Genomic DNA, 72,089 nt, shown 5'->3' on the forward strand with positions numbered 1-72,089 from the left:
CAAACCGTATGCCGGCTTCAGGACAATGAGAAAGATTAATTGGGTTGTGTGAAGAAGCTGAGAGCTGCATTTCAAACATGTAGGTGGAGTCAGATGCGTCATCCATTGCGCCCTGGCACTGTGCCTACCTGACGCCGCCATGATGCAGAGTTCTGACGTTAACACGGACATGCGCAGCAATGGGAACATTCACAAGGAGAACAGCCAAACATAAGCACCGTCACTGCTTCCCTTCCATCGACCCAACTTTGTGAAGCAGTATCTTTCACTGGGAAATAAAACACCTTTGTCCTCAGGTGCTGCTTCATTTCGACCACGACTTCACGCCCCTCACTGTTCTCGTCTCATTTCCAAACACTTGGCTCATATCCTCAAAAGCAGCTCTGGGGATATCTGCTTGTTCCACCCGGACAGGCAGTGGGTTGCAGATTCCCGATCAGTCCCAATGTGATTGAAATATTTCAACCCCTCCACTGATTTGCATCTTTAAAAAAACCGTGGAACAATCTCCCTTTCCTTTTGACGACAGTTCTCAACTGTAGTCGGCAGGGTTCACACCTGCGTGGGGAACCCGCAATGGATTTCATGTCCATCGCATTCACCTCTCGGCCCACCAATACAGAACCACACTGACAGCTTCATTTCCCAGGTCTCTCTGCCTGTGGAGCTGAGAAAGAGTGAATCATTGCAGAGTTTGTTTGAATCCAATCACTTCACAGTTTTCGAAAGGGTTAAATATTTGCAAATGGCGATTCTGGGTGTTTCATCCCGAAAGATGAAATGGACGTTCAGTTAAAAACAAAACCAGAAGTTGCAGGAGCAACTCAGCAGGTCAGCCAGCATCTGGAGAAAGAGAATCAGAGACAACATTTCAGAACTTTTTTATCCTCATCCAGGTACTGAGTTGCTCCAGCAGTTTCGCTTTCTGTCTCGGACTGTAAGCATCCGCAGTCCTTTACGTTAGAAATTCAATCAATTCAGAAACCCCTTTGTGCTTCCTCAGTGGAAAAGATTTCCGTTTGGGAAACATTTTCCTGACACCATTAAAACCGCGCATCTTTGCAGCCAAGAAAGCGGTTGGAGCGTGAACAACAAACGTGCCGTCTCGGGGTGGTCTCGAACCAACAACCTCCCGGTTAACAGCCGAACGCGCTGACCAGTTGCGCCACAGAGACAATCCCGGGCTTTCCTGCACAGTCTCCTTGAGGAAGTTACTATTCAATTCATAATTCAACCTGCCCCGCACAGAAGTACCATTGTCAAAGCACTGATAACATGGTAGTCTGGTGTCAGCTCGATTTCAGGTCCTGATTTCTCTGTCCTCTGGTCCCCCTGTTCCCACAGAGTAAAATGTTGTCTGTTCTCAGCTCTACTCGATTTCTGCTGAATCTTTGACCCCCTTTTACACCTTCTGGAGCAATAAAATATTCTGAGCCTCCAGGAAATGACACCTTATTTTTTCCCCCTCCTGATTTTAAAAATCTCTATAAAGTTATCTGTCAACTTGCTAGGCTTCGTTGGAAAAATGTCCCAGCTTCTTCTTAACTCAAACCCTCCATTCCCAGCAGCACGCTGGTAAAGTAGGGAATAGGGATTTGTATCAAATCACATAAATGTACTGTCTGAAAAAATCTGGCTGTGTTCTTGCCTGAGATATTGAGAGTCCCTGTTGTAAGTAATTACGAATGCAATTATTTTGGTCACAGAATTGAACAATCATTTTGCAACAAAGGGGTCTACTCTGATAAGGAGGTAGTGGTCATTTCTAGGGTAACTGAACAGTTTGTAGATCAGGGAGATGAAGTTCCAAACACTTGGGAAAGGCAAGAAATGACTGTGATAAATAAGACAAAGAACTGTGGATGCTGGAAAACTGAAACAAAAAACTGACAACACTGGAAAAACTCAGCAGGACTGGAAGCATATGTGGAGAAAAAGCAGAGTTAAGGTTTCCAATCCAACAACTCCTCTTCAGGATTCTGAAATAGTTTGTGAGAACCTCTTAAGACTACTGCTCCGCTTTAAGACCATAATACACAGGAGCAGGATGAGGCCATTTGGCCCATCGAGTCTACTCCACCAGTCGATCATGGCTGATATATTTCTCCATCCCATTCTGCTGCCCTCTCCTCATAACCCTTGACCCCTTACTAATCAAGAACCTATCTCTGTCTTAAATGCCCTCAATGACTTGGCATCCTCAACCCTTCTCCTAGTGGAAACATCATCTCCACATCCACACTATCCGGTCATAGAGTAGCACAGCGCTGCCTGACCCACTGTAATTTTCAGCATTTGTTGTTTTCAGGAAGGATTCCAGCACCTAGAACAACGCGCTTCTAAATTTTGTACCCAGTTGGTTAGCTCTCCCTGGATCCTGTGAGATTTAACCTGGCTCAACAATCCACTGTGTGGTACAATTAACAAAGTTCCCAGGCCCCACCTCCTTTTGCACACGTAAGTCGCACGATGGATCAGTGGTGAGCACTGCTGCCTTACCGTACCACGGACCCGTGTTCGATTCCAGCCTTGGGGCGACTATCTGTGTGGAGTTTGCACATTCTCCCTGCCGTGTCTGCGTGGGTTTGCTCTGGTTTCCTCCCAAAGTCTAACGATGTGCGGTTTCGGGAGAAGTGACCATACTAAATGGGCCCAGAGTGTGCAGTAAGTGTAGTGTAATGGGATAGGGGAAATTGTATGCATGGGTTCCACTTTGGATGGTCTGTGTGGACTTGTTTGGCTGAATGGCGTGTTTCCACATTGTAGGAATTCTACGTGGCATTCCCCCAACTCCAGAGTCTCAGCACTCTTGGTTTTTCCCATGGGCAGTGTTGGGGAGGGAAACAATGTTTTACACGGGAGGGAGGTTCAGCGAGTGTGAAGCTAAAAGTACACGCAGTGCATTACTTGAGCTGTTTTCCCCGGTATACCAGAGGCTGAGGGGTGACCTTACAGACGTTTATAGAGTCATGCGAGGCATGGATAGGTTAAATAGACAAGGTCATTTCCCAGGGATGGGAGAAGTCCAGAACAGGAGGGTAGTATGTTTGGCGTGAGAGAGGCAAGTGTAAGGCATGATCTGCCGGAGGAAATAGTGGATGTAGGTCCAATTATAACATTTAAAAGGCGTCTGGATGGATATATGAATAGGAAGAGTTCAGAGGGATATGGGCCAAGTGCTGGTAAATGAGACGAGATTAATTTAGGCTATCTGGTCGGCACGGATGAGTTGGACTGAAGGACCTGTTTTTGTGCTGTGTATCTCAATGACTCTGGCTTGCCCGTAATGTTTGCCATGCCTGTATGTTCAGTTCCTGTCTGGTGTCGGTGCCAATGCCTTGATATCTCATTTCCTCCACCTCCCCAGATGTTAACCATTCCGTGTCTGGATGTTTCTCAAGAAGCTGCATTGAAGGTTCATCCTGAATTGGTACTTTTTTTGCTTCCCAAAATCAGACTTACTCACTCCTACATATCGTGAAAGATACTAACTTTCAGGTGGAGGTATCCAAAATTCAGAGGTGTCTGTCTTGATATTTTCACTTTTCGGTCTCTGTAAGATCCTGAATCAGTACCATGGGGAGAATTAGTTTGAGCGGAGTGAGAATAGAGGGGTGAGAGGGGGTGGGATGGTGCTTTCAATTTTGTGGAAAAAGAAAAGAATGTTCTGCGTAAAGTAGAATTGCTTGTTTGGAATTTCTAACCTGGACTGACAGTGATGATTTTTGTAATCTCTTTTTACAGATTATTTGAAGATCTGAAGACGGAAGTTTCAATATCAATAGCTGAAGGGCTTTGCCTGAAACATTGACTCGACTGCTCGCGGATGCTGCCTGATCTGTTGTGATTTTCCAGCATTGCACTTTGACTCTGACTCTCCAGCATTTGCTGTCCTCAATTTCACGTCAATGTCTGACAGTCACTGAATCCATCGGGACTAACAATTTTCGACCATGATTCTGTGAGAAGGAACCAAGCGTTTTAGTTCCTGTTTCAGTACGTTTTCAGCATCAGTGAGACTGGAAGAGAGACCCTACTGTTGCAGCACTTTGATTGTGGAGCCAGTAAATGTTATACAGACTGGGAAGAGGAATTCACGGCAGAGAGGTACTGTACACGCGTTTGTGTGCAGGTGAAGCTTCGGTCATGGAGAAACCTAAGGAATCCCGTCCCGTGGAGAAACCGTGGAAGTGTGGCGACTGTGGGAAAGGCTTCCGTTTCCCATCTGACCTGGAGACTCATGAGCGCAGTCACACCGGGGAGAGACTGTTCTCCTGCTCTGAGTGCGGAAAGGGCTTCAGCAATTCCACCCGCCTGCTGAGCCATCAGCGGGTCCACATTAGGGAGAGAACCTTCAGCTGCCCTGAGTGCGGAAAGACCTTCAGCATTTCCTCTGTCCTGCAGAGGTACCAGCGGGTCACACAAGCGAGAGGCCATTCTCCTGCCCCGAATGCGGGAAGGCCTTCAGCTATTCCTCCGTCCTGCTGACCCACTGCCGGGTCCACATATTGGAGAAGCCCTTCAGCTGCTCCAAGTGCGGGAAGGCCTTCAACGATACCTCTGCCCTGCTGAGGCACCAGCGGGTCCACACCAGGGAGAGCCCGTTCTCCTGCCTCAAGAGGGAAGGGCTTTAACCAGGCATCCCACCTTCGGGTCCATACCGGGGAGAGGCCCTTCCCCTGCCCAGAGTGCGGACAGGCCTTCAGCAATTCCTCCCACCTGCTGAGGCACAGGCGGGGACCATACCGGGGAGAGGCCGTTCACCTGCCCCGAGTGCAGGCGGAGGTTCTCATCATTCTGCACCTTGCAGAAGCATCAACGGGCACACCAGTGCTCCCAACAATCTGATTCTGCTGGTAAAACTGCTGTGGGTCACTGCCAGGACTGAACCCCTGCCCATTCTGACAGTGCTTATAGCGGGAGAGTCGGTCGGATTTTTTTGTTTTATGCCGTCGTGCTCCCCCACCCCCGCAACTTTGCTTCCAGTGGGCACTGATGCTCGTTGAGACCAGGAGCTGTTCTCTCTAGTGTTTTCTGTCCAGTTAAAGAATTATTGGCTCTGTCTGGGAACGAGCCCCAGTCTGTAAGAAATAGCTGAATACTTCAGGGTGTCCATTCACATTCAGCAGTGACTTTGAAATTAAATTTACGGTTATGTGCCTGTGAACAACTCATCATCGAAGAATTGCCCAACGGCTTGGCAATCCATTGTTGGGAATTGATTGCTTCAATTGATAATTTTAAAAATTCTCTTCCTTAACTTACCCCTTAATTTTGTGTCTATGGGATGGTGGAGAACTTGATCATAAGGCTTAAATCATCGCTATTAACTGGATTATCTTGTTTAACTTTGCCCTAGTAAATTTGCGGTATTCATAATTGTTTGTTCTTGTTTAAATTATAATTCTGGTGTGCAAGATCTGTTCATCAAGTGTGGCCCTCTTGATGAAACTGCTGTGGGTCACTCCCAGGACTGAGCCCCTGTGCATTCTGACAGTGTGTGTGCAGTGGGAGAGTCAGTGGGCTTTTTTGTTTTATGCCCTTGCCCCGCCCTGTCCCGCCGCCAACTTTGCTTCCATTGGGCGTTGCTGCTTGTTGAGCCCAGGAGCTGTTCTCTCGAGATTCTACTGTCCATTTAAAGAATTGTTGGCACTTTCTGGGAATGAGTCCCAGCCTGTAAGAAATAGCTGAATACTTTGGGGTGTCTATTCACATTCAGCAGTGACTTTTAAATTGGATTTACAGTTACGTGTCTGTGAAACACTCATAGTCCAAGTATTGCACAAAGGCTTGGCAATACATTGTTGGAAACTGTTTGTTTGAATTGGTAAGTTTTTTAAAAAAATTCTTTCTTAATTTGCCGCTGAAATTTCTATTTCTGAGATGATGGGGGACTTGATCAAAGGGTTTAATTCATTGCTATTAATTAGATTATCTACTTAACTTTGGCCTAGAAAAGTTGCCGTATTTATAATTGTTGGTTTTTGTTTAAATTATAATGTTGATGTGCAAGATCTGCTCTTCATCAAGTCTGGTTAGGAACAGTTGAGAAATTGAGGGACATTGCATGTTTTAATTTCACTGTGTTGTGAATCTGGTGAGAGTGACATTCATTTGTATTTGGTTGCTTACCCTTAGTTGTAATGTCTTTCACCCCAACTATTCACTATAGGAGTGAGTTCCACAGTCTCACCACACTCTGAGGTTTTTCATGAAATCTATAGTACAGAATTGGAAGGGAAAGTGTTGACGAGGGCAGAATATAGGGTCTTAAATGCAAAAGCCAGGAAGTCATTCGACAAAGTAAAACCATGACAATGTAGGGACAAATAAGGAACTTTGACAGCAATGAAGAGGTCACACGTCAGATTTCAAGATAATGGTCGTGACAAAAAGAAAAAGTACTCTGCTGATATTGGATATTGTAATTAAGCAAGTTTCGAGATGCTGCAGTTGGTTGAATATGATGACGTAAGAGATGAAATAACCAAAACCACGAATGTAATTTGATGCCGGTAACCATAAAGCAAGAGTATACTGTTGCTTGATATAGGTCAATTGCGTGCAAGTAGGCCATTCAGCCCATCGAGTCAACATTGACTGACCGTCCCACCCAAAACCAGTTCGTTACTCTATCTCTGTAACACTGCATCTCTCATGGTCAATCTACACTCACCTGCACATCCTTTGGACTGTGGTAGGAGGCCAGAGCACCAGAGGAAACCAACGCAGACACAAGGGGAGAATGTGCAAACTCCTCACAAAGGGTGGGTTCAAACTCAGATCACTGATGCCGTGAGGCAGCAGTGCTACCCACCGTGCCACCACCACATGCTGCTTTCTAAAGAAGTGAATTTCAAAGCCTTGGGAACACTTGAGAGAAAAACAAAACTCTCCTATCTTAAATGAGAGGCTAGTCTCTGGCTAGAAATGAGTGGACATTACATTTACATTCAGTCCTCTCCAGATGTTATACAGCTTCATCAGATCATCTGTTTCTTCTAAACGCAAATTGATACAAACCCAGCCTGACATCTCCTTGTCCCCGATTATAAGTTGAGTAAATCAGCGACCCTCGACCTCACTGGCATGACACAGGATGCCCTCAATCCAAGTTGACCTTAATTGTCTAACCTCTTGACGCCCACCCCACCATGTGGTCAGCCGCAACTCAGCCCTGAACGAGAGCAGAGGAACTGAATAGACAGCAGTGAGGTGGACATTGCATTCCCAGAGAATATTGTTCAAGTGAGAAAGTTGTTCAGCTCACATTCAGATCATTGCAGGGATCATATCTCCTCTCATTTAAATATCTTAGATCCCAATAACGGTCTAGTTTTGTTGTACATTGTGTGTGTTTTACCTGATTTTCTGTTGCTGTCATTCCCATTAGGGTGTGTGAATTCAGTACCAGATAATAGGCTCAGTTCTGAATTATCCTTGAGGATTGGTGTAGAACGTACTAAGTGTCAGTCATAATGGAAGAAGCTCTACTGTTTATTTAACCCTTTGCTGTCATTGTCCAGGGACTGAATGAATGGGGAAGTGTAGAGGGAGTTTTACTCTGTATCTAACCCAATGCTCTCTCTGTCTTGACAGTGTTTGTTGGGGACAGTGTTGAGGTAGCTTCACTTTCAATTTAAGAGTAGAGGAAGCTTTATTCTGATTGTAATCCCATGCTGTCCTTTTCCTGGGAGTGTGAGATGGCATCTGTAATTGAAGTGAATGCAGACTTGCTGTGGGAGTGGAGGGTACTTCTACCTGAGCACACCCATCTTTGAGATTGCTGTGCTAATCAAGACAATCTCAGACACCTTCATTCACTTTTCCAACCAACCACAGGGTGGTTAAGGATGGTATAAATGCAGGCATTGCCAGCGATGCCCACACACCATGCATGAATAAATACTTTTTGTTTTAAAGTTACATTCACGTTTCAAACCCTCTAATGTATGATTACTTACATGGAAAATTCCTGTCAGTTTGGAATATCATTTTAAAACATAGGAATGTGTCAACCATGTAGAAATATAACAAGAACAACAAATGGAGAAGTTAACAGGTAATGAGCAGGACCAGAATGCTGAGTCAATCTGACCTCCATGGCTGAGAGAGTGTTCTCCCAGATGTTGAAGTTACACCAGTGCCTTTTACTCTTGCAGCTTGCCAAAAGTTTGTCCCCGATGTAAGATCATTCAATGACCCGAAGAACTAACTGTTTTTATCTCCATAGCTGCTGCCAGACTTGCTGAGTAATTCCAGCCCTTCTGTTTTATTCTTTTATCGGATTTGAGCTTCCCTAAGTCAGTGTAATGAAGAACTGCAATGCTGGAGATCTGAAACACAAAAATGCACCAATTGCTGGAGAAACTCAATAGGACTGGAAGCACAAGTGGAGAGAGAAGCAGAGTTAGCATTTCAAGTGCTGTGACCCTTCTTCACAACTGTTCTGGGCGCATGCCAGGATATTGACTCTGTTTCTTTCTCTCTCTCTCCACCGGTGTTGCCAGACTGGCTGAGTTTCTCCAGCACTTTCTGTTCTGACACTTTCACAAGGTTGATGTTTGTTATCCATCCCTAAGTGCAAGGTGTCTTGCTTATGCCAATTCAGAGGGCAATTTAAGAGTCAACCACATTGCTGTGTGTCTGGAGTCACATGTAAGCCAGACCAGGTAAGCATGGCAGTTTCCCTCCTGAAAGGACATTGGTGAACATGGGCTTTTATGACAATTGACGTCAGTGCCATCGATACCATACTGAGACTAATTTTGTGTTCCCCACTTTTGATTTGAATTATTCACAATTCACCTCTTGCTGTGGTGGGATTTGAACTCATGTTCCCTGGATTACTCATCCTGTGACATTATGTCCACACTGTTGTTTCCCATCTTTTGCTATTTTGTGTTTGCTCTTTACGTCTTTGTCCTCAGATGTTTGGGAAATTGAACCTGTTTAAAAGATTGCCCTAAACCTGCCCCTTTGACCAAGTCTTTGGTCACCTGTCCTAATCTGTGCTCCACTCTTGTGATTTTTAAAGGAATTCTCATTATGTTCACGTGAAGCATTTTGAGATAGTTCACTGTACCACAGGTATTATTTGAATGCAGCTTGTATCCCTATCTTAATATCTGAAAATAGAGGGTCATATTTTAAAAGTAGAAGACAAAAATGAGGATGATTTTTTTTCTTTCTCATGGTTGTGTGTCTTCCTCAAAAGGCAGTGAATTCAAAATCTTTAAGGCAGAGGTAGATAGGTTCTTGCTAACCAAGTGGGTGACAGATTGTCGGGGATGTGGAGGAATGTAGAGCTGAGGTTGTATTCAGATCAGCCATGATCTTATTTAATGTTGCAGCAGGCTCGTAGGACCTAGTGGCCTACTCCCGCCCTTTGTATCAAGCAGTCTGTGTCTCCCCTCTTATAGCTATGAACTGGATAATTCCTTTCCAATATTGCGCCTTGCAGACAGTTAAGTGAACACCAGATGGTCTCCTATTGGGAGCAGGCATATTGTAGCAATTGCAATATTTCTTGTGTTAATTTTGTTGCTTCTTACTCAGTATTGCTGAGAATCATCTAAATAAAAACCAAAACACTTCTATAATTATCGCACCAATGGAAGTGTTGGTTTGGATGTAACATTATTGAATTAGCCATTCCCATCTTTTCCAGAATTCTATATTTAAAGCCCTCGAGTCTGGTTTCTACCCCTGAAACAGTTCTTATCAAGGTGATATTTGACATCCTTTGTAACGGTGACAGGGATGAACATTCCCTCGTCGACCTGCGGACAGCCTTGATCAGGGTTAATGACAGTACTGACCCTCTCCAACATCGCTGTATCCTCTGGGAGGGTCTGCTTTTAGAGTCTTCCGTTCTTATTTATTTAACCGTAGCTGCTGGTGTTGGCATCTATACTGATGATATCCAACTGTGCCTGAACACCACTTCTCTCCCGACTCCTCTGTCATTCATAATTTATCAATAATTTCATCTGAATGCCTGCTCAATTTCCAGCATTGGATAACCATAAACATTCCCTTAGTTAAATATTGTGAAGTGTGAAGCCATTGTTTTAGTCCCCAAGTTCGACCTGAGCACCCCCCGCCCCTCCCCCAGTAACTCTGTTGACATCCTTCTTGTCACATTTAAAACTAGGATCGATATATTCGTGATTAGTCGGGGGATGAACAGTTACAGGAAAAGGGCAGGAAAGTGGATGTGGGGAATGCCAGATCAGCCACGATCCTACTGAATGGAGGAGCAGGCTCAAGAGGCTGAATGGCGTATTGCTGTTCCTATTTCTTGTGGATCCCGAGCCCTGACCTTTGATACAGGGCCCTGGCTTCAGTATGTGCCATTACTGAGAGTGCTGATGTTCCCTTGTGTAATATCAACAACTTAGCAGCTGCTGAAACCTCTTGCTCCTTTGTTACCTCTGAACACAATATGCCAATGTGTTCAGGGGAGGCGATGGCCACTTTATTGTCACCAGACCATTCACCCAGGTAATGTTCACGGGACTTGGGTTCAAAACCAGCCACGGCAGATGGTGGAATCTGAATTCAATATAAATCTGGAATTAAGAGTTATACAGGACGTTGATGAGGTTGCACCTGGAATATTGTGATCAGTTTTGTTCCCCTTGGTGTTCTGACTTCTGACTTCTTCAACTCTGGGTTTGTGTTGAACTTGATGGGATACTTTGTCCAACATAGCATGTTTAAACAGTATCGCTCAGATGATTGATTTGAAACTTTTCAGGAAGTGAGCTCAATAAGATTGAACTATTCAAAGTTACTTGGACCCTATTTTAAAATTACATCAGGACCAGTAGTCAAAGACACGTACAGCATGGAAACAGACCCTTCGGTCCAACTTGTCCATGCTGACCTGATATCCTAAATTAATCTAGTCCCATTTGACAGCACCTGACCCATATATTCTGGCAGCTCATTTCATATATGTACCAGCCCCTGCATGAAGACGTTGTCCCTTTAATATATTTCGCCTCTCACCCTAAACCTATGCCCTCTAGTTCTGGACTCCCCCACCGCTGAGAAAAGACCTTGTCTATTACCCTGTCCATGCCCCTCATGATTTTGTAACCTCTATTAGGTCACTCCTCTGCCTCCGATGCTCCAGGTAAAACAGCTCCAGCCTATTCAGCCTCTCCCTGGAGCTCAAACCCTACAACCCCCAGCATCATTCCCATAAATCGTTTCTCGTGGAGAAGTTAACGTTTCAGTCCTGAAGAAGGGTTAATACCCAAAACGCTGACTACTCCACATTCTGAGGTTGTATTCTCCCAACCTCCTGCTTGCAACTTCGGGTTGCAATATGTAGTGGCTCAGTGGTTACCACTGCAGCCTCACAGCGCACGGGACCCAGGTTTGACTCCAGCCTTGGATAGCTGTCTGTGAGGAGTTTGCACAATCTCCCAGTGTCTGCATGGGTTTTCTCTGGGTGATCCTGTCTTCTTACATAAACCAAAGATGTGCAGGTCATGTTGATTGGCCATGCTTAATTGCCCATAGAGTTAGGTACATTAGTTAGAGGGAAATGGGTGTGGATGGGTTACACTTCGGAGGGTTTGTGTGGACTTGTTGGGACAAATGGCCTGTTTCCTGTAGCTAATCTCATCTGCACTAATTTTGTCTCTAACGAATGGCAGAGTAGACTCGACGTGCCCAATGGCCTAACTTCTGCTCCGATGGTCTTGCGGTCTGAGGTTTATTTGGATCATTTCATTGGCAATGTGCAGTCCCTGGCTCAATGAGCAGCAGTGCTTCCGCAAGTTGCAAGCAAACATGAACCTCTTCCCACACTCGGGCCAGCTGAAGGGCCTCCCACTGCTGAAGGACACACAGGTGTTTCAGCAGGGTGGAGGAATTGCTGAAGGCCTTCCCGCACTCAGGTCAGCAGAATGGCCTCCCCGCCCCCGTGTGGACCAGCTGATGCTTCCGCAGTGTGGAGGAGCGGATAAAGCCCTTCCCACACTCGGGGCAGGAGAACGGCTTCTCCCCGGTGTGGACAGACTGGTGCCTCAGCAGGGCTGAGGAATTGCTGAAGGACTTCCTGCACTTAGGGCAACTGAACGACCACTCCCCCATGTGGACTCACCAATGGGCCAGCAGGTCGGAGGAAAGATTAGATTAGATTACTTACAGTGTGGAAACAGGCCCTTCGGCCCAACAAGTCCACACCGACCTGCCGAAGCGCAACCCACCCATACCCCTACATTTACCCCTTTAACCTAACACTATGGGCAATTTAGCATGGCCAATTCACCTGACCCGCACATCTTTTGGACTGTTGGAGGAAACCGGAGCACCCGGAGGAAACCCACGCAGACACGGGGAGAGTGTGCAAACTCCACACAGTCCGTCGGCTGAGTCGGGAATTGAACCCGGGTCTCTGGCGCTGTGAGGCAGCAGTGCTAACCACTGTGCCACCGTGCCGCCCACTAAGAGCAAAGCCCTTCCTACACTCGGGGCAGAAGAACGGCCTCTCCTCAGTGTGGACCCATTGGTGTCTCAGCAGGTGGGAAGAACTGCTGAAGGCCATCTCGCACTTGGGGCCGGAGAACAGCCTTCCCCGGTGTGGACCAACTGGTGCGGCAGCAAGCAGAGGAATCACTGAAGGCCTTCCCACACTCAGGGCAGCAGAAGGGCCTCTTCCCCTCTGTGGACCCACTGGTGCTTCAGAACCCTTTCAAACTTCACAGTATCCTTCTGATAGGAGACCAGAATTGCACACAATATTCCAAAACTGGTCTAACCAATGTCCTGTACAGCCACAACATAACTTCCCAACTCCAATACTCAGTCAGAGGATTGCGAAAGCTTTCAAAACCCGCAAAAAAACAAACAGGAAAGAATGGAGGGCCAAACGAATTTTTGAAAGTCAGCTTGGAAGCATCAATGAGAAATCGGTGGACTGGGTTTATTGGGTACCCGTTCTCCTTAAATACACTATATACGTATTCCTCTTCTGCTCTTCGTAGTTTCTCTGTGCTGCAGTGTGTAGTGGCTCGTTGAAATAATGTCCTGATGCAGCAACGTTTGTGGGTGTTGGGATGATTGTTTCTGTGGTTAAGTATTTGGTTTGTGTATGTTGTTTTTCTGTAGACGCTAGTTTGAAGTTCCCCATTGACTGTTCGCTCTACTGTGACATCTAAGAATGGTACTATGTTGTTGTTCTCCTCATCAAACCAGGAGCCCCCCTCAGGCCCAAAGCCTCACCATTTGGAACACCAATATGCAGACTAGTCAAAGGCCTCCACTGAAAACACCAAGTTGAAGATTCACGCCACTCCATTTACTCCATCCAAGAATTCCTGAACACCAAAGACACTAAGATAGAGGTGGATGGAATAATGCTGTCCTTTGACATAACAGCCCTGTTCACATCCATTAACATCAACTTGGCCAAACAAAACTGGAGACACTACTCGAAGAACCAGAGACACAAACACAGCACCAACTTCATCAGCAAAGATAGCACTGTCAACCTCGTAGAACTGTGTCTTACCACCCTCTTCATATTCAGTAACAAGCCCTCCAAACAAAGCAACGAAATACCCATGAAACCACCAGTATCAGGATTCCGAGCAGAAGCAATAATGCAGAGACTCGAACAAACAGCCCTTCCAACGATCCACCCAAACTTTGGGTCCACTACAGTGATGACACTTTTGTCATCAAAAAATGAAACAAATTAGAGGAAACCTACAACACCATCAACAATATCCTCGCTGACATAAAATTCACAAAAGAGGAGAACAACAACAAAGTACCATTTCTCGATGTCACAGTAGAGCGAACAGTCAATGGTAAATTCAAAACAGCGTCTACAGGAAAACAACGCACACGAACCAAGTACTGAACTACAGAAGCAATCATCCCTCCACATACAAACAAATCTGAATCAGGACACTATTTCAACGAGCCACGACACACTGCAGCACCCAGGAACGACTATAAATAATTACACAGCGCATTTAAGAAGAATGGGTAGCCTGCACCCCTGAAAATGGTTTCCCTGACCGGGAATCGAACCCGGGCCGCAGTGGTGAGAGCGCCAAATCCTAACCACTAGACCACCAGGGAGATGCGGTTTCCGCTTGTCAGCTCTCCTAAAAATTACTTTCCTGCCCGGAAATCGAACCTGGGCCGCGGTCGTCAGCAAGCTTTCACCTGTGCATCCAACAATGTCATTTTTTGTATCCATTGCTCCCGATGCGGTCTCCTCTACATTGGGGAGGCTGGAGACTCCTCGCAGAGTCCAGTCACGGCGCTTGAGGGGATATTTCCAGGACACCCGCAACAATCAACCCCATCGCCCTTTGGCCCAACATTTCAACACCCCCTCCCACTCTGCCGAGGACATGCAGGTCCTGGGTCTCCTCCATCGCCGCTCCCTCCCCACCCGATGCCTGGAGGAAGAACGCCCCATCTTCCGCCTCGGATAAATTCAAACCCAGAACATTAATGTAGACTTCACCAGTTTCCTCATTTCCCCTCCCCACACCTTACTTCAGTTCCAAACTTCCAGCACAGTGCTATCCTCATGACCTGTCCTACCTGCCAATCTCCCTTCCCACCTATCCGCTCTACCCTCCTCTCTGACCTTTCACCTCCATCCCCACCCCCATTCACCTATTGTACTCTTTGCTACCTTCGGCCCAGCACACCTCCACCCCCCAATTTATCTCTCCGCCCTGGAGGCGTCCTGCTTCCATTCCTGATGAAGGGCTTTTGCCCGAAAAGTCGATTTTCCTGCTCCTCGGAAGCTGTCTGACCTGCTGTGCTTTTCCAGCACCACTCTGATCTAAACTCTGGTTTCCAGCATCTGCAATCCGCACTTTTGCCTACCCAATAAACCCAGTGTGTCGATTTCACATCAACAAACTGACACAAGCAGACACAACGTGTGCAGAAACCCTAGCCACATTACTTCACATAAAAGACATCTGGGAAATGATGTCCAGACAACTCAACGCTCTCAGCATTATGGTAGCCCACAAACCTACCAACACACTTAAACAGCGGCTAATGAACCTGAAATACCCGATACAAACAACCCGCAAACGAATGTTATTTACAAAATACCATACAAGGAAATATATACATGAACTCTGCCGCACAGTTCTCTGTGGCAAGAAATGCTGGGATGAGATAAGGAAGATTTTTTTCAGCCAAAACGAATCGGCACTGACTGGACAGCCATTTACAATCAACGCTGTCAGGCCAGGATGCAAGATCCAACAGGATGAACAGATTTCTTATTTCCTGAAGATTTACAAAGCTGAGACTGGGTTTTGGTGTTTGTTCCCTTTCCACTCCCAGGAGCCGCAGTGGTTGGGGAGGTGAGTTGGAGAAAGTGAAATATGTCCATGAGCAGCGTGTGGGGCGATTTCAGCTTCCCCTCCTCTGACAGCGCTGTGACGTGACTCTGATGTTCTCAGGGACACTTACTGACGCGAGACAGTGAAAAGATTCCCATTCCCGCAAATCAGGAATTCAAACCGTATGCCGGCTTCAGGACAATGAGAAAGATTAATTGGGGTGTGTGAAGAAGCTGTGAGCTGCATTTCAAACAGGTAGGTGGAGTCAGATGCCTCATCCATTGCGCCCCGGCCCTGTGCGTACCTGACGCCACCATGCTGCTGAGTTCTGACGTTAACACGGACATGCGCAGCAATGGGAACATTCACAAGAGGAACAGCCAAAGATAATCACCGTCACTGCTTACCTTCCATTGTCCCAACTTGGTGAAGCAGTATCTTTCACTGGCAAATAAAACACATTCGTCCTCAGGTGCCTGCTTCATTTCGATCACGACTTCACGCCCCTCACTGTTCTCGTCTCATTTCCAAACACTTGGCTCATAGCCTCAAAAGTAGCTCTGTGGGTATCTGCTTGTTCCACCCTGACAGGCAATGGGTTGCAGATTTCCAACCCCTCCACTGATGTGAATCTTAAAGAAGAAACCGGGGAACAGTCTTCCTTTCTTTTTGACGACATTTCTCAACTGTCGTCGGCAAGGTTCACACCTGCGTGGGGAAACCGCAATCGATCTCAAATCCATCGTATTAACCACTCGACCCACGAACAAAGAACCACACTGACAGCTTCATTTCCCAGGTCTCTCTGCCTGTGGAGCTGAGAAATAGTGAGTTATTGCTGGGTTTGTTTGAATACAATCACTTCACAGGTTTCGAAAGGGTTACATATCTGCACATGGCGAGTCTGGTTGTTTCATCACGAAAGATGAAATAAACTTTCAGTTAAAAGCAAAAACAGAAATTGCAGGAGCAACTCAGCAGGTCAGGCACCATCGGTGGAAAGAGAATCAGAGACAATATTTCAGAACTCTGTTTTCTCCCACAGGTACTGCCAAACCTGCTGAGTTTCTCCAGCAGCTCCTCTTTGTGTCTCTGATTCTCAGCATCCGCAGTCCTTTACGTTAGAAATTAAATCAATTCAACCTCATGTGCAGGAATGAGAATCCTTTCAATTTCCCAAATAATTGTCAGAGATTTCAAGGCATTTGGTAAAAAAAGTAAAAGTGACATTAGGAAGAACACTTTCTTGTCCCTGTCCGACCGTGACAAGGAGGCAGATTCAAGAACACAAAAGGGCATTCGGTGGTCATGTCCAAAGTAACAATGTGGAGATTTACAGGGCGAAGGCAAGAGAATGATACGAATAGAGACTCTCATTTACTTGCTGTGTAGAACCAGCAGAACTAATGTGGGCCTCAAATTGCGCTGTGACACGTGTTGTGATTCAGAGTGAACTCACAGTTCAATCAACGGAAGGTGGGGATTTAGAAAAGTTTATATTTATACAATCTCCTCACGTCAACGCAATAACAAAGTGGTTTAATTATCCGCCAGTGGAGAGAACCCGGTTCCTGGAGATGGGACAAAGAGCTGGCTCAGGGATATCAATCCACATTGCTCTCTTTGCCACTAGTTCAGAGGGAGAACATTGGAGGGACAAAGGAGAGAATAACGATCTGTGTCGGGTTTGACTAACTGTTAATGGAGACTATTCCTGGCGAACAATAAGTCGTGTGTAACAGCAGACGATGTGATAACACGGCCTCGTGTGGGTGTGGTAGGGATCAAGGGCATGCGGGAGTTCGGATCCAAATAATATTGAACTCGATCTTGAAGACTGGAGGATTCCAAACGGAAAATGAGGCGCTGGTCTTCCATCTGGAGCGGAGCTTTGCTGGAACACTGCTGCATGCCTGAGACAGAGATGCTGGCTAGGGAACAGGGGGGCGTGCTAAAGAGACAGGCAACCAGACGGTCATCGCCTCTGGGTGCGCTCGAATCACCAACCTTTCGGTTAACAGCCGAACGCGCGGACCAATTGCGCCACAGAGACAGGCGCTGACATGGGTTGCACCATCACTTAGGGGAGGCTATTAGTGAATTCACAAGTCAGCCTCCCGGCCTCGAATTCCAGTTGTCGTCTATCAGTTTTACTTTCCCATAATGAAGCCTGGGAGATTTATTGTCGAGACACCGGGGACAGGCTGGAGACACATCCATGTCAGGAGGAACGAGCTTTCTTACTCCGGGGCCGTCGCCCTTCGAGCCTTTCCGTGTTTTGCCTGTTCCCGAGTTCTCTCATTGGTTCGGAGGCGAGAAGAGGTTTGAATTCCTGATGTGCAGGAACGACAATTCTTTCAATGTCTCAGATCAATTCATGTCCCGAGAACATCAGAGTTAATCTCCCGGCCTCTTCAACAAGGGGACGGTGTCTGGACTGTCTCGACTCAGTGGGACAGTTCATCTTTCATTCTCCTCTAAATACGCTTCCCAAAGAGTTTCTAAAGATTCACAAAGCTGGAGACTGGGATTTCTGTTTTGCTTCATGAACATTTTTCCATTTCGTAACTGACAATATTTTGCCAAAACCTCTTCCCAATTGTACGCCATGATTCATTTCCAGAGATGAGGAATTTCCATTTTGGAGAGACATTCCCAAGGTTGGGAATGTTTGCTTTGGAGCAAAGAAGGTTAACTGGAGATTTCCTGGGGCTGTTGGTAATGATGGGAGAAGAAGCGGTGGGAATGGGCAGATTAATGATCAGAAGAATCAATTGCCACTGACCAGAGTCAGTTACCAGAGGACAGGGATTGAAGTTCTTGAATGAAAAGCAGCACTTGTGCCGATTAAACACAGAGAATACTGCAGAAAGCCAACAGGACGAGCAGCATCTGTGGAAAGGTAAACAGAGCTGACGTTGTGAGGCTGGTACGTTGTTTGTTCAGAACCCGAGGTTCCTGCATGGCAATCAATTCCCAGACATGAGAAAACGTGATTTTATCGAGACGGGTTTTGTGAAGTTTGAGCGATAATGCAGCCAACAGGAAGTCATTTAAAATCGCCAGTGAAGAAAGCATAGTCAGCAGGGTACCACCCTGAGTTGTGGCCGAACACCTGAAGTGTTCGGCCACAACTACACGCCCAAAGTAGTGGTCTAAAATTTCTCATGGAATGGTTCTAACAGGAAAGGTGAGTATTAGGCTTTTCCTGTCCGCGCCATAGTTCCAACGTATTCTGTTCCCCTGGATTTGATCAGGACAGAGGAGGTTGATGGGAGATCGAACTGAACTACACACATTGATGAGTGATAGAACGGGTGGGAAGGATCCATTCCCATGCATAGAGAGATTAATAATCAGGGCCGAAAATAAGGAGCCACTTCAAGAAATTTGGGGTTCATTCAGCAAAGCTAATGTGCAACTGTTCACAGAAAATTGTGATGAAAGTCTCTCGAGTTATTTTGATGAGAAGTGTTGATGATGCTAATACAATCGGTAGGATGAACGTAGATTGGTAAATGTATTTGGTGACAGTTCTGTTCTAGCCCTGTGAGCGAAACCTGGATCTGAAGGAATAAAAGGGGAATTAACAACATCGATCTGAAATTGGATACGTGACAAGAAACAGAGCCATCATTAACAGTTGGCTTTTGAACTGGAGAAGGTTTCTCGTGAAATTAGCTTGAGGCTTGAGGTATGCAAGGTCAAGATAATTTAGGTAAAACACGGAAACACGATCCTCATTAGCAGACAGTGAAAGGATTACAAGACGCAAATTAAACATTTTCAACAAGTGATACAGTGGACTGGGAAGATAAGTATTATAAACTGTGAACAACAAAGTTGTTGAGCACAACACTTACATTCAAAGACCGAAAACATCCAGGTCCTGATTAATCAGATTGTATTGTGGTGCTTTCTGCAAAACATCCCTTGCAATGTCCTACAAAAGAGTGACAAAACCCATCCCTGTCAGCCCAAGATAGAAAATCCGAAGGGATGAACGTTTGCTGATTTTCTGAAGATTCACAAAGCGAAGACTGGCTTTTGGTGATTGTTTCCTTTCCACTCCCAGGAGCCGCAGTGGTTGAGGCGGTGAGTTGGGGAAAGTAAAATGTGCCCGTGAGCAGCGTGTGGGGCTATTTCAGCTTCCCCTCATCTGACAGCGCTGTGACTTGACTCCGATGTTCTCAGGGACATTGACTGACGCGAGACAGTGAAAAGATTCTCATTCCCGCAGATCGGGAATTCAAACCGTATGCCGGCTTCAGGACAATGAGAAAGATTAATTGGGGTGTGTGAAGAAGCTGTGAGCTGCATTTCAAACAGGTAGGTGGAGTCAGATGCGTCATCCATTGCGCCCCTGGCACTGTGCGTACCTGACGCCGCCATGCTACAGAGTTCTGACGTTAACACGGACATGCGCAGCAATGGGAACCTTCACAAGGTGAACAACCAAAGATAATCACCGTCACTGATTCCCTTCCACAGGCCCAACTTTGTGAAGCAGCATCTTTCACTGGCAAAGGAAACACCCTTGTCCTCAGGTGCCTGCTTCATTTCGATCACGATTTCATGCCCGTCCCTGTTCTAATCTCATTTCCAAACACTTTCCTCACAGCCTCAAACAAATCTCTGCGGGTATCTGCTTGTTCCACCCGAACAGGCAGTGGGTTGCAGATTCCCACCAGTCCCAATGTGAGTGAAATACTTTTCCCCCTCCACCGATTTGAATCTTAAAGGAGAAACCGGGGAGCAAGCTCCCCTTCTTTTCGACGACAGTTCTCATTTTGTAGTCGGCAGGGTTCACACCTGCGTGGGGAAACCACAATGGATTTCAAGTCCATCGCATGAACCACTCGGCCCACGAATACAGAACCACACTGACAACTTCACTTCCCAGGTCTGCCTGCCTGTGGAGCTGAGAAAGAGTGAATCATCGCAGAGTTTGTTTGAATCCAATCACTTCACAGTGATTCAAAAGGGTTAAATATCTACACTTGGCGAGTCGAGGTGTTTCATCCCAAAAGGTGAAATTTCCGTTAAAAACAAAACTAGAACTTGCAGGAGGAACTCAGCAGGTCAGGCAACATCTGTGGAAAGAGAATCAGAGACAACATTTCAAAATTCTGTTTTCTCCGACAGGTACTGTCAAACCTGCCGAGTTTGTCTTTTTGTCTCGGCTTCTCAGCATCCGCAGTCCCTTCCGTTAGACATTAATTCAATTCAGAAACCCCTTTGTGGAGAGGATTTCCGTTTGGGGAACACTTTCCTGACCCCATTAAAAGCGTGCAGCTTCGAAGCCAAGGAAGAACAGCAAACACTGCCACCCTAGTTGGGCTTGAACCACCAACCTTTCGGTTGACGGCCGAACGCGCTGAACAAATGCGCCACAGAGACAGGCGTTGGCATCTGCTGTGCCATCGCTTAGGGGAGGCTATTAGTGAATTCATAATTCCGCCTCCCCGCCGAGAATTAATGTTGTTGTCTCCCGCGCAGTCTGGCGAGAGATCCCGGCTTTCTTAACTTGACTTGTGCAAAAATGCCCGATTAAACTTCTCAAAAAGAACCTTCGTGAAACGAGGCTGGGCTCCCTGGAGTACGAATGGGACAGGAAGTGAAATGATTGGAGATAGCATTGAACAGGTTGACGTGTTTACTTCCCTAATTTTCTTATCCCTATGCCAATTGGCACGTGACTTGGGAAGTCATGTTATTACACACACTGGAGCAGTGGGATTTGAACCTGAGCCTCAGGGCTCTATGGGTGACTACAGCTGCACCACAAAAAAAAACCTCTAGTAAATAGGTCCTCTTTTGTTGAATGAGAGGAAACAGCTTCCTCCTCAACATGAGACACGACCACTGTACCCTCCGTGCCCATTACAATAAATTGAGCCGCCTCCTGTTGAATGAATGAGTGGGAACCCCTCTCCGAGCTCCAAGAAGCGGGGGGCCCGGCTGGAGGCTGGATTTGCTCAAGGCTGGTATCTATTAACTTATTTAAATGGTACCTACTCTATGGGAGTATGGTTTACATTAAAACCGGAGGATCATGTCAGAGTGTTTGTTTATATTTCGCAGTTGTAGTTGGTAAAATACACTCCCTGGAGGAGCACCTTCTATGCTGCTGCATTTCCTGCCTTCTGCCCTTCCCCCATTTGTTATCTCTCATCTCGATTTTACATTTTCAGTCAAATTTAATTTCACATTAATCAGCCTTGGTATTCACTGTGTATTATTAATTAATCTGTTGGATTGTTGTAAAACAAAATTAATGGTGTAATTTCATTTATGTTGTCTGAGTTTGACATTGAATGTGCAGGTGTGAATGCCAGTAAGTTGTAAAAATAAATCAAGAACTTGTGCTTTTTAAACAAAAAGACGAGTTCAATGGTATTACTGGCATTGTCTCCTTTGAGGATGATGATTATAGTCTGACCAACAAACCATTTCATGCAGTCACCCAGTTTAATTAAAGTCTTTTGGAAAATAATTCTGGCAGGCAAAGATTTATACAACCCAAAATACGGTTGGTAATCATGTATATTCTTATCTTTTAAGCCGTAACAGAAGGCATTGCGTGGCGGTTTGAGACTGAAACTTCGCTGGAAAGAATGTAGATTGATGAGGAAACTGAAACTGGCAGAGTCTCGGGCCACAGTCTATCAGTCTGGCTTGATTGTATGAGTGGTGGTTCTTCAAAAGCACCTTTCAAGTCATGACCTCAACCACCAAGAACAGACAAGTGTGAACACAGCATTCCGACTGCAAGGTATATCGCATTGTTTCTTTGTTATTAGCCAAAATGCTGGAACTCACTCCTGAACATTGTTGCAGTCCACATCATATTTGTGAAGCAATTTAAGAGGCAGTTGAGCACCACCTTTTCAAGGTGTGTTTGGGAAGAGTTGTTGGCACAGCCAATGACATTCACATCTCATGAAATAGTAAGCAAAGAGCCCACAGTGTTGGGAGGCTGTATGTTAGCATGGATAGAGGATTGGCTAACTACCACAGTTGTGGTAAGGGGCATGTGCAGGATGACAACTTGTAACTCGTGGTGTACCACAGGGATCAGCGCTGGGGCCAACATTATTTACAATATATATACGAATTACTTGGATAAGTAAAGTGAAGGCACTATTGCTAAATTTGTAGAAGAGACAGTTGATTTGAAAGCAGGTGGTGAGGATGACATTAGATATCTGGAGAGGGATATAGACAGGTTAAGCAAATGAGCGAAAGCTTGGCAGATGGGAAAATGAGGTAATACAGTTTGTCAGGAGGTGAAGAAATGAATATTAATGGAGAAAGCTTTAGAATAGAGGGATTTGGAATCACGTCCACGAATCTCTTCATCCAATTTCAGTGAGTAATAGGGAGGCAAATGGGAGGTTGGCCTTTTCAATAGAGTAGAAATGTAGGGAGGTTATAGTGAACCAATGTAAGGCATTAGTCAGGCCACAACTGAATACTGTGAACAGTTTAGGGCCCTTTACCTGTAGGAAAGATATATTGGCATTGGAGGCAGTCCAGAGAAGGTTGACCATGATGATACCAGGGATGGAAAGAACGTCTTATGAGGAGAACTGAATAGTTTGGGCCTGTGCTTATTAGAAGTTGGAGAATTAGAGGTAACCTTATTGTCACGTACAAGATTCTGAGGAGACTTGACAGGCTCGACGTGGAAACGTGGGTGAGTCTGGAACCAGAGGAAGTAACCTCCAAATAAGAGATTGCATGTTTAGGACAGATAGGAATTTCTCCTGAGGGCAGTAAATCTGTGGAACTTGATACTACAGAGGGCTGTTGAGCCTGGGTTGTTACGTGCATTCAAGGCTGAGATAGATTTTTTTTAAATCAGTAAGCGAATTGAGGATTATGGGGAAATGGCAGCAAAATGGAGTAAATGTTTCCCAGAATAATCGTGATCTGAACAAATGGCAGAGTCAACTCAATGGGCTGAATTGAATAGTAAATAGTAATTCTGTTCACCGAGCTGGAAGTTTTTGTTGCAAACATTTCGTCCCCTGGTTAGGCGACATCATCAGTGCTTGGGAGCCTCCTGCGAAGCGCTTCTTTGATGTTTCCTCCGGTGTTTATAGTGGTCTGACCCTGCCGCTTCCGGTTGTCAGTTTCAGCTGTCCGCTGTAGTGGTTGGTATATTGGGTCCAGGTCGATGTGTTTGTTGATGGAGTTTGTGAATAAATGCCATGCCTCTCGGAATTCATTGGCTGTTCTCTGTCTGTCTTGCCCGATGATAGTAGTGTTGTCCCAGTCGAATTCATGTTGCTTGTTGTCTGCGTGTGTGGCTACGAAGGATAGCTGGCCGTGTCGTTTCGTGGCTAGTTGATGTTCATGTATGCGGATTGTTAGCTGTCTTCCTGTTTGTCCTATATAATGTTTAGTGCAGTCCTTGCATGGTATTTTGTACATTACATCCGTCTTGCTCATGTTGGGTATCGGGTCCTTCGTTCTGGTGAGTTGTTGTCTGAGCGTGGCTGTTGGTTTGTGTACCGTTATGAGTCCTAGGGGTCACACAACAACGAGCACCCGAGCTACAAATCTTCGCACAAACTTTGAGTAAATAGTAAGGAGGAAAAGGATGCAACTGTCAATTACAGACCAGTCAGTGTTGGAAGCCTAGAGATTGTAGGGAGTTGGTGGCATTTGGGCATTGTTACTGGATTTAACATCTGGAGTTTCAAATTGATGCTGCTATGGCCCCGATGCAATTTGAAATCAATTTATGTATCTGGAATATAAACTTATCGCTGCTTTAGTGATCTTATCAATTATCATAAGTACCTATCTTGTTCACTAATAACCTTTTTTTAAGGAAGGAAATCTTCAGTCCTTTCCCAGTTTGGTGAATGTGTCACTCTTGATCCAAAGTCATGTGGTTGACTCTTAACTGCCCTCTGAATTGGCACTTGGTTATTTTTTGGGAGACGAAGTGTCACGTTCCATGAATGAATAAAGAAAAATATTCAGGACAAGATTGTCAATGTCACTGTCAGTGAAGGGAAGATTGCGATCTAGTGATACTGGTTAAGTAGCCCAAAGATCTCGGTCTTCTGAGAACAAAAATTAAAATCCCATCATGGATGCTAGTGGACTTTATTTTCAACGAATAAAAAGATCTGGAAATGAGAGTTTGTCTCTGCACTGGCAACCAGGAAACCATTATTGGCTAAGACAATGCATTGCAGCTGTTGGAGATCAGCAACAAAAGGCACAATTGCTGGGGAAATGCAGCAGGTCTGGCAGCATCTGTGGAAAGAAAACAGTTAATGTTTTGAATCCAGCCTAATTTTGAAAGGCCACCGGACTCAAAACAGTAACACTGTCGTCTCCTCATTGATGCTGCCAGAACTGTTGTTTTTGTCCAGTCATGACAGAGTGTTGTGAAAGTGTTCTTTTAGGGAGGGAAATCTACCACTCACAACTCTACACACGCGTGCCCACGCTCACATCATGTGACTCCAGACCTACGACAATGTGGTTGACTCTCAACTGCCTTTTCGCAGGAAGCCAATCGCTCAGTCCAAAGGCCATGAGGGATGGGGAGCAAATGTTGGACGTGCTAGCAACAATCCCATCCCTCAAAATATTTTCTTATATATTTTAAAGCATAGGTTAATGAAGGACAACCAAAACAAACTGCTTTGGGAAAGTCATGCCCAACTAACCTGATTTGCTTGTAGTTATAAATATTGTTTTAAAATCCTCGTCAGAGAGGACATTGGTTCCATCATTGTTGCAATTCTGCATGCAATTTCTGTGCTTTCTGCTACAGGAAGGGTGTTGTGAAACTTGAAAGGGTTCAGAAAATATTTACAAGGATGCTGCCAGGGTTGGAGGGTTTGAGCTACAGGAAGAGGTTGAATAGATTGGAGCTATGTTCCCTGGAGCTTTGGAGGCTGAGGGGTGACATTAAAGACATTTATAAAATCATGAGGGACATGGGTAAGGTAAATAGGCAAGGTCTTCTCCCTTGGGGTGGGGAAGTCCAAAATTAGAGGGCATAGGTTTAAAGTTAATGGCAAATGGAGTTTAATATAGATAAGTGTGAGGTCTTACATTTTGTATAGTCAAATCAAGGTAGGAATTTCATGGTGAATGGTAGGACCTTAAGGAGTGTAGTGGAACAGAGGGATCTTGGAGTACAGGTTCACAGTTCTCTGAAAATGGAGTCACAGGTAGAAATTTTTTGGCACACTGGCCTTCATCAGTCATGGCATTCAGCATAAAATACCGAATTAGATTTGAGATAAGCACCAAATCTGTTTCATATGCAGTAATTCAAACCAAGAGATGTAGGGGTGCAGGTTCATAGCTCCTAGAAAGTGGAGTCATGGGTAGACAGGTCGGTGAAGAAGACTTTCGGCATGCTTGCTTTCATCAGTCAGAGCACTGAGTACAGGAGTTGGGATGAATTGTTGCAGCTGTCACAGATTCCACACAACAACACAAGACGTGACCCTGCCCTCCCCTGACTGACTGTCCCTTTGCATATCAGGGGGAAGACACCCCTTTAATTGTGATGATCAGACAACATGCCATCCTTCAAAACAAGGTCTGCGTTCACAAATATTTGGACAGAGGAAAGAAGTTCTAGTCTGGGTGAAGATCAATCTTCATTGCGTGAGAGAGAGAGAGAGAGAGAGAGAGAAAGAGAAGCAGCAGCTTCAGGCGTTCATGGTCCAACTTCTGAAAAGACCTTGTCTGATTTGCAGTTGTTTATGGGCTTGTAATATCGAACTGCAGCATATTGTAGATCTTCAGTTAGCCTTGCCAGTGCTTCTATGTGGTCTGAAATTTATCGTACAATTCTTGTATTCCCTATGTATCTGTATCCAGCTTCACCTTAATTGTATTCCCCTCTTTATCTCTTTTCCCCCATCCTCACCCCTCCACACATCAGCATATCATTAGACTATAGGAGCAGAAATTATGCCATTCAGCCCATTGAGTCTGCTCCACCATTCAGTCATGGCTGATAAGTTTCTCAACCCCGTTCTCCCTATAACCTTTGATCCTCTTGATACTCAAGAAAATATATTCAATGATCTTACCTCCACAGCCTTCCGGGGCAGTGAATTCCATCGATTACCACTCTCTGTCTGAAGTTTTCCTTATTTCTGTTCTAAAACGTCTTCCCTTTACTTTAAGGCTGAGGAGGAGGCATAGAGGAGCGTGGTGTGCACTTGTAAACTCCAGAACTTCCCAAACTTCACGAGTCAACAATAACGCTTTCTGGAGCAAGAAATGAAAGGGCTGACGAGAAACTGTGACACCACAGGAAGTGAAATTAGGCCATTCAGCCCATTGAGTCTGCTCCACCATTCACTCATTCTTGAGTATCAAGGGGCTCAAACGTTACGGGAGAATGGGGTTAAGAAACATATCAGCCATGATTGAATAGCAAAGCAGATTCAATACGATAAATGGCTTGTTAACCATCCCTGGGAAGAAGGAGGCAACACAATAAGTTGTTTCTTGGGACAGGTAAGATAATATTATTTTACAATGGTGTGACAAAAGGACAATTAATTCTGCCTGTGGAAGGAAAGCCCTGACATAGAGGGGTTAATTGCAGGGCAGGCTGTTTCAAACAGACAGCTAACCCTCAAGGATAAGAAGGTAAACTACAGACCTGAGGTCTCCAGCAATGTGAGGTGATGTTAGAGTCTTAAAAAAAAGTCACACCACAGATTTGAAATTGAGGAAACGCCACCAAAATTCAACTCCAGAATGATAAAGCAGCAGCAGTACTTAAAAGAATAATACTGCATCAAACCCCTGGACACTTCCAGAGATGGGCACTGTCGGTGGAAACCCAGTTAAATTCAGCCATCAACTGGGTGATAGCCAGGTTTGGGGGGGGGGGGGGGGGGGGGGGCGGGGGTGAAGCTGAATGAACTTGAGAGGTTTTATTTGTGGTTGCTACGTGCAATAAAGTGCAAATAATTGTTTCAGCATTTGATTGTCTGTGCGGTTTCTGAGTCAGGAGCCAAATTAAGGTGATTCACCCACAACCACACCAAGAGGCTGGGATTAATATTGACTCCATTGCATTCAAGAGAATGTCATCAATACTGTTACAAAACGAAGGCTGAACCCCGCCCCACCACTCTCCAAGATCTCAAACCGAAACGTCCAAAGAATGGCACGTTGCCCTTTAATCTGTAAAGTCAGTGTGATAAGTGGTGTAACCTGCTGAAGTGTTAAAAGTAAATCCCTGACACTTTACAACCGACAATCAGCAAGTTATTTAACCAACTCTCACGGTGAACAAATGAACAAAACTACTAACAAACTGAATAAATCCTTCCTAACTACTGAGTATTCTGGAATAAATCAAGATTCTTCTGGTATGCTGTTCCAATCAATGCATGTCCCACTCAGATAACACATAATAGAATTTAATCTCTCAGATTGCAACCAGGTTATGTGTCTTCCGGAATATTCTGTGCCATCTTCTGTCGGGGATGCCTCCTCCGATTCCTCTGTCAGGAATGCCCTTCTCTATTTTTCTAAATGATGCTTTCTCTCATACACAGATGACTGAGAGAACCAATTCTTTATGATAGGATTGGTCCTGTTGTCAAAACTTTAGGATTTAAATTTAATAAGTTTTTGGTAGCCAATGGGGCTGATTTAAATTGATTGGTGAAATTGCAAATGTGTTTTCTTGTCCTGCTAAATGTACAGCCTTTTGTTACAAATGTTTCAGTTCAGGTGCTTTTTGTTGTGATCATGCTGCTCCTTTAAGAAGATGACGTTGTTGGTTTATTTTCAGGAGGGGTTGTAAATGGCTTCCCATTCATCCAGGTTTAAGGTTTTCGCTAATGGTTAACAGATACTGGCTAAGGCAACAATCCGGGAAAAGGGTTTGACACTTTTTTTTCTAAAACACTTCTACAATGAAAGGGCAGTTGTCCCATTCTTTTCCCCTGCTTTTGGTTTTAGCAAGCAGTCTGTCTGAAGCTGCTGCAGGAAGAGATGTTTCCTGATTCAACAGATGTTTCTGGCTGACTCTAAAGCTTCAGGGAAAATAGTACCAGCGTATTCAGCCTCTCCCTGTTGCTCTAACCTTGCAACCCGGGCAACATCCTTCCAAACCTTTTCTGAACCCTTTCAATTTTCACAATGTCTTAAAAAGACGTCTACTTTGCTCGACTAATGTGGGAGAATTTTCTGCATGACGCGTTGTGTCTGAAAGAGCCCTCCCCTGTGCTGTGACAGAGCTGCAGTGACTTTCAAAAGCCTGACAAGTGCGGTTATCAGTCAAAGATTCATTGGGAGAAGCTTCTCAATCACATCTGTAAATGGAGAAAGTGTTTTTAATAATGAGACATGAATAAAGGGCTGCATTAATCTTTTGTTCTGAAGATTTACTCATACATCTCAAAACAGAGCATATGAACCCGGTCACAAGAAGTCTAAGGGAATATAAGACACCAATGCCTATTTCCTGACCAGGACCGACTTTACACAGAAAACATGGATATTTTAAATGAATGGGGTGCCATTCGTTTTAAGATCAGGTGAACTTAAGAGGCCACAGCATTGGCTTAGAAATGAGAGATCCTTGACACACACACAGCCAAAATCATCACTGTCATTATTATCAAATTAGAATTTAGGCTGGATAGGCTGGGATGTTTTTCCACTGGAGCAGAGGAAGTTGAGAGGCAATATTTTCAAACCATGAGGGGTAGATTTGGGTTAATGGTAGCTGTCTCTTCCCTAGGGGGAGGATTTCAAGTCCAAGGACGCGTTTTTATGGCGAGAGGAGAAAGATGGAAGAAAAGATGTGGGGCAAAATATTTACAGAATGTAGTTCGCCTGGGGAAACAGCTGCCAGTGGAAGTGGTTGAAACAGGTACATTAACAATATTGAAAAGGCGTTTCAACAAATACATGGGTAGGAAAGCTTGAGAAGAATATGGGCCAAGTGCAGGGAAATGAGGTTAGTGTTGACAAACATTTTGGTCAGCATGGACCAGTTTGAGCTGAAGGGCCTGTCTCTGTGCTATAGTACTCTGTGACTGGCGTCTCTTCGTAACTCTGACAATGTTGAGTTTTCACATGAACCAGGAAAAAGTGAGGACTGCAAATGCTGGAGATCAGAGTTGAGAGTGTGGTGCTGGAAAAGCACAGCAGGTCTGACAGCATCCGAGTAGTAGGAGAATCGATGTTTCAGGCATAAGGGCAGCCAGATGAATATCTCACTAAATCATGCTGAATAAAATCTGATCTCATTCGTCAACTCTGATGTGGAGGTGCTGGGGGTGGACAGGTCAGAAGTCACACAACACCAGGTGAGAATCCCAATAGATTGATGTGAACTCACGAGCTTTCGAAGCACTGTTCCTTCATCAGGTGAAGTGATGAAGGAGCAGCACTGATGAAGGAACAATGCTCCCAAAGCTTGGGATTTCAAATAAACCTGTTGGACTGTAACCTGGTGTTGTGTGACTTCTGACTTCAACTTCTTCAAATGCGCATTCATGTTGAACTTGATGGGATACTTTATCCAACTCGGCGTAGTTAAATCATATCGCTTGGAGGGGTTCATTTGAAACCTTTCAGGAGGCGAATTCAACAAGATTGAATTATTCAAAGTTACTCAATTCTAAACTTACATCAGGACCACTAGTCATTGAGAGGTACAGCTTGGAAACAGATCCTTCAGTCCAACTCGTCCACGCTGACCAGATATTCTAAATTAATCTAGTCCAATTTGCCAGCACTTGGCCCAAATCCCTCTAACCCTTTCTATTCATGTCCCCAACCAAATGTCTTTTAAATTCTACCAGCTTCCTCCACTTCCTCTGGCAGCTTGTTCCATACACGCACCACACTGCATGAAAAGTTTTCCCTTTCGGTCCCTTTTAAATCTTTCCCCTTTCACTCTAAACCCATTCCCTCTAGTCCTAACAACATCCTGATAAATCATTTCTGATGGAGTTGTCAACGTTTCGGGTAGAACCCTTCTTCAGTCCTGAGGGATCATACCTGAAATGCTGACTTCTCCACCTCCTGGTGCTGCCTGCCTTGTTGTGCCCAGCCTCCTGTTTGTCTATTTTAGATTCCAGCATCTGCAGTTTTTTATTTTGTCTCTAACAGATGGTGGAGCAGATTCGATGGGTCAAAATATCCTAACTTCTGCTCCAATGGTCTTGTGGTCGTAGGTTTGTGCAGTTCCTGGGCTCAATGAGCAGCAGCGCCCACTGGAAGCAACGTTCACAGAATCATAGAATCACTACAGTGAGGAAACAGGTCCTTCTGCCCAACAAGTTCAGAGCGACCCTTTGAAGAGTAACTCACTCAGATACATTTTCCTACCCTATCACTCTGCACTACCCCTAACTAAGGCACCACACCTACACATTCATCAACACTATGGGACTATTTAGCTTGGCCAATTCGCCCAAACATGCGCACGTTTGGACTTTGGGAAGACACTGCAACATGCAGAGGAAACCCACGCAGACACAGCGGGGAATTACATGCAAACGCCACACTGACAGTCACCCTGAGAAAGGAATTAAATCTGGGTCCCTGGCGCTATGAGGCAGCAGTGCTAACCACTGAGCCACCACCCCCACTCCCCCAGTAAAAAACAAAAAAGCCTACCAACTCTCCCACTACCCCCACTGTCAGAAAGGGCAGGAGGATCAGTCCTGGGGGTGACCCTCAGCAGCGTTACCGGCAGAATCTGATTGTTGGGAGCATTGGTGCCTCCGCTGGTGCTTGTTCAAGCAGCAGGACATTGTGAACCTCTGCCCACACTCGGGGCAGGCAAACGGCCTCTCCCCAGTGTGGACCCGCTGGTACGTCAGTAGAGTGGAGGAGACAGCAAAGCCCTTCTCGCACTCGAGGCAGGTGAATGGCCTCTCCCCAGTGTGGACACACCGGTGTGTCAGCAGGTGGGAGGCCTGGGTAAAGCCCTTCCCGCACACAGAGCAGCTGAAGGGCCTTTCCCCAGTGTGGACCCGCTGGTGCTTCAGCAGGTCGGAAGAGCGTGTAAAGCACTTCCCGCAGACAGAGCAGGTGAATGGCCTCTCGCCGGTGTGGACCCGCTGGTGGGTCAGCAGGTCAGAGGAATCGCTGAAGGCCTTCCCACATTTGGGGCAGGGGAAGGGCTTCTCACCGGCGTGGACCCGCCGGTGAACCACGAGGTGGGAGAAGCGAGTGAACAACTTCCCACAATCGGGGCAGCGGAAGGGCCTCTCCCCTGTGTGCACCCACTGGTGCCTCATCAGGGCGGAGGAATCGTTGAATGCCTTCCCACACTTGAGGCAGCTGAAGGGCCTCTCCCCTGTGTGAACCCGCAAGTGCCTCAGCCGGGCGGAGGAATCGCTGAAGCTCTTCCTGCACAGAGGACAGCTGAAGGGCCTCTCCCCTGTGTGCACCCGCCGGTGCCTCAGCAGGGCGGAGGAATCACTGAAGGCCTTCCCACACTCAGGACACGAGAATGGCTTCTCCCTGGTGTGACTGCGCCGATGTGTCTCCAGGGCAGACGGGACACGGAAGCCTTTCCCGCAGTCGCCACACTTCCATGGTTTCTCCATGGCCGAAGCTACAGTTGCACACAAACGCGTGTATGTCCCCTCCCTGCCTTGAAATCCTCTTTTCAGGCCAGATAACTATTTCAGGCTCGACACTCAGTGCGTTGCTGCAACAGTAGGGGCTCTCTTCCAGTCCCACTGATGCTGAAAACGTACTGAAACAGGAACCAATTGGATCACAGTTGAAAATTGTTGCAGTCCTGATGGATTGAGTGACTCACAAATGCTGGAGAATCAGAGTCGAAAACTGCAGGTCAGACAGCATCTGAGGAGCAGGAGAGTCAATGGTTCAGGCATATGCCTTTCATCTGTTGATTTTGAAACTTCATCTTCATATCAAATACTCTGAAAAGAGATTACAAAAGTCATCACTGTCAGTCCAGGGTAGAAATTCAGAACAAGCAATTCTACTTTCTGCTGAACATTCTTTTCTTTTGTTATTCCACAAAACTGAAAGTACCATCCTTCTCTCTCTCTCCCTCTATTCTCACTCAATTCTAATTTTCCTGAAAGTGCTGATTCAGGATCTGACAGGGACAGAAGAGCAGAACAGTCACAACTGACATCTTTCTGAATTTTAGATCCCTCCACCTGAAAATTAATATCTTCCACGACATTGTGAGCAGGTCTGATTTTTGGTAGTAAAAATTAGAGTGCGTTACATTGTGGAAACAGGCCCTTCGGGCCAACAAGTCCACACGGACCCGCCGAAGCGCAACCCACCCATACCCCTAACCTAACACTGCGGGAAATTTAGCATGGCCAATTCACCTAAACTGCATATTTTTGGATTGTGGGAGGAAATCGGAGCACCCGGAGGAAACCCACGCAGACACGGGGAGAACGTGCAAACTCCACACAGTCAGTCGCCTGAGGTCTCTGGCGGTGTGAGGCAGCAGTGCTAACCACTGTGCCACCGTGCCGCCCTTGTGTGTAGTGTGTAAATTCAGGATGAACCTGCAATGCAACTTCTTGGCAATCAATCAGACACAAAATGGTTAACGTGCCCCCACAGGAGTTTTAGAATGAAACATCAAGGCTATGACACCAGAGAGAAATTGAACAGACTGGCGTGGCAAACCAGAGTCATCTAGATATACAGCACAGAAACAGGTCCTTTGGTCCACTGGTCTATGCTGACCAGATATCCTCGCTGAATCTGGTCTCATTTGCCAGCATTTGGCCCATATCCCTCTAAACCCTTCCTATTCATAAACCGATCCAGATGCCTTTTAAATGTGTCATAATTATACCAGCATCTACTACTTCCTCTGGCAGCTCTTTCCTTACACGTGCAATCTTCTGCATGAATTGCCCCTTAGGTTCCTTTTAAATTCCTCGCCCCCTCCCCGGGCCACCTCACCCTTAACCTATTACTCTATAGTTCTACACTCCCAGAGAAAAGACCTTGTCTATTTACCCTATCCATCCCGCTCTTGATTTTATAAACAATGGAAGCATCAACGGCTCAGGGCGGGGATGGTGAGGGGTTGGGGGAATGGGGGAAGGAAGCCGAATGTGCTGGAGCCAACGCGGAAGAAGAGGACACAAAACCTTGAAGCTGCAATGAGGAATACTGCATGTGCTGTACTTGTACCTGTTGATTTTATTTGTGGGAATCAAGTGCATTTTAAAAATAAAAACAAACAAGATATCTATCCCTCCCCTTTCACAATCTACTAATGCTGTCCTGGAAACAGAGTGAGAGAATTGGGAGCAGGAGTTGGCCATTTGAGCCTGCACCAACATTGAACACATCATAACTGAATATGAATATACCTACAGTCAGGTGGATAGATTGGGTTTTCTTTCACTGGAGCAGAGGAGATTGAGAGGTGACCTTATAGAGGATTATAATATCATGAAGGGTACAGATGAGGTGAAAGGCTGGTGTCCTTTCCCTGGGGTGGGGCTTTCAAAATTAGGGAGTAAATTTTGAAGGGGAGAGGAGAAAGATTTTAAAAAGACATGAAGAGCTCCATTGTTTTCACACAGAGAGTGGTTTGTGTGTGGAATGTGTGTCCAGAGGAAGTAGTGGATGCTTGTACAGTGACAATGTTTAAATGACATTTGGAAATGGACATGAATAGGAAAGGTCCAGAGGGATATGGGCCAGTCACTGGCAGATGGGACTAGTTGGGTTTGAGAACATAGCGTAGACCAGTTGGAGCGAAGGGTCTGTTTCTGTGCTGTATGACCCTGTAGCTGTTCTGTACTGTTCTTAAAACCATTTTCTTGGAAACCCAAGATGGCGGTGGTTTAAGTGGTCTGCTGTGTTGGGCTCTGTGCCATACCCCCGGACATTTACACCTCCCCCCAACTCATTAACCATCCGTAGGAGAAAACAATTGCTAATATAAACTTACTGAACATCTGGAGCTGCTATAATTGTGGTTTGACAGCTTTAGGACCAGAATGAAAGCAAATGAAGGAAAGGGGCCGACAGGGGTGCAGCAGGCAGGGCACTCCCCTACTGCATCGGGGGTGCCTGGAGCCATTGCTCAAACTCCCAGGGCAGACCCTTTGGATTTAATGGGACAGCAGCAGTTACTCTCGGAGTTTGCCAAATTCTGAGAAAAGATTGAAGCAGCGGTGGAACCACTATCTGCCACGCTGGAAAAGCTTGGTCAGGAAATTCAAATGTTGGCCCGAAGAGAATAGGCAGTGGAGGAGAGGACCGTGGCATCGGAGACCATGGCGGAGGTCTCAGCAGGAAGAATCCAAACGCTGGAAGACCAGGTTCAGGTCCTTCAGGAGCAAGCGGACGACCTGGAAAACTAAAGTAGAAGAAATATGTTACAGCTCGTGGATCTTCTGGAATACGAGGAAGGCGAAGACCTCGTTGGATTCCTGGGGCTGGAGTTGGAGTCGGGCCTGTTGAGTGTGGAGCGGGCCCACCGGATCGAAATGCGCAGGTCCGGATCGGACCTGCAGCCCCGCGTGGTCCTAGTGCGCCTCCAGCATTATAAAGAAATACAGGTAGTGATTGAAACAGCAAGAAGACTGGGAAGAGATCCACAGGCTTTAATGCACAAAGACTCAAGAATAATATATTTTCAGGACTTCTCAGGAGCCTGGATTAAGAAAAGGGCATTTGATGAAGTTAAGAGAAACTTAAGGAGAAAATTAAGAATACAATATTCCTTGAGGTCCCTGACCGTATTGCGTTTCACTCATGGAGGGACGGTGTATAATTTTGATTCAGCAGTAAAGGCAAAGGACTTTGCGAATTCTTTGAATTAAAGAAAATAAGTCGGGGTGAAGGCGGGAGGGACATCATTTCAGACAACGCTACGTTTTTGCCCCTTTTTTGTGGTTATTGGCTTTATACGAACTGCCTTGACAAAAAACTGGAATTATTTAGTGTATCGGTCAGTTACATATTGTGTGGGGCCTTTTTCTTTTACTGCTGTCCTTTTGTTTTTGGATTGGGGGTGGCTATACCTGTGCTTAAGATGTATGGAGAAGGGGTGTGGGGAGATAGGCAACCATTGTTAACTCTCAGAATGTAAATAACATGTTTTTTACAATCTGTGAATTGGGGCACAGCATCAGTGGAAAGGAGCTAGGATGGTGGCAATGGTGGGGTTTGGGGAGGGTGGGGATAAGAGATCTCTACATAATTGAGGGTTATTTGAGCGTTTGCTTAAGTTATATGTGGTGGTTAGATTTTTATTTATTGTAGTTTTTAATAGGAGCAGTTTTTAGACTTTATAGAGTTAATGTCTTTGTTGCTCACTGCACCTCGGATAAGCCTCCTCCTCTTGGGAAACCACGGGCTGCCCTGGATGACCATGGCTACTGATTCGTTCAGGTGGTACACCTGGAATGTAAAAGGGAGCCATTCCCCCGTTAAAAAGAAAGACGGTGCTGTCAAGCCTCAGGAAGGAAAAGGTGGACATCGCCCTGCTGCAGGGGACACATTTAACTGATAAGGAACATCTGAAACTGCAGCAAGGAGGTTATGATAGGGTATTCTTCTCCTCCTTTAGCTCCAAGTGTAGAGGAGTGGCTATACTGGTAAGAAGGAACCTCCGTTTGCAGGTAATAGAGCAAATTAAGGACAAACATGGACTGTCCGTCATTCTTAAAGCTCTAATACATGGAGAAGAATATGGCGTCCTGAATGTGTATTGTCCCCCAGTGCACCCTCTCAAATTTCTAATTGATGCAGTTGCTAAATTAATGAGTCTTGGGGTACGCCACATGGTCATTGGAAAGGATTTTAATCGCCTAATAGATACCGAGGTAGACAGGATGCCAAGGGGCCAGGCAGGTACACCTGCGCAATGTAAGCAGTTGGTGGGCATGTGCGAGGAGTTGGGATTAGTGGATGTGTGGAGGCATCTCCACCCTAATGGAAGAGACTTTACTTTGTCTCCCAACCCACACAAGTACCACATGGGAACTGACACTTTTTAATGCCATTGGATTGCTTGGACAGAACATTGGCTTGTGAAATTGGCAATATAGCTGTCTCGGACCATGTGCCAGTGTGTTTATATGGTAAAATCAAGAGTGGTGGAATGGATGCATAGCACTGGTGCATGGACCCATACCTGTCAAGGGATAGCAAATTTGTTGAGTACATCACAAGAGTTCAGAGCCATCTGGGATATCAACTCGGGTACGGCCAGTAATCCGGAAATACTGGAGGAGGCCACTAAGGCATATTTATGAGGCCTGATTATTTTTTATTCAACGACGAGAAGGACAGAAGGATGCAGAGGAAGGAGTAACAACAGATGCTGGAGACCCGTCTGCAGATAGCTGAGGAAGTATATTATAATAGGCCTTCACTGGTCAAGCTGCAGCTCTCCGGGCTGCTCCCAACTCATTGCACACACTGGGAAAAAAAACGTCTGCTTTGCTCAACAAAGATTGTTTGAATTTGGAGATGAGCCACGTAGATATCTGGCTAGAAAGAAAAATGCTTCCCAATCTATTATGTCTGTTAGATAGAAGGTTGGCACAGTTACCCTTGAGTTAACGAAGATTAATGTTAGATTTAGTGAATACTTTGCAGAGTTATATCAGTCGGAGGGAGATGAACACAGTGCAGCGAGAATGCAGGCCTTCTTTGAGATCCTGCACCTCCCTAGTATAAATGCGGAACAGGTTTCCTGTTGAATGGGCCTATGACAATACAGGAGGTGCAGGAAGCAATAAAGCATCTCCAAGGTGGCAAAGCACCGCGGTCAGATGGATTCCCAAGTAAATTCTATAAGGAATTAATAAATGTGTTGGTGAGGCAAACACTGGGGTCAGATGGATTCCCAAGTGAATTCTATAAGGAATTAATAAATGTGTTGGTGGAGCCACCTCTGAGGATGTATAGCTATTCATATGCACAGGATTATCTTCCGCCCTCTCTTAGTGAGGCTAATATCTCCCTCATTTTAAAGAAGGAGAAAGAGCCCGAAGAATGTGCTTCATACAGACCCATTTCACTGTTGAATGTAGAATTTAAAATTCTAACCAAGACGCTGGCCCTGAGGTTGGAAAAGGTGTTGTTCTGTATTGTGAAAGAAGATCAGATGGGTTTTGTAAAGGGCCGTAGCTCCTCCAACAATATCAGGTGGGTACTGAACATGGTGCAGGTATGCCAGCAAAGGTTGATCCTGGGTTCAGCGGCCTCCCTAGATGCAGAAAAGGCATTTGACCAGATAGAATGGCTATACCTGTTTGGGGTCCTCAAGCGCTTTGGTCTGGGGACAACCTTTGCTAGATGGGTGGTGGTGTTGTATAATTATCCGAAGGCAGTAGTCATCACAAACGGCAATAAGTCAGATAAATTAAAACCTGGGAGAGGTAGTCGCCAAGGCTGTCCTCTTTCACCGCTGCTATTTACCTTGGCAATTGAGCCATTAGCTGAGGCTATCAGGAGGGACCCTGAAATAGTGGCGCCAGGAGTGGGAATGGGGGAACATAAGATTACCCTATATGCTGATGATGTCCTTTTGTTCTTGGCCAATCTGGAGGAGTCCGTTCCTCGATTGATTCAAACAATTAATTTATTTGGCAGATTTTCGGGATGCAAGATCAAATTTACAAAATCAGAAGCTATGCGGATGGGGGAGGGGAAGAATTAGTGGAGGTGCCTGATCTGAAGGATGGAATGCAGTTCCTGTTTAGATGGTCGTCAAAAGGGTTTTTGTATTTGGGAATTTTTATTACCCCTGCCTTCCACCAGCTGTATAAAGTTAACTATGTACAATTACTCGAGAGGATAAAGCAGGATTTGCAGCGGTGGGACGGATTACCGTTATCATGGTTAGGCCGAATAGCTCTGATTAAAATGAATGTTCTTCCTCGCCTGTTGTACCCCATGAGAATGCTCCTGTTGTTGCTACCCAGATGAGTATTACTGAGGCTCAATGGTTGGCTCGGTTCTTTTATTTGGTGTCGCAGCCGCCCCCTAATTATGTTTACCAAATTGCAGCTCTCACAGGGTGAGGAGGAGTGGACCTTTTGGACTTGAAGAGATATCAAATAAGCGCTTTCTTAGCATATGTGTGTGACTGGGCACGAGGGGACTTGGGTAGATTTTGCTTGACGTTGAAGCATTGCAGTCGAGATGTCCCCTAGTTAATCTATTATTCATTGATCAAGATGAAATCCGAGACTGAGCAGTGTAAGAGTACAATCATTTTAAATACAGTGAAAGCCTGGAGGATAATGAGGCAAGACAAGGGCAATTGGCTGAAGACCTCACTGATTACCCCACTGGTGGCAGCCCAAGGATTTAAACCTGGGGCAATGGACTCTGGCTTTAAGTCATGGGAGAATAAAGGAATCTTCTGTCTGGGAGATTTATTCCAGGGTTAGGTGTTGATGTCATTTAGCCAGCTAAGTCAGAAATATGCATTGTCTAATAGGGACCTTTTCCGGTACTTTCAGCCAACGGATTATATACAGAGGAATACCACGCTCCTGGCTCAGCATTACAGGTCAAATGTGGAATAAAGAGTACTCTGGTGTACAGGTGCTCTTTCAGTTAGTAGGTTGTATCATTTACAGAAGGGACGTACCTTAGGGGATGTGGAGGGACTCTCTAGGATGTGGAATCGGGAGCTAGGATAGGATATTTCATTAGAAGTATGGCAAGATATATGGGAAAATGTAAGGAAAATTTCAATATGTAACAAAGCACAGGGCATGCAATTGAAGATTTTACATAGGGCTTATGTGGTGCCAGAGAGGCTAGCTAAGTTCAAGATAGGCACATCACCAGGGTGTCCCAAATGTAAAATTAGTATAGGCACTCACACACTGCTATTGGTCATGTTGTAAGATCCAGAGATACTGGAGTGCGATAGCAAGGGAGCTGAAGGGCATCCTGGGGGATTAAAGTTAAAGTGAATCCGGTATTTCTTCTTCTGGGGTTGCCAAATTTGCCTTCTCTCGGAGAACACAGGAATAGACTGTAACATTCTTATGCACTGTGCAAGGAAGAACATTTTAATTAATTGGACGTTGGAAAACCCCCCAGGGCTTATGAGGTGGCACATGCTGGTGATGGAGCATCCCCCCCAAGATGACCTCACAAATATGGTGCACCACAAAACAGTAGTTTTACAAGACGTGGCAGCCCTTTCTAAATTATATTGATGCAGACTGATCAGCAATATTAATTAGAGCCGTGGTATAGCTGTGGGAATCAGTCTGAGTGAAATAGAATAAAGTAATGTGATAGGATTCAAATTAACTTAAATTATGTTTAATTTTATTTTTATTCAATTTGATTGTAGTTTAGTTTAAGCTAAGTTTGTTCTAGTAGAATAATAGGTAGCTCATTATTAATAGTATCATAATATGACATTGTTGTACTGCTGTGTTTCTGTATTTTGGTATTGTTCTTTTTTGTATATGGAGGTGTTGTGAGAGATTTGAAAAAGTTTCGAATAAAAGTATATATTTTAAAAAATTTCTTGCCTTCCCCCATAACTATTTTTGACATTCAAAAGTCAGATGATCTCAGCTTTGAATATATTCAATATCTCCCTAACTACAGGAAGGCATCCCCACTTTGAACTGAATTCCTCTTGCTAATATACCACTTGCCTTGCTGATTGCTTGCTGCACCTATGTGACAACTGGCATTGACTGGAGTAGAAAGCCTGAGCAGAAGGGAGCTGAGGCACGTTTGTACATCCACACATCATTCCTGGTGAAGGGCTTTTGCCCAAAACGTTAACTGTTCTGCACCTCGGATGCTGTCTGACCAGCTGTGCTTTTCCAGCGCCACATTTTTCGACTCTGATTTCCGTTATCTGCAGTCCTCACTTTCTCCAAATCCCAATATATCACCATTTAAACAATGTACCTCCTTTCTGTTTTTATTTCATAGGAAAGGCTATCACTTCACACTGCGTGACTACATTTACCATGTGTTTGCCAATTAAGACACATACCTGAACCAACTTTGCTGCAAGTCAAGAACTGAACACCAGAGTGAAAAAATAAAATGGAAAAGGGGGTGAGAAGAGTGTGTTGTGCTCACAGATGTTGGACAGAGGAAAGAAGTTGCAGTCTGGGATGAAGTTCAATCTTCATTCATAGAGAGAGGAGCAGCAACACCTTCACAAGCGCATGGTCTAACTTCCGCATTCCGACATTAGAGGGGAGGCTCTCAATGGCAGGAGGACCACACTCCTTCCCGTCCTTCAGGGCTTCCCATTGGTCGATCAAGAATGTTGCGTGCAGTTTCCGCTGACAGCAAAGAGCATGCGTAGTATTTTGCTGACACCAGCGTACATGTGCAATGCTTCCTGACATCGAGAAGCATGCGCACCAGTGGAGATGCTGGTCCAACTGCCAATCGGAGAGAAAAAAAAGCTAGAGTCAGACTTGTTTGTTTCCCTGAGGCTCAACAGTTTATTCCTTTTGCATTTTGTGTGGCTGCTCAATTTTTGAATGTCTTTTCCCCAGGGTGGAGGAAAGCCAAAACTGGAGGGGCATAGGTTTAGGGTGAGAGGGGGTTTAAATGGGACCGAACTCGTAACTTTTTCATGCAGAGCGTGGTATATGTATGGAATGAGCTGCCAGAGACAATGGTCGAGGCTGGAACAATTACAACATTCAAAAGGCATCTGGATGGGTATATGAACAGGAAGGGTTGAGAGAGATATGGGCCAAATGGTGGCAAATGGATTACCAGATTAATTTAGAATATGTGGTTGGCATGCACCAAAAGGTTTGTTTCCCTGCTCGGCAACTCTATGACTCTATTTCTAATTAATCTGAACCAACTTCGCAAGACGAGGAATTGACCATTCCATCCTTACAGCTTGTCCTCAACTGTGGCCTAATTGCACAGATTTCAATGCAAGTTTCAGAAAAATGCAGCTTTTAAAAAAAAAATTGAATTTGCTTTCAAACTTTACTTATGGTTTTGAAAGTATCATTTTAGCGATTCTCAATGTTAAAGATCAGCCATTTCTCACACCTCACCCTCCCATCTCGCAGGTAGAGTCATCACCATCCACGCTCTCTCTATCCTTAGAAGGGCTGATACAGTGATCAAAGAGGGCTCGACGCACAAGAAAGGATGAGAATGGGGGTGCAGGTAGAGAAATTGGACAGGAAACAGAGGCTGGGCGTAGAGAGAGAGAGAAATCGACCCGGGGACAGAACATTGGAGTTAGAGAAACACTGGGGGTGCACAGGGTGGGGGCAGAGCGTTTGACAGAGAGAGAGAGAATGGGTGTGCAGAGTGTGGGGAGAGAGAATGGATGTGGGTCAGTGCGTGGGGAAAGAATGCAAGGGGGCAGAGGGTGGGGGAGAAAGAGAGCAACAATGAATGTTAGGAGAGGGTGAGGGAAGAGAGAGGGAATGGATGGAGAGCAGAGGGTGGGGAAAGAGAGATAATGGAGGGGAGCAGAGAGTGGGAGGAGAGAGAGAATGAGTGTGGGGAGAGGGACTGGATGGAGGAAGGCAGAGGGTGGACGAGAGACTGGACTAGACAGGGGGAAGAGGGTATGGAGATAGAATGGACGGAGAGGATGGCATGTGTGTGAGAGGGGGGAAGCGAGATAGCGAGAGAGAATAGACAGGGGGCGCTGTGGGCATGATTGGATCTTGATTGAATGGGGAGTTGGTGAATGCGTCCCACCCACTCCCATCATCCCCTTCTTTGCACATGTGCAGTGCAGATTTTTGTGAATGATGCGAGAGAGAATCTGGAGCGTGAGCGCAATTCCACCTCAGATCCTGGCATCAGCAAACCACTGCCTTTCTGTTTTAAAAACTAAATAAAGATGTGGGCAATATACTGGGAATGGCAAGAAGTGACTAAGAAACTGAACCGAGAGTCGGCGCTTTCCGGTGAGGGGAGCTGGGCAAAAACAGGAGGATGGAAGGATGAATTCGAGTTGGAATCCATTGAAAGGCGGAGGCAATGGGAGACAGAGATTTCGGGTAGGAGATAGGGAAGGCTGCTCGGTACAAACTAGAATTCTCTTATCCTATTTCCTGCCCTGCACTGACAGCAATGATCTGTTTTCTCAAGGCATTAGCAGAGGAGGATTTGCTGTTCAGGCGTGCACAAAAAATTTACTCAGGGCCTGAATATCAGCAGCGTTTGAATCGAGGAGGGGAAGTTACTTCAAACATCAACGTGACTTGAGAAGCCCCGTGATTCCACACAGCCTGCGTGGGAGTGTTCCAGGGTTCTGACTGTGCAGAGAACTTTAACTCTGTAGCGAAATGTGGACTAGTGTTCTCGCTGTAGACGAGCCCTTCTTTGGATCGTTGAAGCTGCTGAGGCGCAATGACCCCTGCACCGTGGAAACTCTGTGGAAGCAAATTCAATTCCCCAAACGGGCTGGAGTGTCACCAGGACTGGCATGAAGCCAATCGATTCCTTCAATCCTGGAATGAAGTCAATCGATTCCTTCAATCCAAGACTGTGGGCGGCGCGGCAGTAGCTCAGTGGTTAGCACCGCTGCCTCACAGTGCCAGGGACTTGAGTTCGATCCCACCCTCATGGTGATTGTGTAGAGTTTGCACTTTTCTACCCTCCCCCCTCCCATCTGTGGGTGCTCTGGTTTCCTCCCAAGGTCCCAAAATGTGCAGCTTAGAGTGGATTGGGCATTCTAAATTCAGGGATTAGCTGTGGAGGTTATTAGGTGGGATGCTCTAACGGGGGTCAGTGTGGATTGTTGGGCCAAAGGGCCTGTTTCCACAGTGTGGGGGTTTGATGATTCCCCCATCGTGTCTGCAGCCTGGCTTCCAGCTGCATCTCTTTGTGCCGAAGGTCCTCCAGCATGTTTTCCCTAGTTTCCAGCACCCACCTTCTGCAAATCGAAAGACAAATCCCACCCTGCCCTCTCCAATGTGTGCAAAGTAACTGCTTATTCAGTATTAGTGGCCCAGCAGAGGCTGGAAGCCAAGTTCAGAACACATGAGGATGGCCTCAACCAGGACCTTGGGTTAATGTCACATGACAGGTAACCCCACTTCACTGTCACGCTCTCTCACACCCACACAAAGCATACACTCTCACACACGCTCACATTCACACAGATCACTCTCTCAGACACACACACACATATACACCCTCTCTCAGGCTGATACTCTATCACTCACACACTTTATCAAGCACACACACACATCCTCTCATGCATGCACACTTACATATAAGGCTTTTGTGTGATTTTGAATTTGCAGAATTATATTTGCAGATACATTGTGCGCTTTTTGAGCAAAATACAATCTACAGGCAGTCAATCCATGTGAGATTTTATCAATTCCTACTTTGAAAATAAAACAAGTCTCACTCAAGATTGGGATAGAGACCTTAAGTTGTCTCGAGAATGTGTCGTCAAACAAGTTCTGGGATTTACATATTAATGAAACAAAACCTGCAACCTATTCTAAAAGATGAAAGACTTCACAACAATCTAAGTTTGTTCTATATCATTTCTGTTGCATGAAACTGCGATCTTTTGCTATAAATTCTCCTGTGATCCTGCGCCACAAACACCTGATGAAGGAGCAGTGTACCGAAAGTTAGTGCTTCCAAATAAACATGTTGGACTATAACCTGGTGTTGTATGATTTTTAACTTTGTTTCTCATGAATACATCCCACACTTCCCGGTGCTGCCAGTAAACGTTACAATGTCGATGAAATGATGCAATACCTGCAGAGATGAAAAATTTACAATTTCTAACGATATTAGCTACTCATTCACTGCTCCTTCTGATACATGACATTGGAAACTTAGTGCAAGAGGTTGAAAAGAGTGAGCAGCTTTAAAACAAAAACCTATTGGATCTCATAGCTTTCATTGACAGTCTGAGACCAGGGTTAAGTTCAAGTAACCTTTATTGCCACCCAACTTTGTTACAGCTTCAGATCTCCCCAGCAAAAAAAAAGTATATGAAAAGAAGCTTTTTTTTTAAACATCTCAAAGCTCACACACTCCTCCCAACTCCACTTCCTTTACTGTTGGTCAGCGCCGAGTTCTCCCTTTATAATTGGATCCTTGGTACAGCCTTAAGCTAAAGGAAGTATTGCCTCACTCAGCAATTTAAACCCGCACACTGTATTCATTTAAGTTACTCCCACTCATTTGCCATGGGGTGGGGGTGGGGGCAGTCAAGAGTCAACCATGCTGCTGTGGGTCTGGAGTCAGGTTTAGGTCAGACCGGGTAAAGGATGCAGTTGAGATGACTGAGTGAATCCTTTCCCACAATGGCAGTTTCCTTTCCTAAAAGGGACTTAAGTGAATTAGATGGCAGTTTCTCCCCCCAAAAATGGATTCATTATTAGATTCAGAACTCCAAATTTCTGACCGAATTCCAATCTCACCACCTGCCTTGGCGGGATTCAAACCCCGGGAAACCCCGGAACTGGGTTGATAGTCCAGTCGACAATGTCACTCAGCCGTCGCTCCTTCAATCCCCCTGCAATGGCACATGAACTCAATAGACAATAGGTGCAGGAGTAGGCCACTCTGCCCTTCGAGCCTGCACCACCATTCGTTATGATCATGGCTGATCGTCCTCAATCAGTATCCTGTTCCTGCCTAACCTCCATAACCCTTGATTCCACTATCCTTGAGAGCTCTATCCAACTCTTTCTTAAACGAATCCAGAGACTGGGCCTCCACTGCCTTCTGGGGCACAGCATTCCACACAGCCACCACTCTCTGGGTGAAGACATTTCTCCTCATCTCTGTCCTAAATGGCTTACCCCTTATTTTTAAGCTGCGTCTTCTGGTTCGGGACTCACCCATCAGCGGAAACATTTTTCCTGCCTCCAGAGTGTCCAATCCTTTAATAATCTTATACGTCTCAATCAGATCCCCTCTCAGTCTTCTAAACTCAAGGATATACAAGCCCAGTCGCTCCAATATTTCAACATAAGATAGTCCTGCCATTCCAGGAATTGACCTCGTGAACCTACGCTGCACTCCCTCAATAGGCAGAATGTCTTTCCTCAAATTTGGAGACCAGAACTGCACACAATATTCCCGGTCCCGTCTCACCAGGGCCCTGTACAGCTGCAGAAGAAACTTTTTGCTTCTATACTCAATCCCTCTTGTAATGAAGGCCAGCATGCTATTAGCTTTCTTCACTACCTGCTGTACCTGCATGCTTGCCTTCATTGACTGGTGTACAAGAACACCCAGATTTCTTTGTACTGCCCCTTTACCTAACTTGACTCCATTTAGGTAGTAATCTGCCTTCCTGTTCTTGCCACCAAAGTGGATAACCATACATTAAACTGCATCTGCCATGCATCTGTCCACTCACCTCACCTGTCAAGGTCACCTTGTAATCTCCTAACATCCTCCTCATATTTCACCCTGCCACCCAGCTTTGTATCATCAGCAAATTTGCTAATGTGACTATTAATACCATCTTCCATATCATTAATATATATTGTAAAAAGCTGCGGACCCAGCACTGATCCCTGCAGTAGCCCACTGGTCACCGCCTGCCATTCTGTAAGGGAGACATTTATCACTAGTCTTTGTTTCCTGTCAGCCAACCAATTTTCAATCCAAGTCAGTAGTTTGCCCCCAATACTATGCGCCCTAATTTTGCTCACTAACCTCCTATGTGGGACTTTATCAAAGGCTTTCTGAAAGTCCAGGTACACTACATCCACTGGATCTCCCTTGTCCATCTTCAGAGTTACATCCTCAAAAAATTCCAGAACTCGCTGGTGGCTCCGCAGGTGGGAGAAGCGGGTGAAGCCCTTTCCACACTGAGAGCAGATGAACGCCCTCTCCATGATATGGACCCTTTGGTAGATTACAGTGTAGATGTCTGAGTGAACGCCTTCCCGCACACAGAGCATGTGAACGGCCTCTCCCTGGTGTGGATCGGCAGGTGCCTCCACAAGTTGCCCACATGACTGAAGCTCTTCTCGCACTTAGGGCAGGTGAACGGCGCCTCTTTGCTGTGGACCTGCTGATGGGTCAGCAGGGTGTAAGAATCGACAAATCCTTTCCTGCACTCAGAGCAGGTGAACGGCCTCTTCCCCAGGTGAACCCGCTGGTGTTTCAGGACGTGGTATGCATCGATGAATCGCTGCCCACACAGAGAGCAGGAGAACGGCCTCTCCCTGGTGTCAACCTGCTGGTGTGTCTGCAGGTGGGACAACTGAATGAATCATCTCCCACAATGGTGGCAGATGAACGGCCTCTCCCTGGTGTGAACTCGCTGGTGTGTCTGCAGGCTGCACAGCCAACTGAATCCCTTCCCACATACTGAGCAGGAGAACAGCGTCTCCCCAGTGAGAACGCATCTGTGGGTGTCTAGCACCAATGGGGAAGGGAACCCTTTCCCACAGTCCCCACATTTCCATGGTTTCCCCATGAGGGGAGCATTCTTTGTGTCGCGCTGGGTTTGAAATTCAAAACAGAATGGATACATAGTCTCTCCCCACTGTGAGGTTTGAGATTTTGATCCCCCAAGCTGAGTAAATTGTTTGACGCATTTTTCACAGACAGCGTACTGAATCTCCCTCACTCGGATGTCTCAGTATTATTTCTGCCATACGAGTGTTCAAAATCTCTCACACAGACAAAAGCAAACATTTCTTCTTGAATTGAATGGCTGCTGATATTCAAGCCCCAATGATTCAAGTGGCTCTGTCAGAAGATGACGTATCATTTGTTTTCAGATTTCTTTCTGCATGTCTTCCTCCAAAAAAAAATCACAAATTGAGTGATCACTGTCAGTACTGTTAAATGAAGATAACATCGGTGGCAATTCCTGTATATTGCCAGATGAGTGCTGACCATCTATTATGCAGGACGCAGAAAACCCTCATGCAACAAGATAGCCTTCAGTGTGTTTGGAGGAAAACTTAATTTAGATTGCAATAACCTGGAACAAGCTGTCGACAAAGGTGCTGGAAATGGAGCTGAATCACGAATATGATAATGAAATGTCAAGACTGCTTGGGAAAAGAAAGCCAGTGAAGTTACTGAATGACTTCCTGCTGTCCTAGTAAATACAAAAGAGACAAGAGATATAGAACGTAACTCTATTTCTGCATTAGAAGGTGAAAAATCATAGCCACAAAGTTTTTATAACAGCCAACAATATCAGATATACACCATATGAAACAACAGATGTCTACATTTGAAATCAATGTGCCAATCCCTTAAATACTGCTCAGTTCCATAAGAAACTACCCTTATAATTTTGAACATGAGGAAAGAAGTAAACCTTTTCCAGGGTACAAACTCTATACGTGCCAAACCGAGGGAATACACAAGGAAAATGTCTTTGAGAAGGACAGAGAGCATCTGAGCACCTTTGGAGAGCCTTCTCCCTCCATGGAGTCACTCCAGTTGCTACATGTGAACAGTGTCCACCCAACACAACCCCCCACCCACGCCTCTCTCTCTCCCCCTCCCAGGATGAGGAATAGAAAGGGGGAGACGTTGCTATGCTCCCAGATGTTGCCCAGAGGGAGGGAGTTTCACTCTGAAATTGACAGGGCTACCTCCACGTTGAGACGTCCACAATGGGGGAGAGAGGGCACATTGGGAGGGGAGGACACTTTGCAAACTCCTTTCGCTCTCCTCCACGTCAATGCAGTTTGAGTTCAAGCAAAGCACAGGGTATAATTTTAGCTTTACACTCTCAGAAAAACCCCACCTCTGTGAATCCAACACTTTACTCCCCCCTCCACTCCATGGAAATATCGATTTGAGAGATTCCAGAGTTGGAGTTGCTACCATACCTGCTGTAGGGGGTTTGGTAGAAGCTGTTTATTTTAATGAACCATTTCATTTCAACCTCATGCTTGCCATTCAAATACTAATTTTACACAGAGGGTGGTTGATGTGTGGAATGAACCTCCTCAGGAAGCGGTGGATGCGGGTACAATAAAAAGACATTTGTTTTAGTACATGAACAGGAAAAATTTGGAGGGATACAGGCCAACAGCAGGCAGGAGAGACTGATTTAGTTTGGGATTATGGTTGGCATGGACTGGTTGGACCAAAGGTCCATGACCATGCTGTATGACTCGATGGTAAGTTCATAGTTCCTTGAAAGGGGAGTCGCACATAGACAGAATAGTGAAGAAGGTGTTTGATATGCCTGCCTTTATTGGTCAGTGCACTGAGTGCAGGAGTCTGGAGGTCATGTTGCGACTGTAGAAGACATTGGTTAGGCTACGCTTGGAGCATTGCAAGCAATTCTGGTTCCACCGATCCCACCCTGACACACCATAAACCAGAGATAATGACTGAAATTGACTCTGATACAAAATCAAATCATTAAATCGCTCCAGTGCAGAAAGAGTCCATTTGACTCGTTGAATGCATTGAGTACAGGATTTGAGAGGTCATGTTGTAGCTGTACAAGACATTGGTTCACCCACTTTTCGATTCTTGCATTCGATTCTGCTCTCCCTACTGTAGGATAGGAACGATGTTGTGAAACTTGAAAGTGTGCAGAAAAGATTGACAAGGATGTCGCCAGGGTTGGAGGGTTTGTGGTATAAGGAGAGCCTGAATAGGATGGGGCTGCTTCCCTGGAGTGTCAGAGGCTGAGGGGTGATCTTATGGACATTTATAAAATCATGAGGGGCACGGATAGAGTAAATAGGCTAGAGGAAGTGGTGGAGGCTGGTACAATTACAACATTTAAAAGGCATCTGGATGGGTGTGTGAATAGGAAAGGTTTGGAGGGATATGGGCCAAATGCTGGCAAATGGGACACTAGATTTAAATAGGACATCTTGTCAGCATGGATGTGTTGGATCAAAAAGTCTATTTCCGTGTTGTATATCTCTATGTTTATTTGATGACAGATGCTTTATTTCTGTTGATGTAAATATTGTTAGGGAAAGAGAATTCCTCGAGTAGGGGACGATAAGAATCCTGGGAGACCCCCAATTCTGGTTTACGATCTAATGAACACACTTTAAGCACCAAATGTGCATTTATGTCTCATTTTGTTTCATTTTTCTTGTTTTATTCACTGCTCCAATGACCCTCTCAGTCTGGATGGTTGTCAGGCTGAGAATATTGTGGATTGGGCCTTGATCGACTGAATGTTTTATTGCTCTGGAAGGTGTAAAAGGGGCTCAAAGTTTCAGCAGAAAGCCAGCTGAGCTGAGAACAGACAACATCTTTCTCTGGGAACAGGGAGAAGAGGACAGAGAAATCAGAACCTGAAATCCGAGCCGACACCAGAGTACCATGTTATTAGTGCTTTGATTAGCAGTGCCAACCCTCGACCTTTACCTCGCTTCCTATTCAACTTGAATGCCACGTACCCCCTCAATATTCAGATCCAATCCTTGTCATCCTGAAGCCATGTCCCTGTAAGGAGTCTCAGATCATAATTATTCTCTTCAATGTGTGCAGTCAATTCATTCAGTTTTGTGACATTGCAGCACACATTCAGCCATACAGTCTTCAGTTTCAATTCTTGTGTTCTGTAGAATCCAGTTTTGATTGATTAGATTCGATTCCCTACAGTGTGGAAACAGGCCCTTCGGCCCAACAAGTCCACACCGACACTCTGAAGAGTAACCCTCCCAGACCCATTTCTTTCTGATTAATGAACCTAACACTTTGGACAATTTAGCATGGTCATTTGACCTGACCTGCACTTCTTTGGACTGGGACATTTACTTTCCGTGTCCCTTTCTATCATTCTCTGATGTTCATTTCCACATCACTACATTGCTCACCTGCCTTGATACGGATTGGCCATAAAAAATGCATGTTCATACATTCCCAGTAATAGAAGCAGGAGTAGGCCATTTGGTCCATCAAGCTACTCCACCATTCATTAAGATCATGGCTCATCTATCCATCGTCTCAGCTCCCCTTACCTGCATTATCCTGACTATTCTAAATTCACCTACCATACAAAATCCCATTGAACTATGTCTTGAATATGGCTGCTTCTCCTGCTTCCTTGGGCAGAGAATTCCATTGATTCACCACTCTCCGGGAAAAGCAGTTCCTTCTCCTCTGACTTAAACCTACTCCCCCTAATCTTGTGACCTAGTCTCACTCACCATAGAAACAACTAGATAGGGTGGGTCTGGGTGGCATGCTCGTCGGATGGGTCAGTGTGGACTTGATGGAATGAATGGCCTGCTTCCACGCTGTAGTGATTCTATGATTTACCGCAGTTGTGTTTGCCATGGACCACAGCACCAGAACCTCCCACCTTCTGCAAATCGAAAGACAAGTCCCACCCTGCCCTCTTGTACATGTGTTATCTAACTGCTTAATCATTTCTGGTGAATCCAGCCCACGCCTCCCGCTGCTGCCAGTAATCTTTACAAAGCTGATGAGACAATGCTATACCTGCAATACTGAAAATCATAAGGCTTCTAACGATACCAGTTGCTGATTCACCACTCCCACTGATGGACAGCATTGGAAATACAATGTTGGAGGCTGAAAGAAATGAGCAGTTTAAACAAAAACTCACATAACCCTACACTAGGCTCCCTGCTCAGCACACTTTACTTAAATCACTTCAACTCCACATTGCAACAAATTCCCACTTTCCACCAATATCCTGAATGTCCTCACTCACTCAGTTGCTGTCTCACAAATGAAAGATTTCATTGTAGCTTCTGCTCCCAGTCAGGACAAAACATCTTTGAAAGCTGCTCTGAAAGTCCAGTCTTCACAATGACACTTCTGCTTTCCTTCAGTCCAAATTGTCCGTGCTGACCAGATATCCCAAATTAACATAATCTCATTTGTCAGCACATAACCCATACCCCTCTCAATTCTCCCTATTACCAGATGCCTTTTGAAATGTTTTAATTATACCAGCCTCCACCACTTCCTCTGGCAGCTCATTCTATGCACACAACACCCTCTGCGTGAGAAAGGTGCCTGCAAAGTTCCTTTTAAATATTTCCCCTCTCACCTCAGACCTATGACCTCTAGTTTTGGTCTCCCCTACTGTGGGGAAAACTTTTCGCTATTCACCCTATCCATGCTCCTTATGAACTTCTATAAAGTCAACCCTCAGCCCCCAATGATCCAGAGAAAACAGCCCAGCCTATTCAGCCTTTCCATATAGATCAAACCCTCCAACTCTGGCAATAGCCTTGTAAATCTTTTCCAAATCCATACAAAGGTTCGTAACACTTTTCCTGTAGCAGGGAAACCAGAACCGAATACAGTATTCCAAAAGTGGCCTAATCAATGTCCTGTACAGCCGCAACATGACCTCCCAATATCTGTATTGAAATGCACTGAACTATTAAAGCAAATATACCAAACACCTTCTTTGCTACCCTGTCTACCTGCGACTCCACTATGAACCAGCACTCCATGGTATGTTTATTCAACAACACTCCCCATCAAATGTGTAGATCCTGCCATGATCTGCCTTTCCAAAATCTATATTTCAAAATGGGGTCGAGAAATGTATAAGCCGTGATTGAATGGTGGAGCAGATCTGATGGACTAAATGGCTTAATTTCTGCGCCTATGTCGTATGGTCTCTTGCTGTCCTGGACACACTGAGAGAATTGGAAGCAGGAATACGTCATTTGTCTTTCCAGCTTTCGCCAGTATTGAACAGTTCATAACTCGATATAAATATACCTGCATCTAGATGGATAGGCTAGGACTTTTTTCACTGGAGCATCAGAGGTTGAGAGGTGACCTTAGAGAGGATTATAAAATCATGAGGAGTATGGATGAGGTGAACGGCAGGTATTCTTTCCCTAGTGTGGGTGGTTCAAGATTAGGGAGCAAATTTTGAAGGTGAAGAAAGAAATATTTTAAAAAGACATGAGGGGCACCTTTTTTTAAAGATAAAGAGTAGTTCGTTTGAGCAATCAATGTCCAGAGGAGTTGCTGGATGCAGGTACAGTTACAATGTTTAAAAGACATTTGGATAAGTCCATGAATAAGAAAGGTTCGGAGGGATATAGGTCAATCATTGGTAGGTGGGACCAGTTTAGTTTCAGAACACCGCCAGCATGGACTAGTTCAACTGAATGGTCTGTTTCTGTGCTGTATGACTCTGTAACTGTTCTGTACTGGTCTTAAAACCATTTTCTTGCATTCTCCCATAACTTCTTTGTTCTTCAAAGTCACATGAACTCAGCCTTGAATACATTCAATAATCGAACTAACTGCAGGAAGACATCCCCACTTCTGAACTCAATTCCTCTTGCTGATATACCACTTGCTTTGCTCATTGCTTGCTGCACTTTCTGACAACTGGCAGTGACTGGTGTGGAAGGACACTGAGGGCCCTTTGTCTATCCACACATCACTCCTGATGAAGGGATCGTGCCCGAAACGTCGACTCTCCTCCTCCTCAGTTGCTGCCTGACCGACTGTGGTTTTCCAGCGCCACAATATTCAACTCTGATCTCCAGCATCTCACTTTCGCCACATCTCAACATATCACCATTTAAACAATGCATCTCCTTTCTGCTATTTTTTTTACACTGCAAAGGCTATAACTTCACATTGTGGTACTGCATTTGCCATGTGTTTGCAAGTTGACACACAGACCTGGATCAACTTTTCCAGAGTCTGGCCCCTCCTTCGGTTCACTCTTGAACCCCAGAATGAAAACGCGATGAGAAAAACACTGTTGTACTCACAAATGTTAGACAGAGGAAGGAAGTTACAGTCTGGGGTGAAGTTTAACCTTATGCAGAGAGAAAAAAGCAGCAGCAGCTTCAGAGCTCACGGTCCAACCTCCGCATTTCCACAATGGCCGGCACTGATTGGCAGGAGGACCAGACTCCTTCCGGTCCTCCAAGGTTCTCCACTGCTCCATGGAAAGGAGCTCGCGCTCTCCCAAGAGTATGCGCAGTGCTTTGCTGACACTGGCGATCATGCGCAGTACTTGCTGACACCGCGGAGCATGCTCAGTGTGCAGGAATTTGTTTCAAATTTTAAAGTTAAAAATCACAAAGCTCCAGGTGATAGTCCAACAGAGTTATTTGGAAGCACTAGCTTTCGGAGCCCTGCTCCTTCATCAGCTGATTGTGGAGTATAACATCGTAAGACACAGAATTTATGATCTTACGATCTTATATTCCACAACCACCTGATAAAGTAGCAGCACTCCGAAAGCTAGTGCTTCCAAACAAGCCGATTGGACTGTAACCTGGTGTTGTGTGGTTTTTAACTTCGTACACCTTAGTCCAACACGGGCACCTCCCGATCATGACAAATATTAAGTGTCCAAAGGCGAATACGAGAGAAAAATGCCGAAGCTATTTTATTTTGCCGATTTTTTCCCCCTGTGCCTCGACATTTTATTTCTTTTGCATTTTGTTTGGCTGCTCAACGTTTCTGTCTTTTCCCCAGGGTAGAGGTATTCCAAAACTAGAGAGTAAAGGTTTAGGGTGTGGGGGAAAGATTTTAAAAGATCCAAAAGACTAGGAATAGAACATTCACCCCTTACTGGGCGAAAGTGAGGACTGCAGATGCTGGAGATTAGGGTCTAGAGTGTGGAGCTGGAAAAGCCCAGCAGGTCAGGCAGCATCCGAGGAGCAGGAGACTCGACGTTTCGGGCAAAACCCTTCGTCAGGAAATAGCCATGGGGAACTGCAGGGTTGTAGCGTAAACGAGTGAGTCTAAGTGGGATGCTGTTTGGAAGGTCGGTGTGAATGGCCTGTAGGGATGATATGGTTCCACTGCCTGAACCACGCGTCTTTTGAGACGTGTGGGAGGAGTGGGTTCCAGTTCGTTGGACACTGACACGAGTCCTGGAGAAGGTGGCATTTGTGCTGTCTCTCTCTTCACATTTTGCCCCCCTGTCCATTTTCTCCCCATCCACTGCCCCCTGCCCATTCTCTCTCCTCACACCGCACCCTCTATTCTCCCCCAACCATCTGAACCCCAGCCTGTTCCCCTGTCCATTTCCCTCCCTTCTCCACAACCACCAGCGACCCCCCAACACACGCCCCCAACAATCGTCCTTACTCGTGCCTCAGCCCTCTTTGATCGCTGTATGAAGTCTTTCTCAGGGGAGAGAATGGATGGTGATGACTTTACCTGGGAGACACGGCATGTGAGAAATAGCTGATTTTTAAAATTGAGAATAACTAAAACCATATATTCAGAAACTTCGTTAAAGTCGGGAAAAATTTTATTTTTTTTCAAAAAAAAGCTGCAGAAATCTTTCTGAAACTTGCATTGATGTTTGTGCAGTTAGGCCACAACAAATGACAGGCTGTAAGGAGTGAATGAGTGAATAAAAGACAAGTCCAACCTTGCCCTCGAGGAGAAAGTGAAAAATGCAGATGCTGGAGATCAGAGTCGAGAGTGTGGTGTTGGAAAAGCACAGCAGGTCAGACAGCATCCAAGGAGCAGGAGAATCGACGTTTCGTGCATAAGCACTTGGCACTCGGCCATCGCTCCTTCAACCCCCCTGTGATGGCGCGTGAACTCGCTGGTGCCTCCGCAGGTGGGAGGAGCAGGTGAATCCCTTCCGGCACATACAGCAGGTGAATGGCCTCTCTCCAGGGTGGACCCGCTGGTGGGTCAGCAGTGCAGCTGACTGAGTGAAACCCCTCCCGCACATGGGGCACGTGAATGGCTTCTCTCCCTTGTGGACTCACTCATGCGTCTGCTGATGGCTGATCCGACTGAAGCCTTTCCTACACACTGAGCAGGTGAATGGCCTCTCCCGGTGTGAATCCGTCTGTGGGTTTCCAGCAGGGATGGGGAAGGGAATCCTTTCCCAAAGACCCCACATTTCCAATGTTTCCCCTTTGGAGAGAACTTTCCTTGTGTTGCTCTGGGATTGAAATTACAATCAGAACAGGTACATAGCCTTTCCCACCTTGAGGGGTGAGACTTTGATTCCTCCAAGCTGAGTAAATGGTTTGAAGCACTTTTCACAGTCAGCGCACTGAATCTCCCTCACTCGATGTCTCAGTATTCTTCCTGCCACAGGACTGTCCAAAATCTCTCAAACAAACAAAAGCAAACATGCCTTCTTGATTGGAATGGCTGCTGATATTCAAGTCCCAATGAATCAAGTGGCTCTGTCAGAAGTTGATGTATAATTTGCTATAAGATTTCTTTCTGCACGTCTTCCTGCAAAGAAAAATCACAAAATAAGTGATCACTGTCAGTACAGTTAATGAACATAACATTGGTGGCGCTTCCTGTCGACTGCGAGATGTCTGCTGATCACATATTATCCAGGCCACAGAAACCTGAAAACCCTCATGCTGCCAGATCGGCTTAGCTGTGCATGGAGGAAAACTTCATTTCAGTGACAATAACATGGAATAAACTGCCTACAAAGATGCTGGAAATGGAGCTGAATCAAGGACATGAAAATGAAATGTTAAGGCTGCTTGAGAAAAGAAAGGCAGTAAAATTGCTGAATGACTTCCTGCTGACCTATTAAATAAAGAATTATGACAAAAAAAGGACGTAACTCCATTACTACATTAGAAGGTGAATAATAATTACAACAGAAACTTTTACAACAGCCAACAATATCAGATATACACCATATAGAACAAAGAAAGTTTACAGCCCAGAAACAGGCCCTTCAAGCCTGAGGCGATCCAAATGTACTGTCTAAACCTGTCGGTCAATTCCTCAGCATCTGTATCCCTCTACTCCCCACCCACTCATGCATTTATCCAGACGCATCTTTAATGTATCGACCGTGCCTGCCTCTACCACCTCTGCTGGCAACGCGTTCCAAACGCCCTCCACCCTCTGAGTGAAGTAAAACGCGTTTTCGCTTTGAAAAAGTGCTGCCCTTGCCGCGTTCATTGTAATGGTAGTTTTGCCTCATTTCTAATTCAGGCAGTTGGATCTCGTTTAATGAAGCTGCTTTTTGAGAGCATTGACTAGCCGTTTTTGCACAAGGCAGTGTAAGAAACCAGGGCTCGTCCGTGATTTGAACCCGGGATCTCTCGCAACCCCACGTATTAGAAAACCCGAAGCAAGAATCATACCCCTAGACCAACGAGCCACAGGCCGCTGGCGCCCTACATTTTTTGAGCAATGTGCCAATCCCTTAACTGCTTCTCAGTTCCTTGAGAATCTAACCTTTTAGTTGTGAACATGAGAAAAGGACCAATCCTTTTCTAGGGTGCAACTGTATACGTGCCAAACTGAGGGAACACACAAGGAAAATAGCTTTAAGAGAGATAGAAAGTATTTGAACACCTTTGGAGTGTCTGCTCCCTCCCAGGATTCACTCCAGTTGCTACAAGTGAACAGTGTTTCACCCACCCCGACCTCCCCTTCCCCCTCGCTGCTGGAGGATGGTATATGGAAAGGGGGAGACATTGCTTTGCTCCCAGATGTTGCCCAGAGGGAGGGAGTTTCACTCTGAAACTGACAGGGCTGCATCCGCATTGTGACGTCAACAATGGAGGGCGGGCCGGACAGCTGTCCTGCAGATGAGGCACGTGTGGAGGGGAGGGCACTTTGCAAATCCCATTCTCCTCCAAGTCCATGCAGATTGAGTTCAAGCAAAGCAAGGGGTTTAAATATACTATAGAAAACCTCCTTTGTGCCTTGGGAAAACTCCGGCCGCGGAAATGCAGTGTTACAGATTCAAAGTAACAGAAGCAGGAATAGAGCATTTGGTCAAGCCTGCTCCGTCATTCATTAAGATCACAGCTCCACCAACCTGGACTATCCCGACTACCCTTAATTCCCCTACCATGCAAACACCCATCCAACTGCGTCTTCAATAAACTTCATGAAGCTGTCTCAACTGCTCTCTTGGGCAGTGAATCCCATGGAGTCTCACAGAGTGACACAGATGTACAGCACGGAAACAGACCCTTCCGCGCAACTCATCCATGCAGCCCAGATATCCTAACCTAATCTAAACCCATTTGCCAGCACTTGGCCCAAATCCCCATAAAACCTTCCTACCCTCCAACCTCCAACCTTGGCAACATCCCTGTAAATCTTTTCTACACCTTTTCTAGTTTCACAACATCTTTCCGATAGGAAGCAGACCAAAATTACATGCAATATTCCAAACGTGGCCTGACCAATGTTCTGTACAGTGGCAACATGAGCTCCCAACATCTATCCTCGATGCTCTGATCAACAAAGGAAAGCACACCAAACGCCTTCTTTACTATCCAATCTGCCTGTGTCTCTACTTTTAAGGAACTATCAACCTGAACTCCAAGGTCTCTTTGTTCAGCAACACTTCCAAGGAACTTAAGTGTAAAAGTCCTGCTCTGATTTGATTTTCCAAAATGCAGCACCTCACATTTATCTCCATTAACCTCCAACTGCCATTCCTCAGCCCATTGGCCCATCTGATCAAGGTTCCGTTGTGATCTGAGGTAACCTTCTTTACTGTCCACTACACCTCCAATTTTGGTGTCATCTACAAACTTGCTAACTATACCTCCTCCGTTTACATACAAATCATTTATATAAATGACAAAAAGTAGCGGACCCAGCATCAATCCTTGTGACACACCATTGGTCACAGGCCTTCAGTCTGAAAACCAACCTCCATCACCACCCTCTGTCTTCTGCCTTCTAGCCAGTTTGTATCCAAATGGTTAGTTGTCCCTGCATGCCATGAGATTAAACCTTGCTCACCAGTCTCCCATGAGGAATCTTGATGACCGCCTTCCTGAAGTCCATATAGATCACGTCCATCGCTCTGCCCTCATCAATCCACTTTGTTACTTCTTCAAAAAACCCAATCATGTTCATGAGACATGATTTCCCAAGCATAAAGCCATGCTGACTATCCCTAATCAATTCTTGCCTTTCCAAATACATGTAAATCCTGTCTCTTAGGATTCTCTCCAAAACCTTGCCCATCGCGGATGTCAGGTTCACTGGTCTATAGTTCCCTGGCTTTTCCTTACCACCTTTCTTAAATAGAGGCACCACGTTAGCCACCCTCTAGCCTTCTGGCACCTCACCTGTGACTATTGATGATACAAATATCTCAGTAAGAGGCCCAGCAATCACTTCCCGAGTTTCCCACAGAGTTCTAGGGTACTCCTGATCAGGTCCTTGGGATTTATCCACTTTTCTGCATATCAAGATATCCAGCAATTTCTCATCTAAAATATGGGCATTTTTTCAACATGTCACCATCTACTTTCTCACATTCTAGATCTTCCATGCCCTTCTCCACAGTAAACACTGATGCACGATATCCGTTCAGTATCTCGCCCGCCCCCCCCCCCCCCCCCCCCACCCCATTCTACTGCAGCTCCACAAAGGCCGCCTTGCTGATCTTTGACGGGTCCTATTCTCTCCCTTGTTATCCTTTTGTCCTTAACGTATTTATAAAAATCCTTTGGATTATCCATGACTATTTGCCAGAGCTATCTCATGTCCCCTTTTTTGCCCTCATGATTTCCCTCTTAAGTATGCTCGTACTGCCTTTATACTCTAAGGATTCATTCGATCTCTCTGCCGATACCTGATATATACATCCTTCTTTATCTTAACCAAAATCTCATTTTCTCTAGTCATCTAGCATTCCCCAAGCTACCAGCCTTTCCTTTCACCCGAACAGGAATATACTCAGATGAAGGAGCGTCGCTCAGAAAGCTCGTGTGCTTCCAAGTAAACATGTTGGACTATAACCTGGTGTGGTGTGATGTTTTAACTTTGTACTCCCCAGTCCAACACCGGCATCTCCGAATCAGGAATATACTGTGCCTGAACTCTTGTTATCTCATATTTGAAGGCTTCCCATTTTCCAGCAGTCCTTTAACCTGCGAACATCTGCCCCCAATCAGCTTTTGAAAAATTTTGCCTAATACCTGAGTCTTCCTCCAATTTAGAACCTCAACTTTTAGATCTGATACATTATTTTTAATCACTGTTCTAAAGTTAATAGAATTATGGTTTACCCTTAGGTTTTGCACCCTCGCCAGTATGTACATCCACATTGTGAATTAGAAAATGTCCTTGTACACACTTAACAAAATCCTCTATTTGGCAGATAGGAAAATGGGCAGGAGTTATACCTTGGGTCCACTCTTCCTTCATTCCCACCAAGCCTAACCCCATTCCCACCCCAATAGTCCAACGGCACTTTCCCCTGCAACTGCCGAATGTGTGACACCAGCCCATTTACCTGCTCCCTCCTCTCTATCCAAGGGTCCAAACTTACCTTCCAGGTGAAGCAGCACTTGACCTGCACTTCCCACAACCCAGTCGACTGCAATTGCTGCTCATAATGTGGTCTCATCTACATTGGGGAAAACGAAGCATAAACTGGGTGACTGCTGCACAGAACATCTACGTTCTGCCTGCAAAAAAGACCCTGAGCTTCCAGTTGCCTGCCAATTCGACACCCCACCCTGTTCCCTGGCCAACATCTCTGTCTCAGGTTTGCTGTAGTGTTCCAGCGAAGCTCAGCACCAGCAGAACGAAGAGCACTGAATATTACACTTGGGGAGCATACATCCCTCTGGTCCCAATATCAAATTCAATAAGTCTCGGGCCTGAACTCCATAGTATCCTCGTCCCTTCCACACACACCAAGCCTTGTTATCACATAGTATGTCATTACACACTACCTATTCTTAGCCACGAACAGTCTCCATTCACCCTCCCACGCAGATCGTTATCAACTTCCTTTCCTGTCCACAGTTCTTCCCTCGCTTTGGGCTCTGTCCTGATCTATCATTAACTGCGTCCGCCTTCCTCCCATATAAACCAACGTTTTCCCAAAATATCTCCTGCATATAAACCAACGTTTTCCCAATCACCATCAGTTCTGTGGAAGGGTCACCGGCTACTCCTGTTTTTTGTTTCAGATATACAGCATCCACAGTTCTTTCACCTTTTTATTGAGGTAGATTTGGAAATTACTTCGGGAGACAGAAGGAGAGGGGGCAGAGAAGAACACCCATGAACTGTTGATCTCCGTTGTTACTCATAATGTAAAATCATTGTAATGCGATCACTTCCCTTAAGCATGAATAGAGGTTGCGGGCTATGCGTGAGCTTGTGGCGCAACGGTAGCGCGTCTGACTCCAAATCAGAAGGTTGCGTGTTCGAATCACGTCAGGCTCACTGACGTCAACTTCCTCCATTTCAAATCAAGAAAGGAGTACTTCACTCCGGATATCTGTTGAGCCAAATCTTCTTTGCGGAAATTTTCGATCACACGTGAAGCTTTGCTGTCTGTTTGATTTGTGAACACTGTGTCAGGGAGGTGGTGTGCCCATTGGCTGGGTAAATGCTCAGCTCCCCCAGTTCATCACGGGATTTAAACACAGCCGTCTCCCTCTGGGCAGCCGCTTCAATCAGTTGGTGACAGCGTGGTGTGAATAACGTAATACCGATATTTTTACAACATAATCCAGAGACTCCCAGCTTTATGTTTCAATCTATCAGGAGAGTGTTAGCGAGTTCAGATAGAAATGTTTCCCACCAACTGCAAATCCTTTCCTCTCACTGGACACAGTTAAAATTATCTTTATTCAACAGAAGGAGCGGAAACTCTAGTCTGATGGTCTCTCTCCACATTAACGGTGAGCCTGAATTTTATAAGTGGTGTCAGTAAAATCCAGTGGCGGACACTGATTTGGTTCAATCGATTTTTTTTGCCAAGAGTAATTCACCGAGAGGATGCTGCTGTGCGAAACAGCGTGGGGAATTACTGCAGGGCCTCCTGCACATGGAACACACCGCAACTGATGTGTTTCACCTTCACCAGGCTCAACACAATATGTAAATAAGTGTCTCATTCTGTCGCCTTCTCCCTGTAAATCTGCACATTGTTACATTGAACATGCCCCACCGAATTCCCATTTGTGTCCATTGAATCTGCCTCTTTGTCACTGTCAGACAGCGACTTACTGACCCCACTCCCTGTGCGAAAACGGTCTTCCTAATGTCACTTTTACTTATTTTCCTGATTACTTTAAATCTCTGCCAAATTATTCTCGATCCTTTCAGGCCTGGAAGCATTTGCACTGCATTATTTCCTCTGTCTAAAACCCTCATGACGTGGAAAACTTCAATCAGACAAGCTTTCCGCCCTCTGTTCACCAAAGAGAGCTGCCCCAAACTTTCCAATCTCCCTTCATTGCTGACATTCCTCAGGACGGTACCATTCACATTAACCTGTTCAGCGCCGTCTGCAATCACTTCACTACCCCGCTTCCTGAAGTGTCACCCTCAGAATTGAGCGTAATAAAGGTGGAGGATTCATTCAGACTCGGATTGCGCGGGCGAAAGATCTGCAATACTTGTTCTCACTTTGAACAAGTGTTTCCCTTCGCCGTGTTCACTGCAATGGCAGCTCTGCGCCGTCCCTAATTCAGGCAGTCCGATCTTATTTAACGAAGCGGCTTTTTGAGAAAATTCATCAGGTATTTTTGCTCAGGTCAATTTAAGGAATGATGGTTCGCCTGGGATTGGAACCCGGGAATTCTCACACGGCTGCATATGCTCGAAGACCCAAAGCTAGAATCAAATCCCAGACTAACGAGCCACCAGCCGTGGGTGCAACCACCTCCGGAAGCAGCTGAGACTTGCTCAGTATGAAATACATTGTGCATTGCTCCCAGAATTGCAAGTAAGGAAGAGTTTCAAGAACATCTGCTTCTCAATCTGTCTCGCTGCTCCTAGGACGCTGCTGTTTGTCCAGTCCCCAGGGACCGGGCTCTCTCCACTGGTGGATAATTGAACCATTTCGTTTCTACTTGCAAGCTGTGCTGGTGGAAGGCAGAGCCCATTCACTCTTCTGCTCTCTCAAACTATTACGTGAGGCGGGAGAAGTCAGTTACAGTCATGCGTAGGAAATGGGCAACTTTGAACGTGTTCCAAAGGTCCTGTTAACGGAGAGATAGAAAGATGCTGTGCTGTCGGGACAGAGAGAAATGGACACCGGAGATTCTTCCCTTAGGTAAATTGATATGAGTGCATTTTTGTGTAGCCTGCTTGGTGTTCAGAATTTGTCTTAACACAACAATCCTGCAGGAAGTCTTTTGTTACACCGTTGGTTTCTTTACTGCGGGCAATGGACTAAAACAGCAAGTCATGTGTTTCAACTTCACCGGTTCATTGCCATCTGAGAGAAGAGGTTTCACACGAGATCAGGACACACCGACAGAGAACAGGACAAGACAACTCAGAGCTCCACAAGGGTGCCAGCGCAACTGTGTAAATTTGACTTGTGTATCGATGTGATATATTGAGCTCAGATACCCAGATTTGTTTTGGGAAACTAATGACATGGCAAGAAAAAGAACAGAGCGCAGTTGTACGGGAAAGCTACGAAAGACTTTAAGTGAGTCGAAGAAAATGGTTTCACTTCTGGGTTATGATCCCAGCATGCACCCGCTGTGCCATTCTCCTGCATTGCACGGTAGCTTTTCCAGAGAAGTATTCAGCTTTTCATCTGGCGTGTGACTTGCATGTTCGAGAATGACGTCAAAAGATCTTCACTGCTGTAGTGTCATGTGCTGTTGTGCAGACATGTCGCCGATGTGCAAATATAAACTCAGAGAGCAATGTACACTGGAGACTCTGAGCCAGCTGAAACTTGCTCATTGTGAAATACATTCCACATTGCTCCAAGAATTGCAAGCAGCAAAGTGTTTCCAGAACATCTGCTTGTCATGCTGTCCCCGGGGCGCTGATGTTTGTCTCATCCCCAGGAACTGGTCTATCTCCACTGGCGGATAATTAAACCAATTTGTTTCTAATTGTACTCTTTTTTGGAGGGAGGGAAGAGTCGATTCGCTCTTCTGCTCTTTCATTCCCCATCCCTTGGGGTGAGAGGTATCACTTACACTTTGTGGGCGGCACGGTGGCACAGTGGTTAGCACTGCTGCCTCACAGCGCTCGAGACCCGGGTTAAATTCCCGCCTCAGGCGACTGACTGTGTGGAGTTTGCAGGTTCTCCCCGTGTCTGCGTGGGTTTCCTCCGGGTACTCCGGTTTCTTCCCACAGTCCAAAGATGTCCAGGTCAGGTGAATTGGCCATGCTAAATTCCCCGTAGTGTTAGGTAAGGGGTAAATGTAGGGGTATGGGTGAGTTGGGCTTCGGCGGGTCGGTGTGGACTTGTTGGGCCGAAGGGCCTGTTTCCACACTGTAAGTAATCTAATGAGTGGGAAGTGAGTAACATTGATTGTGAATTTCCTCCAAACGTCTGTTATTGGAGAGATAGAAAGATGCTGTGCTGGCGGGGCAGAGAGAAATGGACACCGAGGACTCTTCCCTCAAGTAGATTCATATGAGTACATTGTTGTGCAGCCTGCTTGGTGTTCAGAATTCGTCTTCACGCAGCAATCTTACAGAAAATCTCTCGCAAAGTGGGCATCGCTTTCATCGCTGCGACCGCGCACCAGTTAACATCTGAGTCCAAGTGCCCCAGATGAAGAGAATCCGAGTGAAACCTACACTCACTGAGAGTCATCCCCACGGCTCTGAGCTGCGGGACTGCATGCAGTCCAACACGGAAGGGACGGTTAAATGAACCATTGTCGCTCCCTCAGCCTCTCTGTCCCAGAGACAGGCAGCGGGACGGCATAAACACATACCATCGTTCTCAGCCGACAGAGGCGGTCCAGCCCATCGTGTCCACGGCGACTCGCTGCCACTTGTCTCTCTCTGAGGTGATTCACAATCAGTGATATCTGTCCGAATACGAAGTGACTGTGTCTGAATGGTGAGACAGTTTCTGACATGCTGATCGACTTGTCATTCACGTACGAACCGGCGTGGCGAATTAAAGCAGGCAAAGCACGAAATCACAAAGTATGCGTCTCAGCTCATTGGCATCTCAAAGAAGTGGGTTTGCGATTCAGTTCGTAGGAAGCCGACGAAGAACAGGAGAAGACCACTCAGACTTCGAAAACCAAGTTACTTGAACAGTGTGAGTCTCGGTATGATCTGGGGCATCCAGACAGTCGTTTGAAAGGCAAGATGCTGAGCAGAGTGCCATCACAAAGGAAAGTTGTTCAAAGAGACACTGAGCAACAGCAGAGGATGGTTTCGATCTATCGACCTCGGGCGTTATGGGCCCAGCACGCTCCCGCTGCGCCACTCTGCTCCTACGCACAGCGCTCGCTTCCACAGGTCCCTTCAGACTTTCGTCTTGCGCTAGGCATGCACGTTCGAGACTGATGAGAAAGTGAGGTCTGCAGATGCTGGAGATCAGAGCTGAAAATGTGTTGCTGGAAAAGCGCAGCAGGTCAGGCAGCATCCAGGGAACAGGAGAATCGACGTTTCGGGCATAAGCCCTTCTTCAGGAAGTTCGAGACTGATGTCAAAGATCACCACTGCTGTCGTCTTATATGATGTTGCGCAGACGTATGGAGGCTGTGTAAATACAAACTTTTTCCAACTTCCAAAATTCTGTTGGTCGAACTGTGATTTCATTCTGAATAGACGCCATGCGGCCCACCTTCGCTCTGCTGGGTCGACACAGTAAGTGAACGTGGGTCTCTATTCGTATCATTCTCTTGCCTTCTCCATGTAATTCTGCACATTGTTACTTTAAACATGACCACCGAATTCCCGTTTGCGTCCAATGAATCTGCCTCTTTGTCAGTGTCAGTTAGGGATTTACTGACCCCAACCACCCCCTGGACGAAAGCGGTCTTCCTAATGTCACTTTTGGTTCTTTTCCTCATGACTTTAAAACACTGCCGAATCGTTGCCGATCCTTTCAGGAGTGGGAGCATTTTGACTACATTACTTTCTCTGTCTCGACGTCGCATGACTTGGAAAGCTTCAATCGGGCCAGATTTGAAACTTCTGTTCTCCGAAGAGATCTGTCCCAAATTTCCAATCGACCCTCATCGCTGACAGCCCTCAAACACCGCACCACTCACGTCAACCTATTCAACGGTATCGCCAATCATTTCACTTCGCTGCTTTCTGTCCTATTGGTCCGGCAGGGAGCCCAACCTCGTTTAACGAAAGTGCTTTTTGAGAAAATTAAGCAGGCACTTTTGCGTAAGTCACGAAACGCGGGCTCGTCCAGGATTTGAACCCGGGATCTCGCGTACGTCTGCGTCGATGAAGACCCAAAGCAAGAATCATACCCCTGGACCAACGAGCCAGCCAACTGGAGCCTCTGCGCCCCAACTCTACCTCTTGAACCAGCTGAGTCTTGCTCAGAGTGAAGTATAGTTGACATTGAAAAGGCTGGGGCTGTTTTCTCTGGAACGTCGGAGGCTGAAGGGTGACTTCATGCAAAATTATTAAGGGCATGGATAGGATAAATAGGCAAAGGCTTTTCCCTGGGGTCGGGGAGTCAAGAACTAGGGGTGCATAGATTTAGGGTGAGAGGAGAAAGATATAAGAGAGACCTAAGGGGCAACGTTTTCACGCAGAGGGTGGTGCGTGTATGGAATGAGCTGCCAGAGAAAGTGTCGGAGGCTGGTACAATTGCAACATTTAAGAGGCGTTTGGATGGATATATGAATAGGAAGGGTTTGGAGGTATATGGGCCGGGTGCTGGCAGGTAGGACTAGATTGGGGTGGAATATCTGATCGGCATGGACGGGTTGGACCGAAGGGTCTGTTTCCATGCTGTACATCTCTATGACTCTATGAACAGCTGCTTCTCATTCTGTCTCTCTGCTGCCGTTTGCCCGTCCCCAGGAACCGGGCCCTCTCTACTGGCAGAAAATTAAACCGTTTTCTTTCTAAACTTTTCTCTGACACCGGAGTGACCAGTGACAAGCATTGCCCTCCTCAACATAGAGTACAGAGAACAGAAGAAGACCCCGCAGACCTCCACGAGTGTGTCATCTCAACTGTGCACATTGGGCCTGTGCATCAATGTGAAATATTTACGTCGAAGTTTTTTGGGAAGCAGATGAGAAGGCGAGGTGCACAACAGTGCGCCGTTATACGGGAAAGCTGCTAAAGACGACACTGAGTGAATAGGAAAGATGGTTTCCCTTCTGGGTTACGCTCCCATCACGCACCGGCAGACATATCGCCGACAAGCAAATATGAACTCTGTCTAAATTGCCCCATTCTGTTTTTACGAACCGTGATTTCACTCAGAAGCACAATTTACCCGCTCCCTCCTGAATATCCTTCCAGGCTCGAACATACCTTCCAGGTGAAGCAGCACATTACCTGCACATTTGCAGCAACCTTGTCTACTGCATTCGCTGCTCATAGTGTCGTTTCCCCAACGGAGCATGAAGTATAAACTGGGTGACTGCTTCGCAGAACATCTCGGTTCTGCCCGCAAATAAAGGCCCTGAGCTTCTGCTTACCTGCCACTTTAACACACCACCCTGTTCCCTGGCCAACATCTCTGTCTCAGGCTTGTAGCAGTGTTCCAGCAAAGCTCAGCTCCAGATGGAAGAACAACGCCTCATATTCCACTTCAAAACCCGACAGCCCTCCGGTCTTCAAGATCGAGTTCCATGACTTTAGGGCCTGAAATCCCCCATGTCCTTGACCCCTACCACACACATACGAGCCCTTGTTATCACATAGTCTGCTACGACACACTACTTATTGTTAGCCACGAACGGTCTCCATTAACAGTTATTCACCCTCCCACACGGATCGTTATTCACTCCTTTGTCCCTCCTATTGTTCTCACTCTGAGCTGGCGGGAAAGAGAGCAATGTACACTGGAGACTCTGAGCCAGCTGAAACTTGCTCAGTGTGAAATACATTCCACTTTGCTCCAAGATTTGCAAGCAGCAAAAGAGTTTCCAGAACATCTGCTTGTCATTCTGTCCCCGGGATGCGGTTTCTGACATGCGGATCGTCTTGTCATTCACGTCCGAAACGACGATTTGAACCCGGGATCTCTCTCAGATGACAGGCAACATGAGTTTGACTGGGACAACACTACTATTATAGGACAAGCCAAAACAGAGAACAGCCATGGAATTCCTAGAGGCATGGCACTCATCCACAGATTCTATCAACAAGCACATCGACCTGGACCCAATATACCAGCCACTGCAGCGGACAGCTGGAACTGACAACCGGAAGCGGCAGGTACAAACCACTATAAATGCCGGAGGAAACATCACAGAAGCGCTTCACAGGAGGCTCCCAAGCACGAAGGATGTCACCTAGACAGGGGACGAAACGTCTGGAACACAAATTCCCAGCTCGGCGAACAGAACCACAACAAAGTTTTTGCTTGCAGGAACTGAATGACATAAACAGGATGCTCTCAAATATCGACAGGAATTACACTTCCGTTCAAGATTTGCGGAAAGCTTTGTAGCTCGGCTGCCGATTGTCGTAGCTCGCCGAGCTGGGAAGTTGATTTGCAGGCGTTGCATGCTCTGTCTAGGTGACATCTTCAGTGCGTTGGAGCCACCTGTGAAGCGCTGCTGTACTGTGTCTTCTGGAAAGTATTTGGTTCTGTTTCTGCTGCTTTTGTTTGACGGTTCTGGTTGTTCGTTGCAGTGATTGGCATGTGTCAATGTGTTTATTGGTGGAGTCCCTGGATGAGTGCCGTGTTTGTTGAATTTCTCTGGCTGACCTCTGTTTAGATGTACTATGACCGTTGTGCTGTCCCAGTCGATTTTATCGTCCTTGTCATCTGTGTTTGTGTGGGTACCAGAGATAGTGTTTAATGGGTAGATGTTGTTCATGGTTACAGATTGCTAGTTGTCTGCCTGTTTGTCCTGTACTGTCGACTTTTCGTGCAGCCTTTGCATGGAATCTTGTAAACTATATTTGTTTTCCACATGATATGGTTGAGTCTTTTGTTCCGGTGAGTTGTTGTCTGAGCGTGGCTGTCAGTTTATGGGTTGTCATGAATCCGAGTGGTCGGAGATGTCTGGCTGTAAGTTCTGTGAGGTTTATTATATAAGGTAAAGTGGTGAGTGTGTTGGGTCGTGGCAGATCCTTGTCTCGTTGTTTGTCTGCTCGGCCCTTGTGGATGAAGTTGCGGGCATATCCGTTCCTGGTGAAGCCTCTGTAGACGTGTTCTTCTTCCTTTCACAGGTCGGCAGTGCTGCAGTGTGTAGTCACCCTTTGGAACAGCGTCCTCATACAGCTTCTCTTGTCTGTGTTTTGATGGTTGTAGTTCAGGGTCTGGTCTGGGGGTGTGGCTTTTCTGTACACTTTTGTAGCACATCCCCCGTTCTGTGTCCTTTCTCCCATAGACTGTTAGCTTCCAGTTTCCTGTCACTTCAACTTCCCACTGTGTTCCCATGACACCATTTCAGTCTCTGATTTGCTGCAGTGCTCCCACAAGGCACAGCGCAAGCTGGAAGAGTGGAACCTCATTTTCTTCAGAGAGACCGTGCTACCTTCAGGACCCAACGCCGAGTTCAATCATTTTAGAACCTGTCCACCTTCTTCCACGGTCTTTACCCGCCCACTCATTCCATCAGTTCCGAAGACGGATCGTTGGGCTCAAAATATTATCTCTCCTTTCTCTCCACAGATGGACCAGACCTGGTGGTTTTGTTAATTTGAAAATGAACAAAATGAGCAGGGAGACAGAATGAGGAGCACTGTTCTGGAAACTCTTTTGCTGCTTGCAATTCTGAGAACAATGGCGAATGTATTTCACACTGAGCAAGTCTCAGCTGGTTCAGGAGGTGCTGGAGCCAGTGGCTCGTTGGTCTAGGGGTATGATTCTCGCATTGGGTCTTCTAACGGGCAGACTTGCGAGAGATCCCGGTTTTCTTGACTTGTGCAAAAATGCCCGATTAAACTTCTCAAAAGGCACCTTCGTTAAACGAGGCTGGGCTCCCTGGAGTACGAATGGGGCAGGTAGCGGGGAAGTGAAATGATTGGAGATAGCGTTGAACAGGTTGACGTGAGTGGTCCCGTGTTTGAGGAAGGTCAGCAATGAAGGTAGTTTGGAAAATTGGGACAGCTCTCCTCGGAGAACAGAAGTTTGAAATCCGGCGTGGCAGGTTTTCCAAGTCATGAGGGGACTAGAGATTGGAAACAATGTCGTGAAAGTGTTTCCATGCCTGAAAGGATCGAGAACGATTCGGCAGCGTTTTAAATTCATGAGGAAAAGAAGTAAAAGTGACATTCGGAAGAACGTTTTCGTACAAGGAATGGTTAGGGTCAGTAAATCCCTGTCTGACAGTGATAAAGAGGCAGATTCAATGGACACAAAATTGAATTCGGTCGTCATGTTCGACCAACAGAATGTTCACATTAACACAGCCTCCACACCTCTGCGCAGCAGTATATTACATAACAGCAGTGGAGATCTTTGATATGAGTCTGGAACGTGCATGCCAGATGCCTGTCGAAAAGCTGAAGGGTTCTGAGAAAACGCACGGCATACTAAACACAGAGTGACGCAACGAAAGCGTGCGGGCCCACAACCCAGAGGCCCATAGCTCGAAACCATCCTCTATGCTATTGCTCAAACTCTCCTTGAGCAGCTTTCCTTTGTCGTGAGTCTCTGTTCTATATCTTTCCTTTGCATCTGCTCCCCAAAACTTCGAGTGTCTGAGTGACATGTATCGTACTGATAGACTCGCCAAATTCACGCAGGCGAAGTGACTCGCTTCTGGAGGTCTGAGTGGTCTTCTCCTGTTCTCCGTCAAGTTCCTCTGAAGTGAATTGTAAAACCACTTTTCTGAGATGTCAATGAGCTGATAAAGTTGAAACACATGCCTTACGTTTTTGTCTATTCCCTGCAGTAATTCGCCATGCCGGTTCGGACGTGAATGATAAAACGGTCGGCTTGTCAGAAACCGCATTACGACTCAGACACATTCCCCCACGATTAGGACAGATCACCGATTGTGAATAACTTCAGAGAGAGGCAAGTGACAGTGAATCGCCGTGGACTCGATGGGCTGAACGGCTTCTGAGCGCGAGAATGATGCTACGTGTTTATGCCGTCCCACTGCCTGTCTCTGGGACAGAGAGGCTGAGGGAGGAAAACTGGTTCATTTTTAACCGTCCCTTCCGTGTTGGACTGCCTGCAGTCCCTCAGCTCAGGGCCGTGGGGATGACTCTCAGTGCGTGAAGGTTTCACTCGGATTCTCTTCATCTGGGACACTTGGGGCTCAGATGTTAACTGCTGTGCTGTCGCAGCAAAGAAAGCGATGCCAAATTTGCAATAGACTTTCCGTAAGATTGCTGCGTGAAGACGATTTCTGAACACCAACAAGGCTGCACAACAATGTGAATTTACCTGGGCGAAGAGTCCTCGGTGTCCATTTCTTTCTGTCCTGCCAAAACAGCATCATTCTATCTCTCCGATAACAGACCCTTGGAGAAAGTTAACAATCAAAGTTGTTCATGTTCCCCGCATTAATGTAACTGACACCTCAGACCCCAAGGGTTTCAGAGAGAGAGAGAGAGAGAGAGAGCAGAAGAGCGAATGGACTCTACCCGCCCCCCACCCTACACCTCGTCCCACCCGCAAAACAACAGCAAGAAGAAATAAAATGGTTTAATTATCCACGGCCCTGAGCTGAGGGACTGCAGGCAGTCCAACACGGAAGGGACGGTTAAAAATGAACCAGTTTTGCTCCCTCAGCCTCTCTGTCCCAGAGACAGGCAGTGGGATGGCATAAATACGTAGCATCATTCTCGCGCAGACAGAAGCCGTTCAGCCCATCGAGTCCACGGCGACTGTCTGTCACTTGTCTCTCTCTCTGAGGTTATTCACAATCGGTGGTATCCGTCCTAATAGTAGGGGACTATGTCTGAGTCGTGATGCGGTTTCTGACGTGCTTGGCATTCTCGTCTGAACCAGGGTGGCGAATTACTGCAAGGAATGGACGAAACCACAAGGCATGTGTTTCAACTTTACCAGCTGATTGGCATCGCAGAGAACTGGGTTTGCGATTCGGTTCAGAGGAAACAGACGAAGTACAGACGACCACTGAGACCTCTAAAATCATGCCACATGAGTTGAGTGGATTTGGCGAGTGCATCGATATGCTACATTTGGACACTCGGTAAGTGGACGCAAAGGCAGGCAGCTTGCAGAAGAGAGCACCGATCTTAAGGAAAGCAGCTCGAGGTGACATTGAACAATAGCAGAGGATGGTTTCGATCCATCGACCTCTGGGTTATGGGCCCAGCACGTTCCCGCTGCGCCACTCTGCTGCCGCGCGCGGCGCCCCTTCCACAGAACACTTCAGGTTTTCGTCTGGCACGCGGCAGGCACGTTCGAGCCTGATGTCAAAGACCTCCACTGCTGTCGTGTAATATGCTGTTTCGCAGACGTATGGAGGCTGTGTAAATATAAACTTTTTTCTAAATTCCCACATTCTGTTGGTCGAACTGTGATTTCACACTGAATCACAACATGTGTCACAGCGCAGATGGAGGCCATGCGGCCCACCTTCGCTCTGCTGGTTCTACACTTAAGTAAACGTGTGTCTCTGTTCGTTTCATTCTCTCGCCTTCTCAGCATAAATCTGCACATCTGAACGTGACCACCGAATTCCCTTTTGTGTCTATTGAATCTTCCTCTTTGTCAATGACAGACAGGGACTTACTGACGCTAACCACTCCCTTTACGAAAACGTTCTTCCTAATGTCACTTTTACTTCTTTTCATTGTGACTTTAAAATTCTGCCGAATTTTTGAGGTAGAGGTAAACAGCCAAAGATAATCACCGTCACTGCTTTCCTTCCATCGATCCAACTTTGTGAAACAGTATCTTTCACAGGCAAATAAAGCACCTTTGTCCTCAGGTGCCTGCTTCATTTTGACCACGACTTCACGCCCCTCACTGTTCTAGTCTCATTTCCAAACACTTGGCTCATATCCTCAAAAGCAGCTCTGCGGATA

General features: G+C 46.0%; 1 protein-coding gene, 2 non-coding genes and 1 pseudogene across 3 annotated transcripts; 2 read left to right on the forward strand and 2 right to left on the reverse strand.

Moving 5' to 3' along the window:
• Positions 1-4,146: 4,146 nt before the first annotated feature.
• On the forward strand, positions 4,147-4,888 carry LOC148144021 (uncharacterized; annotated as a pseudogene).
• Positions 4,889-14,037: 9,149 nt separating this feature from the next.
• Positions 14,038-14,109, reverse strand: trnae-cuc (transfer RNA glutamic acid (anticodon CUC)). The gene has a single exon. It is a non-coding gene; the product is annotated as a tRNA-Glu (tRNA).
• Positions 14,110-31,039: 16,930 nt separating this feature from the next.
• Positions 31,040-31,936, reverse strand: LOC148144023 (uncharacterized). Its single transcript, XM_087974550.1, has one exon. The coding sequence runs from the start codon at positions 31,934-31,936 to the stop codon at positions 31,040-31,042; it is 897 nt and encodes a 298-aa protein (XP_087830676.1).
• A 28,414-nt stretch (positions 31,937-60,350) lies between these two features.
• On the forward strand, positions 60,351-60,422 carry trnaw-cca (transfer RNA tryptophan (anticodon CCA)). Its single transcript has one exon. It is a non-coding gene; the product is annotated as a tRNA-Trp (tRNA).
• The last annotated feature ends 11,667 nt before the right edge of the window (positions 60,423-72,089 follow it).

Source organism: Chiloscyllium plagiosum, unplaced genomic scaffold (assembly GCF_037043375.1).
Source record: "Chiloscyllium plagiosum isolate Xiang-an unplaced genomic scaffold, Cpla_swu_hap1 HiC_scaffold_27, whole genome shotgun sequence".
Taxonomy (NCBI): domain Eukaryota; kingdom Metazoa; phylum Chordata; class Chondrichthyes; order Orectolobiformes; family Hemiscylliidae; genus Chiloscyllium; species Chiloscyllium plagiosum.

Bases quoted from the DNA above. Each gene is read 5' to 3' on its own strand.
- LOC148144023 (XM_087974550.1), bottom strand. From the start codon at position 31,936: ATGGAGAAACCATGGAAGTGTGGCGACTGCGGGAAAGGCTTCCGTGTC.